This window comes from Sphaerodactylus townsendi, linkage group LG08 (assembly GCF_021028975.2).
Source record: "Sphaerodactylus townsendi isolate TG3544 linkage group LG08, MPM_Stown_v2.3, whole genome shotgun sequence".
Lineage (NCBI taxonomy): Eukaryota > Metazoa > Chordata > Lepidosauria > Squamata > Sphaerodactylidae > Sphaerodactylus > Sphaerodactylus townsendi.
This window is the reverse complement of record NC_059432.1, coordinates 109,026,720-109,098,808: the sequence shown is the minus strand read 5'-3', so window position 1 is coordinate 109,098,808 and position 72,089 is coordinate 109,026,720. Positions and strand designations below refer to the sequence as shown.

Genomic DNA, 72,089 nt, shown 5'->3' with positions numbered 1-72,089 from the left:
CCAAGGTAAGGGGTAAACAAGGAAGCACAACAATATTAAATCAAGCACTGAACTAATTTTTCCAGGTGGGTGAGGGAAAAGGAGGAAAAATAGGCGAAGAAAGTATTTTAAACTGTAAGGCATAATAACCATTAAAATTGGTTACATGAACTTTTTAAATGTAAGGAGACAATAAACTTGTGGAGATGATAAGAAGGAAAAACAAAGGAAAATACATTCATTCCTACAATTTCAAGAGAGCACTTATCAAGTAAAATGCATAAACAAATCAACATTTTTATTAATCAGGAATCAATGTCCTCAAGGGCCAATGTCCTTGTGTCGATGGCAAAACGGTGAAAACGTAATATCCATGGTTCTGGCTTTGGAGCCAGTTGCACCGATCCAGTAAAAGGGTGAGACAGTGTCTGCTGTTGCCAAGGAAACAGTTGCTGCATTAGAGAGCATTGAGCGAGGCGGCAACGATCCGCTTGAACAACTGCTGAGTGGCAAATGCCTTGGTGGAGAGGTGCAAACAGACAGGTTCCAAAAGGCAATATTTGTAATCCAATAACGTCAGGGTTTGAATCGGAGATTGCTGCGGTTCCTTAATGGGAATGATTGGCATCTGGGTTCCTGTATGTTTGGGCTAAAATGGTTAACTTAGGGGCAGAGGCCGTTAGGGGCATGCCTGAAAAGGGAACACTATTTGCTCTGCGTTCCGTAAACTGCGGTGCTGAATGGAGGCTACTCAATTTACTGCGTAGCCTTCTTTATAAGAGAGTACAATCGAATTGAAAAAAAACTTTGCAATTGTGACACAGTTTATTGTCGAAGGCTTTCACGGCCGGAATCACTGGGGTGCTGTGTGGTTTCCGGGCTGTATGGCCGTGTTCTAGCAGCATTCTCTCCTGACGTTTCGCCTGCATCTGTGGCTGGCATCTTCAGAGGATCTGATGTTGGGAAAGCAAGTGGAGTACATATATCTGTTGGAGTGTCCAGGGTGGGTGGAGAAACCTTGTCTGTGAGTAACAAAGAAGGCAACCAGGTCAATAGTTGAGGGCATCTGAATAGAAGTATGAGTAACAATGAAGACTATAGCATGGGCGTAACACTGGAGATAGCAAGGTCACTGGTGGGAGCATCTGAATAGAAGTATCCTGGCCTTTGTTTCTTTTGTCTATGGTCATCCTGTGTTTGTGTGGAGCTGGTTAGACACTGTCTTGACTCTAGTATTTTTCAACACTGGCAGCCAACAAAAAAACCGGGTTTGATTCCCAGCTCTGCCGCCTGAGCTGTGGAGGCTTATCTGGGGAATTCAGATCAGCCTGTACACTCCCACACACGCCAGCTGGGTAACCTTGGGCTAGTCACAGCTTCTCGGAGCTCTCTCAGCCCCACCTACCTCACAGGGTGTTTGCTGTGAGGGGGGAAGGGCGAGGAGATTGTCAGCCCCTTTGAGTCTCCTGCAGGAGAGAAAGGGGGGGGGTATAAACCCAAACTCTTCTTCTTCTTCTTTTCCCAATCTCCCTTTTGGTTTTTCTTTGGCTCTGTCATTTTTTGTAGAATGGAGCCTGCCACAAGACTCCTTCAAACCTAATGCGATTTCAATTTTCAGCCTCTTACAGTCAAGGTGTGCTGTTATAGCTCTACGGCCCCTTGGCCATTACAGTTCTGCCTACTTGTCTTTATTCCTTTGGCCCCACTTGTTGGGTGATATGCCCCTACCCTTCGTTTTCTGTTTCCTCCTATCAAAATGTTTAGATTTCACAGTTTAGTTTAATTAATCGCGTATTTAATGCTGTTTTATGCTTATTCCTGGTTCACAATGCCTTGCTCTTAGCCCTGCCCTAAACTGGCTAAGTGCAAGATGTCTCTTAAGACACTGGCAAAGAGATCCGAGGCTAGTTAGACCTCCCCGCCCGCCTCTCTTGCCCATGATCAAGCTTCCAGCCCAGGCTGAGCTGTTCACCCACTAATGATGTCCATTTTTTTTGGTACAGGCTGCAAGTGCCTATGTAACCTCAGCTTGTGGGTTCTGTGGGGCAGTACTTGGAAGGAGTTGCAAAGAACCAAATTTAAACAAAACAGTTTACTTTACTTAACAAATAACACTTTTAAAACATTTAACATTTACACTTTGCAGTCCTGTTAAGTTTGCATTTTCAAGTCCTTATTTACAGTCTACTGATATTGCCAAGTCCAATTCTTCTTTGCTGGTGGTTGGTTTTGAAGACTTCTGAGGCTTGGTGAATGGGCTTCAAGATGATGAAGGTTCCCAGAAAACTCTCACATTTACATACACAAAAACCCTGAAACAATAAATTCTAACATTTACAATATAGCAAAAAAATAAACTCCCTTCCCACTAGTTCCCCACAACATTGCAGTTACCTTAAACAAGGTGTTAAGGGCTTAATAAAATCAATCAAGGTCCCAGCCTGGTAGTCTCGCTTCCTCCAACCTCATGAGTTCTGCAGCATTCTACTTCATTTCAGACTCCACCCCTTTCTGGGTCATCCCATTCTGACACAGGGGTTACACCTACATTTCCCCTAAAACGTCTGGAGGTCTCTTTGGCTGGTCTCCCACCGCCACCTCCTTTTTCAACCTCCTCCTCCACCCCATTGTTGTTATTTTAGCTTTTCAAGTTATTTTTTGTGTTGTTCCCTTTATTTTAACCTGCTGGGTGAAGCGCCACATTGCCCTGCTCCAGGCCTTTCTAGATCGTGCCCGCCTAGAAGAAGAAGAAGAGGAAGAGTTTGGATTTCTATCCCCCCTTTCTCTCCTGCAGGAGACTCAAAGGGGCTGACAATCTCCTTGCCCTTCCCCCCTCACAACAAACACCCTGTGAGGTAGGTGGGGCTGAGAGAGCTCCGAGAAGCTGTGACTAGCCCAAGGTCACCCAGCTGGCGTGTGCGGGAGTGTACAGGCTAATCTGAATTCCCCAGATAAGCCTCCACAGCTCAGGCAGCAGAGCTGGGCATCAAACCCGGTTCCTCCAGATTAGATATACGAGCTCTTAACCTCCTACGCCACTGCTGCTATGCCACTGCTCAAAACACAAAAAGAGAGAAGGAGAGAGACTTGAAACAAAGTGGAAAAGGCTTAAGCTGCACCATTTGACTGGATTGCACAACTGGACAGCAAAAAGAAAAACACCTGAGGTCAAATAGGGAAACACATGTATCTTAAAAATACTGCAGCCAAAAATAAGACAAAAGCAAAGTGAAAACAAATTGCAGAATATTCTTAAAACATTGGCGCTTTACTTGCTGTCCATTAAGGGTTAAAGAAAAAATAAAAGCTTAAAACTAAATAAGTAAAGGCAAAAACATAGCACAAAGGCAAATGAAAAATCTCTCCAGAAGGGAGAACACATTAGGAGCTTCTTTAGAACACAACAGAACATAGAACAATTGCCATTTGCTGGAGTGGTTTGCGTTTTTGACTCAAATTTTTCCATTCCTATCACCATTCATTCTTTTCATGCAAAATCTTTTAGATTCTTATTTCTATTGGTTTTGGACTATGGGCGGCCTTCTCACAAATCCAAAAGCACCATCAAATTCCATTTTTTCTGTGTTTCATTCTAATATTCCAAATCATTTTTTTAAAAAATCTGTATTTCCAGGGATTAGCCATATGAGCTGCAGTGTCATAGAGCCAACCCCATTTTCATTACAGAGTCCAATTTCATATGTTACCATCTGGGACAAACGTAAGAGAAAAGATTTAAAAACAACAAGTGAATACAAAATATGTGAGCCCGGTTGGTCTGTGCTAGCAACCATTACAGAAGTCAAGGCAAGTCTGGATATACCAAAGCCCATAGTTTTAAAGAACCAGATTTGCCAGAAATACCTTGCGTGGAAGCAGTCTTAAAGATCAGATTGTGCTTGGGATGAGGGTGGAAGGAAAGGGGAGATGAAGCCTTTCCCCTACGGCTTTCTCCATTTCAAATGTCCCCTGGGAGTTCTATTAAAATTATTTTGAACTGTCAGGTATACATACTATTCCCCAATAGCTGTGCAAGAGGTTAAGAACATAAGAACATAAGAAATAGCCTGCTGGATCAGCCCGGAGTCCATCTAGTCCAGCATTCTGCTACTCGCAATGGCCCACCAGGTGCCTTTGGGAGCTCACAGGCAGGATGTGAAAGCAATGGCCTTCTGCTGCTGCTGCTCCTGAGCACCTGGTCTGCTAAGGCATTTGCAATCTGAGATCAAGGAGGATCAAGATTGGGAGCCATAGATTGACTTCTCCTCCATCAATCTGTCCAAGCCCTTTTTAAAGCTATCCAGGTTAGTGGCCATAACCATCACCATCTCCTGTGGCAGCATATTCCAAACACCAATCACACGTTGCGTGAAGAAGTGTTTCCTTTTATGAGTCCTAATTCTTCCCCCCAGCATTTTCAATGAATGCCCCCTGCTTCTAGTATTGTGAGAAAGAGAGAAAAATTTCTCTCTGTCAACATTTTCTACCCTATGCATAATTTTATAGACTTCAATCATATCCCCCCTCAGCCGTCTCCTCTCCAAACTAAAGAGTCCCAAACGCTGCAACCTCTCCTCATAAGGAAGGTGCTCCAATCCTTCAATCATCCTCGTTGCCCTTCTCTGCACTTTTTCTATCTCTTCGATGTCCTTTTTGAGATGTGGCGACCAGAACTGAACACAGTACTCCAAGTGCAGTCGCACCACTGCTTTATATAAGGGCATGACAATCCTTGCAGTTTTATTATCAACTCCTTTCCTAATTATCCCCAGCATAGAGTTTGCCTTTTTCACAGCTGCCATGCATTGAGTTGACATTCCCATGGAACTATCAACTAAGACGCCCAAATCCCTTTCCTGGTCTGTGACTGATAGCACTGACCCCTGTAGCGTGTATGTGAAGTTTGGATTTTTTGCCCCTATGTGCATCACTTTACATTTTGCTACATTGTTTGGGATTCGTACATGGATGACAGATATCACAGGGAAGCATCACGCTGATGAGTGGAAACAGCTGCAAGTTTTCAACCTGAGTTGGATGAAGATGATGAGATTATGCAATTCATATTGTTACTTGTGAGTAAGCATCTGATCGGTGCACCTGGACATAACTGGGAACCCTCCATGTATCCCCCAGAAGACCTATGAATCCCTTTTATTTTATTTCTTAACCTGGCGTCCCTCAAGATATGGCATATTTGGAAGGTTTATTTTTTAAAAATTTGATGACAGAAGGAAATATTTTACGGCTTTTAGGCTGAGTTGGGTTCCACCCTGCCTGGTGAAACACTCTGCCATCAGCTGTCCGGGCCCTGCGGGACCTTAGTGAGTTCCGCAGGGCCTGTAAGATGGAGCTATTCCACCGGGCTTTTGGAGGGAATATTAGAAAGGTATGTATTTCTTTAATTTGGCAAGAGAAGGGAATATCAGTGCAGTGCAGCATCTTCTCCAGAAAGGTCACGGATAATACACTCTGGAAATGGCTTCCAGCCAACCACTCCCGAATTTGAAGGTGACAGCAATATCTCAGTTAATTGTTTTAAGCATTGTATAAAGATCAACAGGATACGTCTGTAATTCTGAAGTAACACATTAACATGCTGCAATGTGAAGGCATCTGGTGGGCAGAGTGCTACTTACTGTAAGTAGCAGAGTGCTACTTACTGTAAGTAGCAGACTAGAAGTAGCAGACTAGATGGACTCTGGTCTGATCCAGCTGGCATTTTCTCATGTTCTTAAGGCCATTCCTTTCACCTCCTGCCTGTGATCTCCCAAAGGCACCTGGTGGGCCACTGCGAGTAGCAGAGTGCTGGACTAGATGGACTCTGGTCTGATCCAGCTGGCTCTTTCTCATGTTCTTAAGGCCATTGCTTTCACCTCCTGCACGTGAGCTTCCAAAGGCACCTGGTGGGCCACTGCGAGTAGCAGAGTGCAGGACTAGATGGATTCTGGTCTGTTCCAGCAGGCTAGTTCTTATGTTCTTAAGGCCATTGCTTTCACCTCCTGCCTGTGAGCTCCCAAAGGCACCTGGTGGGCCACTGCGAGTAGCAGAGTGCAGCAGGGGCGAATCTAGGCAAACTGGAGCCCGGGGACAAAATCTGAGTTTGGTGCCTCCCCCACAACGACCAAACAATGATTTTTTGCACCAGCTCACAAAACACCTCCCACCACCAGCAAAACATACATGGCTTTCTCCCCACCAACTCTCTTTCCTAATTGTGTCCTCACACCAACCCTATGAGGTAGGTTGTTAGCCTCAGAAAGAGCTCCAAGCCAGTGCAAGTGGGAATTAACTTTTAAGCATGTAAATCTCTCACAAGTCACCCCCCATCTGAAGGTTTACCAAGCAAACATCAGCGTTATCTCTCACAAATCACCTCCTACCCCCAGCAAAACAGGCATGGCTCCCTCCCCACCACTTTCCTAATTGTGTCCTCACACCAACCCTGTGAGGTAGGCTGATAGCCTGAGAAACAGCTCCAAGGGGAATTAACTTTTAAGCATGTAAATCTCTCACAAGTCACCCCCCATCTGAAGGTTTACCAAGCAAACATCAGCATCATCTCTCACAAATCACCTCCTACCCCCAGCAAAACAGGCATGGCTCTCTCCCCACCACTTTCCTAATTGTGTCCTCCTACCAACCCTGTGAGGTATGCTGCTAGCCTGAGAAAGAGCTCCAAGCCAGTGCAAGGGGAATTAACTTTTAAGCATGTAAATCTCTCACAAGTCACCCCCCATCTAGCTGCTTCGCTAAAACATCAGCATCATCTCTCACAAATCACCTCCTACCCCCAGCAAAACAGGCATGGCTCTCTCCCCACCACTTTTCTAATTGTGTCCTCACACCAACCCTGTGAGGTAGGCTGCTAGCCTGAGAAAGAGCTCCAAGCCAGTGCATGGGGAATTAACTTTTAAGCATGTAAATCTCTCACAAGTCACCCCCCCATCTGAAGGTTTACCAAGCAAACGTCAGCATCATCTTCAGTTCTGCTGCTGCTTCTGGGCTCCCTGCTCAGTTTGCCTCTTTTCCTGTGCCGGCTGCCGGGGAGAAGGCTTCTGAGAAATGCCACACTAATTTTAAGGTGAATAAGGCATGCGGGGTTAGATGGAGGGGAAGCGGGGCTCCCCAGTCCTACTCCTTGAGCCCAGTGACTTCTCCCCACCCCTGGACACCCAGGCCACCGTAAAGAGTGGGCGGGGCTACAACAGGCACTGGGAGCAGTCGGCTGCTTCAGTGCCTGCTTTCTAGGGCTTGCTCAATCCCCTCCCTGTGTAGGGGGATGTTTTGGCACCCCCCACATGACCTCAATCTATGCGCCCGGGGACAAGGGGTACCCCATGTCCCTAGGCAGGAACGCCAGTGGAGTGCAGGACTAGATGGACTCTGGTCTGATCCAGCAGGCTGTTTCTTATGTTCTTATGTTCTTAACATATCCATCTTTGAGTGTGATGCATTAATTTCATTTTGCTATGTTTCCCCCAGAAATTCAATCTAACCAAATGGTGGAATATCAATTGTTTGTATCCCCAATGTCTATGTTACTATATTTATGACGTGTGGGCTGCATGGAATGGCTGTGAGGTGATGTGCATGTGCCCTGGATCTCAGGCCTGTTGCTCATGTTTACCTGGCTCAGGTGTGTTCCCTGAGCCTTTTCAGGGGCGAAAAACACGCTCAGCCAGCTGAGCAGCATTTCCTGAACATTTCAGGGCATTTGCTCCAGCGGTTCATGAGTTAAAGCGTGAAGAACAAACACATGGTTAGCTTTTTATATATATAAATTATGTTGCTGTGTACCACCCTGAGCCTTTCAGGGGAGGGCGATATATAAATTAAATATACCAGACCAGACTATTGGTGCCCGATCACTGGTAGAGACTTGAAATAAAGTCAGGAATTGGAACCCATGGGCAAGAGAAGCCTGTCACCCTTAATTCAAACCTTCCTTCTCTGGGGCACCCCACTGCAAAGGTGGCAAAGCCAGCAGGACAAGAGGGTGATCCCAATGAAACTGAAACCTGGAAAAACATTCCCTTCAAAAAAGGGAAAAGATTCCAAAGGCAACTCAGACCCAAAGCCCAACACAGTTTTCCCCAGATTCCCCTAAGAGAGAATGGGAAAGTTGGCAAAATAAGATTGAGAAACTGGGAAGTCTCATCAGGAGGCAAAATAAAATTAAAGACTTGGAAACCTCATCGAGAAACAAGATTCAGACATTAAACAGCTCAACAAGAGCAATCAGGAGTTTGGAGAAAAATTAGAAACTTGTCTTAAAGATAGAGCCAAAATCCAGAGTGAACTTGGTCAAATAAAGACAGAGCTAAAAACCCGCAAGGCAGAAACTGCCCAAATGAAAGCCAAACTACAAAGTGCAGAAATTAAAATAACACTGCTAAAACAGAGCAACAGGACAAATGATGAAGCCCGTGAAGCTGGGCCACTCCCTAGTCCCCCTCCTTCTCAAGGAAATAAGAAAATACTTAGTGCCTTAGTTTCCTCAATGCAAAGACAAAAAAATGCCATAGCCTCTGAGTGTGTGCAAAGTTTTGAACACAGGACACAAGATAGTCCTTTAAACAGGGAACAATTGGCAGATGCCCCTGCTATGGCTTGCTTCAGGGAATTAATAAAGCAGGAACAGGGTAGTTGTTCCAAGCAACTAAAATGTGGCTGTGCCGTCAGTTGCCAAAGGGCAAAGAACGTCAGACAAACATCTTGTACCAGGAAAGAGTATTTTTGTTGTTGTAACTGAAGGAAAGAAGGAAAATTGGGACACATGTTTGAACCTTTAAAAATCTGAAATCTCAGACTTGAGCCAAAAAGTAGAGCCTCCAGTTTCAGAGGCAACGCATCTTGGGAAATCTAAGTCAGCCTCTCTGTTTCCAAACTGCTTTAGAAGACTAAACAGAGCCAACATGGGACCACACCTGCAGCTAATAAAAGACTGGAAGATTCAAGCATCTGATTAACCACCTGATCTTGCATAGATAAAGGTGGTAAAAGTTATTAACTTTTTTTCTCAAGAGTAGCAAGAAGAGAAATGCTCCAGTTTACTAACCTCGCCTCTTTGGAAACAAAGGGGGAATCTAATTCAAACATTTTTTTCTTTTTATTTAGATGTCGGAAGGAACTAAAAATACTCCCGTTTGGTAGCCCCACCTCTTCGGGAACAAGGGCAGAGGGGTGAACCTGACTCAATTTTTTTCCTTTTATTTAGGGGTGTGTGTGTCAAATAAAAAATGATATATGTTATGTGTGTATTATATCTTTGCTTCATAATAGACATCTCTCAAAAGGTGGGAAAGTTGTTAAGAAAGGTGAAGAAGTTATTGTGATATTTTGCATTCCATTGCTTTTAAAAATATATATATATTCTCTTACGTATATCCCACGTGGTTTACTTGGGACAATGATGAATAAATTAAATTAGATTCTGTACTGAAGGTGCTTTGGCCCTATGAGACTGCAGCTCATATTGCTAATTCCCAGAAATACAGATTTTTTTTTGGGGGGGGGGGGGAATGGATTTGGAATATTAGAATGAAACACAGCAAAAGAATAATACTGTGGGATTTTTTTTATTTGATGGTGTGCTTGAATTTATGGGATGGATGCCCATAGTCCAGAACACATGGAAATAGGAATTTAAAAGGTGGTATATTAAATGTGGATGGATGGATGGATGGATGGATGGATGGATGGATGGATGGATGGATGGATGGATGGATGGATGGATGGATGGATGGATGGATGGATGGATGGATGGATGGATGGATGGATGGATGGATGGATGGATGGATAATATTGTTCCATCAGTGCTGATCATCCAGAGCCTAGTGCTGGTCATTCAATCAATCAATCAATTTTATTGAAAGCCATAGGCCATTACAATATTACAATATTATTACATTAAAACTTCTGAGCCAACTTGTTATTCCAACAGGTAAGAAAAAAAAGAAAGAATTCACTAAAAATCCATCATGTGAACATTGGAACTTTCACTTTCCCCCCTACACTATGTCTAGATTGTATTCCCACCTAGTGCTGGTCATTAGGTTTCTGTCTCCTGGACATCTACTACAAGAGTGGTAAATATGATCTTTGATGTCCCATCCCCCCCCTATATATATCCAAAACCTGTTCTTCACTTCTAAATTGCATCCTAGAAAACCTTGTATGTGGGTGTTTTTGCCCCCAGTGATTGTGAATGGAATTTATTGTATTCCATTTCATATTTTTCTGAATAAAATCCTTAAAAAAAGAAATTTATTTTTCTCTTCTGGTTTCTTATGCTGAGATGAAACCCATATACACAGGCAGTATATCGATCAAGTTACCCAACACTCCTAAAGCCACTCTAAGCGACCTTGTGCTCTACAGCTAATTTCCCCAACCAAAGTGGGTTGTTGCATCCCATCATTTTGTGTCCCACCATTTTGGTTTTATTGCTTCCTGCCTGTGCAGCTACACATGTGTTGCATGAAACCGAAAAAAAAGAAGAGAACTGACACCATGCAAAGACAGACCCCAGACTGTCTCTATGGGCTCCAACCACTGCCTGCATAACATGCATGTGAATTGAGAAAAGGAAAATTGGTTCCTTTCTAATGACTGCAACTCATTATACATTTGCTGTGTGGAATCACTCACCACTCCACCAAATCACAGGTTTACTCATGAGGAAATTTGCCCACATGTAAGAGAAACTGCAGGAAAAAAAATCTGTTGAATTATTGCTCTGTGTAATCAGGGGTTCACTCACAAGTAAATTTACTCACACATAAGAGTAAAAGTGAGGGGGAGGGGTGTGAGAAAACCAGCCAAAAATATAAAAGGCATGAAATGATGGAAACCAAGCGGTGAGGGGGAAAGGAGTGAGGCAAAGGACATTAAAAATGGTGGGGCCAGGCTCCGACGGGGAAGTTGAGCAAAGACACAGGGATTTAGAAATGGACTGGCCTTTTGGCAGGAAATTCAAAAGGTTACTAGAATACTCCACTGCAAGGGAAGCCAGCATGAAAACATTGTAAAAGGTGCTTCAGACTGGAAATAAAATGTTTTCAAAACCAAAGGGGGGAAAATACTCCTCCACAGAACCCTGTAGACAAAATGTATCATTCCTTGTCTGGAAACACTTTAACAGATGTGTGTGCGGAAACGGCCATTGTTTAGGGCAGGGGTAGGGAACCTGCGGCTCTCCAGATGTTCAGGAACTACAATTCCCATCAGCCTCTGTCAGCATGGTCAATTGGCCATGCTGGTAGGGGCTGATGGGAATTGTAGTTCCTGAACATCTGGAGAGCCGCAGGTTCCCTACCCCTGGTTTAGGGCAAAATACAAGGACTGCCATTTGTATAGAAGCTGGGGAAAGCAAGGCTTTCTGAGATGCTTTCATAGATTTCGGAGCGCAAAAGAAAGGAAACAAATTAAAAAGGGCATACTGTATACAACACCAACGTAGTGCATATTCCATAAGAACATGGTACTTTTAAGCTTTCGGAAAATATGTGGAACCACATTGGTGATTTACAGGTCTAGGTTGGATGAGTCAGAATGTTCATACCAGGGGCCTTTCCTTCAGCCCAGTAAAACATCGTTTTGGCGGGGTCCCTTTGCACAGGCACTACTGCCAAATTGATGCAGCGGCGCTCTGTTCCCGCCCGAAAGGTGTTTTCAAAACTCACTCAGGGAGCGAGTTTTTCTGTAAACGCCAGCTTCCATCAGCTACCATGCAAACGGCAGCGGGTGGAAACCGGCATATTCCCCTCATCACTTCCAAACACCTCCTTACCTCCTGCTGGCTGCTGTTGCTTTGAGGAGCCCAGGGGACACATCCCCTGGCCTCCGTCACTGCAGCCATCACTCTGGCCATGGGGGCATGTCTCCTGGCCTCCTCAGAGTGACAGTAGAGTGACGGCTGCCAGCAGGAGGCCAGGGGGGCTGTGCAGCTGTGTGGAACCTGCTCCAACAGCTGTGCAGCCCGTGGAGCCGTTTGTGTGAACAGCCCCAGAGCCTGCATCGGCATGATTAATGACAATGCAGGCTCTCTCCCTTGACTGTGCGGAAACAGCCTAGGACTGTGGTGGCGAACCTTTGGCACTCCAGATGTTATGGACTACAATTCCCATCAGTCCCTGCCAGCACGGCCAATTGTAGTCTATAACATCTGGAGTGCCAAAGGTTCTCCACCACTGGCCTAGGAGATATTCCACATAGTTAATTGCATAACTGTATCAGAATGAAACATACTCATAATTACTACATGCCTAGAATACCACAGACACCATTGGTGTTGGAAAACTGCCAGGGTATTTACCTGTAAGAGTGGAGTATATAAAATAGTTGTCAGTAGAAAGCTGAAACAAGTGAGGACAATCTGGAAGGAAAGAGAAGTCACCAGAGGAAGAGCATTCAGCCTGTCCAGGCGAAAGATACCAATAAAGAGAATAAGAAGCAATAAAAATGTTGGGAGTGTTGGTTGCCTTCCTGGTGTGTCTGCTGATTCTACGCTTCCCGAAACAACTCTGGTCAAACAGGCCATACCCTCCTGGGCCTCTTTGGCTACCCATTATTGGAAGTATGTGGCGAGTAGGGATCAAGTTTCGTAAAGATACAGTTTTTAAGGTATGTAATTCCCAATAATTAAGCCATGTAGTGAAAAAAAGTGAGAATTATTTTCAATTGTTTTCTTATTAGGTTTACAACATTTCTTCACATTCTTTGGCAGTCATTGATGTAACCTCAAATAGAAGGTCTGCACCTACCCAGAACTCATTTAAAGTAATTTTCTGAACTCTCAAGAGGATTTCTAAAAATATTCTCTATGTAGTTACTTCATGAAGGGCACTTTGCAAGGAAGGATGTTAGCTTGTCTTGACCATCCACATGAACACTAACCCAGCACAGAGCCAGCTGGGCATAACAGCAAGCCCCATTGAAGTCTATGGTGGGAAAAGTTAATTAATTTTTTCCCACCAAATAACTTGCTGAAGAGCCTGGCAGATTCTGGGGGTTTCTGAGTATGTAAGCACTGGCTGCACATTTTTGAAGATAGACTTTCAAGGTGGCTCCAGGAGGCCCCCCTAGTAATAGCATCCAGTATTGTTGAACTTTGCTTCTGGGGGCAGTGGGAGGGGTGCATTGAGAGATTTCTGAGAGAACTCAGCCAGCAGGCTTCACATGCAGGAGTGAGGAAACAAAATAAGCCTTTGGGAGGCCCATAAAATTGAACCCCCAGAAGTAAAGTTCATCAAGCCTGGATGCTATTAGCAGGAGGGCCTCCTGGAGCCACCTTAAAAGTCTGGTGCCTCTATCTTCAAAAATGTGTATCCTGCTTACACACTCAGAAATTCCCCATTGGCTACTATGGAGCCAAGGCACTGCAAAGCAGAGAATCTGGGCAAATTTATTGGGGTGCCTTTCATGGGTGCATTTTTAAAGTTAGTGGCACCAAAATTTCTGGGAATCATCCAGAGCCTGTTCTGACAATGCCATCCAGGTTTGGTGAAGTTTGGTTCAGGGGGACTAATGGTATGGATATCAAGGGGGTAGCCTCCATCTCCTGTTCGCTCCCTTGGAAACAATGGAGGATGGGGCACACCTTTGGAAGTCCATAACTTTGGGCCCCCAAAACCAAACTTTACCAAACATGAGCAGTATCATCATGACAGTCTCTGGAAGATATCCTGAAGTTTTAATGTGGCTAGCTTTAAAAACGTGCCCCCCTGCAGGCAAAAATGCTAAAAAACATCAAAAATACCCAAAATAAAGTCCAAATACCTTGCATTTGGATTCGTTCGTATTCGGGCAGGACATATTCGGCCGATTTTGGCCCGAATATGCACGAATTCACTGAGATTTGGGTCGAATCCATTATTTGTTGCACCTGAATCTCCAAGCCTGTGTCCAGTCCCCAATCAGCCAGGAAGCTCTCCAGGTGTCATTGGCTCAGTCATTCTCTCTCAGCTTGACCTGACTTACAGGTTGTTGTAAATGATGAAGGTTGCAGAAAATGGTGAATGACATCCAAAGCTCCTAGAAAGAAGAAAAATTAACAGTCAAATCCAAAGGGGGGGGGAATGTTCCTATGGTTAAATCATTTTGACGAATTTGCCCTCCCCAGAGGGGCAAAACCACCACCGGTGAGCAGCCTTCACCACCCACCCCACTGGTAGAATGTAGTGCAGGTTGCTGCAGCAGCATCCTGAGCCTCTACTATTGTTACTGGCTCAGCAGGAGTGGTCTGTGGAGGAGCTGATTTTAGGTGGCTCCCTTCCGGCCATTCACCACTTTACGCCAGCAGTGACTCAAACCACTGAAAAGGCAGCTTACTTAAGTCTAAAGAGCCCCATAGAGGCTTTTCAGTGGTGGGGAAGCTTTTTCTCCTTGCAAACCTCCCCCCACCCCCACCAGGAAGCCTCTCTGGGAGCAGCAGGGGGGGCAGCCAGAACTGCTTACGTGGTGCTGCCAACATATTACGTAAATAAATAATGCTTTAGTATGTAGATTTTTCAAGGACTTGCCTTGAACACCTGACAGGGTTGACTGGCAAGAGGAGTCTACAAAGGAATATTTGGAATGCTGCAAGGAAAGGAAGTAGAGACAGTGTGGTGAAGAACAGGAATCTGAGAGAAAGGATCTAGGCAGAGTGACATACGGCCAGGAGCTGAAGAGGGAAAGACAAGGGCACACCTTTCAGTCAAACAAACTAGCTGCATAATTTTTGTTTTGTTTTCTCTTTCAATGCAAACGGCAGCTTGCAAAACAATATGGAAATGTTTTCATGCTATGGCTGGGACTTATGCCAATGGTTGTACTGTCTGGATATGAAGCAGTGAAAGAAGGGCTGATAAACCATTCAGAAGACTTTGCTGATCGAATAGCAACCCCTTTCCTGAAAATCATGGGAAAGGAAATGGGTAAGTTGTTTAGAGGAGTAAAAACGTGGGAAAGCAAAAGATTGTCCTCATCCTTCGTGCAGGAACAAGGCACAGGAGAGAGCAAAGGAAGCTTCTGAGTGTTGCGGTCACTTTAAGATCTCTCTGCATGATGGAAATCAGAAACTGGGATTGTCCAGTATTTATTAGCTTTGTCCTTTGACATCAGCACATAACTGGTTTTTACTTGTTTGCATAAACTTCACAATCGACACAGAAGACATGAGGTGACTGTAATCTGAAGGGGATCTGGGGGAAATGTTGAACGAATCTGTCAGATCGCTTGGTTTCAGTGTCATATTCTGAGAATGCAGCTCCATTCATGTCCCCGCTTTCCCCCTGGTGGGCTTTGAGAAGGCCTCAGTTACCAAAAGGAGGGCTCACACCCTGTTCCTTATCACCAGGCTGCCACAACTGTCTTTCTCTCATTCCAGGGATGTATCTGGGGATGCGCCCGGCTCATCCACCTAAGCCCTTCCTGGCCCTGTGTTCTAAAGGACTCCATAGGAGAGGGCCTTCCCCAGTCTCCTTCTGACTCCAGTCCATAGCTAGGCTCTATAGACCTTCAGGGGCCAGAACCAATGGGGCTTCCTTCTGACTCTGAGCACATCTCGCTACCCCACAACCTCCTCTACAGGAGCTTGCTTCCAGCCTGCTTGAGCCTAGTGAGGCTGGGACTGTCTGTCCCCCTTTCCTACTCCACCAGGTGCTTTCTCCCCTGGATCCATCCTCCCTTGGGTTGCCAACATCCAGTTGGTAGCTGGAGGTCTTCTGCTATTTTAACTGATCTCCAGGTGACAGAGATCAGTTCTCAGAAAAAAAAATGGAAGGTGGATTCTATGACATAATAGCTCATCAAAGCAGGGGCGTAATGCCCATTGGGCAAGGTGGACAGCTGCCCAGGGCGCCACCGTGTGGTGGGCATCAAAATGCAGGGTTCGTTTTTGGGTATTTTAAGTGGTTTTCTGGTTTTGGCCTGCAGGGGGGCGCAGTTTTTAGGCTAGTGGCACCAAAATTTCACAGTATCTTCGTGAGACCGGACTGATGATACCACCCAGGTTTGGTGAGGTTTGGTTCAGCACTGCCAGCATGGCCAATTGGGAATTGTATTCCATAACATCTGGAGTGCCAACGGTTCGCTACCATGGTAATAGGAGATGGGGGCTACAGTTTTGAGGGTCCATAACTTACTTACTTACTTACTTACTTACTTACTTACTTACTTACTTACTTACTTACTATCTATCTATCTATCTATCTATCTATCTATCTATCTATCTATCTATCTATCTATCTATCTATCTATCTATCTATCTATCTATCTATCTATCTATCTATCTATCTATCTATCTATCTATCTATCTATCTATCTATCTATCTATCTATCTATCTATCTATCTATCTATCTATCTATTTAACTCCACTTCTAGAATGCCCTACCCCTGGAGGGCTCAGGGCAATGTACATTCACATAAAACAATAATACAATAAAACCACTTAATATAATTCATATCAATGTTTCCTATGTTATGATATATTAACTCTCGGTCTTGGGAAAACTTTATGCCAAATACCTCCTTGGGAAATTAACTGATTGGATTGTTGATAAAAATGTCATAGGGAAGGAACAAATTGGATTCCAAAGGGGTAAGTCAACCCTCGACGACTGCCTGGTGTTAAGTTGCTTGATAACTAAATATAAGAGGAAAAAAGAGCCCCTTGTATGCAGCCTTTATCGATCTCCGGCGATTTGATTCTGTTAGTAGAGAGATTCTCTGGAAGAAACTCAGCAGCCAAGGTGTAGAGCCAAGGTTGCTTGAATTAATTAAGATCCTGCACACACAAACACCTATTGCCACGTGAGATGTAACATGGAGGGATTGTTAACCCCAAAAATTCAAGTTACTAAAGGTAAAACAAGGTTTAGTGAGTATTGGCTCCTACACTCTTTAAGCTCTTTATTAACGATCTAGCTTCCACACTAAGTGAGACCAAGTACATAGTCCAACTCTGGACTCAACTTCCATACCCCTGCTTCTGTTTGCTGATGACGAGTTGTACTTTCTTCTCCACGAAGTCGGACTAAGGAGAGCTTTTAGAGTGTTGTATAGAATACTGCACACTCAACGATTTGCAACTTAACTTAGATAAATCCAAAATTGTGGTATTTACCCATAAATGGAAAGCCACCACCATTGGCGGATAGGCCACAGTAGTTTCGAGCAGGTGCAGTCATATAAATACCTAGGGCTTACCTACCATCATAGGGCCTCCTGGACACTACATAGGAATCGGGCCATCTCCGGCCGCTAAATTAAGTGCCTCAGCCATTATACGCTTCCTCTATGGGAAAGGCCGAGGATACATCCCTGCAAGCGCTGAGAGCATTTAATGCCAAAGTGAGTCAACATATCCTTTATGGGATCCCCATCTGGATAGGGGCATGGAGCAGAGAGGTTAAAAGGGTCCAATCATACTTTCTGTATAAAATCCTTGGCTTGCCCCATTCTGTTCCCTATGCGGCCCTGTGCTTAGAAACAGGCCAGCATCGGCTGGAACTCTGGCCTGGTGCCGTGCATCTCAAGTTTTGGGCCAGGATTTGTTTTAATCGAGATGAACTGGACTATACATCCCAGGGACGCTCCATCCTCCACACAACCCAGTGGTGGGTTAAAATCGAAGCCAAACTTAATGAGTTGGGCATTTCCTTGGAGGACCTGCTAATGCTAACAGAGCAGGAGGTCTATGGGGCTATCAAGAAGAGACTTTTTGACAGAGAGTTTCAACAGATGCTAGAGGAAGCTAATAAAACCTGTTCCCCGATCTCTCTGGGAATACCTATGGATAGACTAATTGCAGCCCAGTACCTTTATCTCCTGGTTGAGGCCCGGTGGCGTAGAGCAATCACCTTAGCTAGGTGTAATGCCCTGCCTTCTTCCTTTAGCCTTGGACGCCACCTTGGAATCCCACATAAAGAAAGGAAATGCCCGTGTGGCATGGGTTCTGTGGAAACAGTATCTCATATGCTGTTGGATTGTCCCTTTTATGAGATAGGTAGGAAGAAGCACATAATCCCCTTCCTGCATGGAAGTGAAGGCATTACAGATAAACAGAAGGTTATATATCTTTTAAACAGCCACAACTACGAGCTGTTGGAAGTGGTGGCTAAATTTTTAAATGGTGTTATTTTAACTCGTCAGAAATTGTAAAGTTGTAAAGGCTGTTATTATCTTGCTAAGCTAATCTTAAACAATCTATATGCCATTAAAGGTATTCGAAATCGAAATCGAACTGATGGTGACATTCCTACCTATACCCTCTTACGGGAGACCTAGATGGTATGAGGGTCTGGTGGTCACCCCAGCTGGCTAAAAGCCTGGTGGAACAGGTCCGTTTTACAGACCCTGCAGAAGCTCTGCAGATCCCACAGGATCCTGGTCTCTTCAGGGAGCCTGTTCCACCAAGTAGGGACCAGGGCTGTAAAAGCCCTGGCCCTTGTCGAGGGCAGCCCGATCATTTTTTGGGTCAGGGATTTCCAGCAGGTGCTCCTCGGTAGAGCAGAGAGCCTTCTTAGGGCAATATGGAGAGATGCGGTCCTTCAGATATGTAGGCCCAATACCGCTGATGGCCTTGAAGGTCAAAACCAGTATTTGAAGGTCAAAACCAGTACATCAACTGGCCCGGAACTCAATGGGCCACCAGTGTAAATGGTGTGGCTGTTCCGGTAAGTAATCTGGCTGCCGCATGTTGAACAAGTTTCAGTTTCCGGATCACTGTCAGAGACAGGCCAGCATAGAGTGCGTTACCATAATCTAGTCTAGAGGTGACCATTGCATGGATCACTGTGGCTAGGTCAGAACGGGACAGATATGGGGCCAGTTGACGTGCCTGTCACAGATGATAAAAAGCGACCCAGGCCGTTTGAGTGACCTGGACCTCTAACGATAATGTAGGATCCAAGGACACCCCCAGGCTATGAACAGGATAGATGAAAGATAAAGTAGACAGTTTTAGACCACTCCTAAATTAACCTTTTATCACGGCAGTAGATCATGTGGTGGCAGAGCAGCTCCTCAGTTCCTAAAAGGCTCTTCTGCCCTAGACCCTTTTCAGTCTAGCTTCAGGCATCCATTCAGAACTTCGCTGCGCAGTAGACCACCTTTATTTAAAGATGGACAGGAGGCAAACATCCTCTAGAGCTGTGGCTATGCTAAACTCCGCGGCTTCATGTTGATGTGTTTGGGGCTGTGTAGGGATGGGTGGAGGAAGGGGAAAGTGAGGATGATGTATGAGTCTGACAGTGTATGAGTATGATGTATTGTATGAAATTGTATGAGTATGATGTATGAGTCTGTAATTGTGTGCATCGAGGAATGCTGCTGTAAATTTCGTTGTGCGTGCACAATGACAATAAATGCTTATGCTTATGCTTCTCAATATTGTTAAGTACGCCAGTAACCTTTGATACAATTACCCAATCCATTCATCCTTCAGCTGGAATCTGTGCTGATAGTAAGGGAGTCGTTCTTCGGTGGTTTTGATCTCGCTTTGAAACCCCTGCGGGGTTGCCATGAGTCAGCTATGACTTGATGGCACCAAAACAATAGTAATGTCTTTGAGTACCAATTTCTCATTGATTCTTCATGGTTTCAGGTATTATATTCTCAAATGGCCACGCCTGGAAGCAACAGAGGAAGTTTGCACTGGTTACCCTGCGGAAGATGGGACTAGGGAAGAAAGGCATGGAGCACCAAATAGAAGAGGAGGCCCATCAGCTTCTTCAGACTTTTGCGAATGCAAAGGGTATGTGATATGAAGAAACTGGGATGGTCTATGGTTGTTTGCAGGAGTCTTCCAACATTGACACCCCAGCTCCATTTCCCCCCAGTGTTTCCCCACTAGATTTTGAGGTGCCAGCAAGCAACAGATGGGAGTGCCTAGCATCCCTTTCCCCACATTTTCCATAATAACAATAATAATAAGAACATAAGAACATAAGAACAAGCCAGCTGGATCAGACCAGAGTCCATCTAGTCCAGCTCTCTGCTACTCGCAGTGGCCCACCAGGTGCCTTTGGGAGCTCACATGTAGGAGGTGAACGCAATGGCCTTCTGCTGCGGCTGTTGCTCCCGATCACCTGGTCTGTTAAGGCATTTGCAATCTCAGATCAAAGAGGATCAAGATTGGTGGCCATAAATCGACTTTTCCTCCATAAATCTGTCCAAGCCCCTTTTAAAGCTATCCAGGGGAGTGGCCATCACCACCTCCTGTGGCAGCAGATTCCAAACACCAATCACACGTTGCGTGAAGAAGTGTTTCCTTTTATTAGTCCTAATTCTTCCCCCCAGCATTTTCAATGAATGCCCCCTGGTTCTAGTATTGTGAGAAAGAGAGAAAAATTTCTCTCTGTCAACATTTTCTACCCTATGCATAATTTTGTAGACTTCAATCATATCCCCCCTCAGCCGCCTCCTCTCCAAACTAAAGGGTCCCAATCCCATTTGGGGAGTTAGAAACACTGTTTTTATTTATTTATCTATTTATCTATTTATCTATTTATCTATTTATCTATTTATCTATTTATCTATTTATCTATTTATCTGTCTGTCTGTCTGTCTGTCTGTCTGTCTGTCTGTCTGTCTGTCTGTCTGTCTGTCTGTCTGTCTGTCTGTCTGTCTGTCTGTCTGTCTATCTATTTATTTATATACCGCCCTCCCCCGAAGGGCTCAGGGCGGTGTACAACACCAACAAACAATAAAACAAAATACAAAGTTGGATTAAAACTTCAAATGCAGCATTCAGTTATCAAACTCAATGTAAATTTAAAATAGATGGCATCCGACTATTAAAACTCCTCCTAAGAGAGGACAGTGGGTCTTAGAGTGTTTCTCAGAATGTTTCGGGCACCCACATCAGCAGCTGGTCTCCCCAAAGGCCCGGCGGAATAGCTCAGTCTTACAGGCCCTGCGGAACTCATTAAGGTCCCACAGGGCCCGGACAGCTGGAGGGAGAGCATTCCACCAGGCAGGGGCCAGGGCCGTAAAAGCCCTGGCCCTGGTGGAGGCCAGCCACATCATAGAGGGGGTGGGGATCACAAGCAGATTGGCCTCCGCAGAGCGCAGGGACCAACGTGGGACATATGGGGCCAGACGGTCTCGTAGGTACGAGGGTCCCAGGCCGCGCAAGGCCTTAAAGGTTAAAACCAATACCTTGGAGACGATCTGGAACTCAACTCAAAGCCAGCGCAGGCGACGCAGCACGGGCATGATATGGTCTCTAAAGGCACCGCCCGTAAGTAGACGTGCCGCCGCATGCTGGACCAATTTCAATTTCTGGATCAGTCGCAAGGTAAGGCCCGCGTAGAGCGAGTTGCAATAGTCTAATCTGGAGGTGACCGTTGCATGGACCACTGTGGCCGGATCCGCCTGGGAGAGGAAAGGGGCCAGCCGCCGAGCCTGGCAAAGATGGAAAAATGCAACCCGGGTTGTATGGGCCACCTGGGTCTCCATTGAAAGAGACTAATCTAGGTGGACCCCCAGGCTGCAAACTGAGGGGGTCGGTGCCAATGAGACCCCCTCCCACACCGGCAGCTGAAAGACCCCCCGCCTCCCCCCCACGGCCTAGCCAAAGGATCTCCGTCTTTGTTGGATTCAGCTTTACCCTGCTCTGCTTCAACCAACCAGCAACTGCCTCCAAATAATGCTGCAGAGCTGCAGGGGCGGTGACAGCTCCCCCCTCCATCGACAGAATGAGCTGGGTGTCATCAGCATACTGATGGCAGACCAGCCCAAAGCTCTGTACCAGCTGAGCAAGGGGTCGCATATAGATGTTAAATAACAGCGGGGACAACAGCGCTCCCTGGGGTACACCGCAATGAAGTGGGCACCTTCGGGAGGCCTTGTCCCCGCACCACACTTGCTGACTACGGTCCCGGAGAAACGAGGCAATCCATTGAAGGACAGTGCCCCGCACCCCGGAAGCGGCCAGGCGGTGAGTCAAAAGATCGTGATCGACCACATCAAACGCTGCTGTAAGATCCAATAATACCAGCAGCGCCGATCCGCCTCGGTCAAGCTGCATACGGAGTGTGTCTGTGATGGCGACGAGAACAGTCTCCGTCCCATGCCTGGCACGGAAGCTGGACTGGAAGGGATTGAAGACCGACGCGTCCTCCAGAAAACACTGAAGCTGTTAATGACATTTGCATGGCTTCCAAACAACCACGACTCTTGCGGTTCTCATTTATATTTCATTTATTTTTCATTTTCACTTTCATTTATATTTAATCATGAAATAAGCAGAGATGGATTGGCAACCCCCCTCCCCCCAGGCTGTAATCTTTACAAAAGCAGGCAGATAAACGATGGCTGTAGCAAGATGGTTTTCTAATTTTCTTTTTTCTGGTGCTGCTCCCCATCAAAGAGTTACATGCCCCAGTTATCTCCCGTAGGTTCAAGTATAAAGAAAGATGTTCTGTGTTTTCTCCCTTTATTTTCAAGTATGTGAGAGTAAAGAGGGGTGTTTCTCTAAGAAACTCAGAATGGAGAGCATGCACCTCTCCTGTCCCTCTGACATCTTGGGAGATTGTGACTGGCTCAAGGCACCCATTAATTTGAATGGACGTTTGTTCCATTTTACATCAGACACTCTACCATCATATAACACTGCAAATAAGGGAGTGATAGCACAGCAAGGGCTGAAACCAATTAACCACAGCCCTATCTATATACATAAAAAGCTAATCGTGTGTTTGTTCCTCATGCCCTAACGTGGAAACGGCTGGACGGATCACCACCAAATTTGGCCACGACTTCCATTTCCATTCTGGGCAGGTTTTTGGACCATGACCAGGTTGCCAGGTCTCACCGGAGCCCAGTAAAACTCACATTTAGGGAAAGCCACCACAGACCAATGAGGAGCTGCTGTATTGCAAGGCCGGACCAATGAGGGGCCGACATATCGCAGGGGGCGTGCCTTGCCCACCTTCGTCTTGCCGTGCATGCTCCTGCTGGCCGAGGCCCCCTGCTGAGGAGCGCTCCCAGCAAAGTGCCATGGAAACCGCCAGTCAGCCTCTCCCCTTCCTCCTCCCTTCTGCACTGAACTCACCACCCTCAGCGCACCAGGAAACAGCCATGGACAATCACCAGGACAGGAAAGAGGAGTGTGCCAACCCAAGCCACTTAGAACAGCCGGTACGCCACTCCCCTTCCTTCTCCCTTCCCTGCCTTGCTCCAAACCACCGAGGACACACAGGGAGAGGAAGACGGGTCATCCCACGACAAGCCACAGGGGACAGCCGGTACACCTCTCCCTTTCCTCCTCCCTACTGTTCCTAACCCCCCCCCCCACGTAAGCCACATTGAAGCATGGCTGGGTCCGCTAGTCTATATATATAAAAAGCTAACCATTCGTTTGTTGGTCTTGCCCTACAGCTGGACGGAGTGCCCCCAAATTTTCACATGATGTCCTTCCCTGTTGCAGGCAGGTAATCGGACCTTCAAATTGCCAAAAATCCCTACCTGAGCCAGGTAAAACGTCTTTTTCCTGGCGCACCAGACCATGAAGCTGACTCTGTTTAACTGTCACCCTTAGAATGTTCGTGCAGCCTGTCTGTGGCCTGAGGCTTTGGTATGCCCTTAGAATGTTCACAGAGATGGCCAGAGATGAGCAGTGAAAACAGTAAATAGGTAATACTGTTAGGTAATATGAGTGGAAGTGAAACACATACACACTTTGCCATGTGAGACGTCAGGTGGGGTTCCCCCTCACACAGACATGCAGGTAACTTTCATTCTCTGTCCCTCACACACTACTACCACACAACACACATACTCTCATCCACATCCACCTCATCCTCACACACTTCACTCTGCCCTCCCTCACATCCAACCGCCACTTACCCACTTCCTCACCCATATTCTCCACAGCTCTCTTTTACTAAAAACAAGCTGGAGTTTGCCTTTTTCTTTTATGAAAATCCACGGTGTGGGGGCGAACCAACACTACTGGCTCCGCTTCTTTTGCACATGGCCCTTGAAAAACCCAGGGAGCTGGCCTCAATCTGAGTGCCTCACCACCCTGCCTCTGCTGCCTGACTGGGATAGCCTGCTTGCCCCAGTTCTGCCTTACCCAAGGCAGGACTGTGTGTGTCAACCAGCCTCATGGACAGTGGGATTCATACTCTGGACAGTTCCGTTGTGGAATGGAAAGGGTTACCTTATACTAAAAACCAAGCCAGCACCATATAATAATGTGAATTGAAAAGGGAAAGAGGGATTTATTTATTTATTTATTTATTTATTTATTTATTTATTTATTTATTTATTTATTTATTTCAATTTTTATACCGCCCTATCCCGGAGGAGCTCCGGGCAGTGTACAACAAAATTAATACAACTAAACTAGAAAGCAAACCATACAATTAAAACAACTCACCAAAACTCCAACATTAAAACATACTGAATTACATTAAAACAGCGGTAATATCATAGTAAAAAGCACCCGGTAAATCCTTTCATTTAAGACCCTCACCTGGGGAGCGACCGAACTCCTCCATAGGAGGAGAGACTTGATGTAATCGAACAGGGGCGCCATACTCAGCAGCTGGTTGTTCCAAAGGCCCGGTGGAACAACTCAGTCTTACAGGCCCTGCGGAACTCACTGAGATCCCGCAGGGCCAAAACAGCTAGAGGAAGAGTGTTCCACCAGGCCGGGGCCAGGGCCGTAAAGGTCCTGGCCCGCATGGAGGCTAGCTGCATCACAGAGGGCCTGGGGACCACCAGCAAATTTGCCTCTGCTGAATGCAGGGGGGAGTAGGGGCATATGGGGTAATGCTGTCCCAAAGGTACGAGGGTCCCAGGCCTCGTAAGGCCTCAAAAGTCAGACCCAAACCTTGAAAATGATTCGGAATTCCACCGGAAGCCAATGCAGCTGGCGCAACACAGGCTGAATGTGGTCACGAAAGGCGCCCCCTGTGATCAAACGCTCCGCCGCATGCTGGACCAGTTTCAATTTCCAAATCAAATGCAAGGGAAGGCCCGCATAGAGCGAGTTACAATAGTCTAACCTGGAGGTGACCGTTGCATGGATCACTGTGGCCAGGTCTGCTTGGGAGAGAAAGGGGGCCAGCCGCCGAGCCTGGTGTAGATGGAAAAATGCAGTCCGAGTTACATGGGCCACCTGGGCCTCCATAGAGAGAGACGAATCCAGGTGGACCCCCAGACTGCGAACAGAGGAGGCTGGTGCCAAAGTGGCCCCCTCCCACACCGGCAGCTGGAAATCCCCAATCTCCCCCCCCCGCGGCCGAGCCAAAGGATCTCCGTCTTCGATGGATTCAGTTTCAACCTGCTCTGCTTCAACCAACCAACCACCGCCTCCAAACAATGCTGTAGAGCTGCCGGGGCAGTGACAGCTCCCCCCTCCATCAACAGAATGAGCTGAGTGTCATCAGCATACTGATGACAAATCAGCCCAAAACTCTGTACCAGCTAAGCAAGTGGTCACATATAGATGTTAAACAACAGCGGGGATATTAACCCCCCCTGGGGTACACCGCAATAAAGCGGGCACTTCCGGGAGGCTTGACCCCCGCACCACACTTGCTGACTCCGGTCCCAGAGAAACGAGACAATCCACTGAAGGACAGTGCCCCGCACCCCGGAAACGGCCAGGCGGTGGGCCAAATGTCGTGATCGACCACATCAAATGCTGCTGCTAGATCTAATAGAACCAGCAGTGCCGATCCGCCTTGGTCAAGCTGCATACGGAGTGTATCTGTGACAGCGGTGAGAACGGTCTCCGTCCCATGCCCAGCACGGATGCCGGACTGGAAGGGATCAAAAGCCAGTTTGTCATCCAGGAAACCCTGAAGCTGCTCCAACACCACTCTCTCAATTACCTTCCCCAGAAACGAAAGATTCAAGACTGGGCAGTAATTGGCCAGATCACCTGGATCTAAGGGTGGTCTTTTCAAGAGTGGGCGGACCACTGCCTCCTTCAACCCATCTGGAAAGACTCCTTTCTCAAGGGAGCTATTGATGATATTCAACAGATGGGGTCATAGCTCCGCCCAGCATGTTCTAATAAGCCAGGAGGGGCACAGATCCAGAGGACAAGTAGTAGGTCTAACAGCAGCCAGGGCCTTGTCCACAGCGGCTTTGGAGAGCAGGGAGAACTGGGCCAAACAAGGGTCGGAAGACGGCAATGTAGCCTCCAGTTCGCTCATTGTAGTCAACGTGGGGGGTAGGTCCTGCCGGAGTGATGAGACTTTGTCTGCAAAAAATCTCATAAATGCCTCACAGCTAACAGTCAATTGGCAATTTGTAGAACCCTCTGATAGAGAGGTTAAAGACCGAATTATACGGAACAATTGTGCTGGGCGAGAGCTAGCAGATGCGAGAGAGGAGAAGAAAACTCTCTTCGCCTCCGTCGCCATCTCATAGGCTTTCATAAACGTCCTATAAGATGCTCGCGCGGCTCCGTCACGAGATTTCCTCCACACCCGCTCTAGACGTCTAAGCGCCTGTTTCATATGGCGGAGCTCTTCCGTATACCACGGAGCCCGCTGCAAATGGGGGCACAGAGGACGCCGGGGGCAACAACTTCGATGGCATCGGAGAGCCGGGAGTTCCAGTCCTCCACCTGCTCATCGAGTGTGCCGGCAGGTACAGGATCCCGAAGAGCATTCAGGAAACCAAGTGGATCCATAAGTCTCCACGGGCGGGCGTAAATCAGCCCGTCGCCTAGATGGGGGTGCTGTGGCAGGTCCATCCGGACCTTCAGGGCATAATGGTCAGACCATGGCACTCTATCCATGTTGACCATATTGATCCCCAACCAGAAGACCAAGTCCAGCCTGTGACCGGCCTCATGAGTGGGGCCAGAACTTACTAAGGAGAGGCCCAGTGTCGCCATGGATAACACTAGGTCCACGGCTGCTGTACATGAGCCGGCGTCGGCATGGACGTTGCAGTCACCCAAGACAATAAGGCTAGGGAACCGCAACGCCCAGTCCGCCACCACCTCCAGCAGCCGCAGCAGGCCGTCCCTTGGTGCGCTAGGTGACCGGTACACCAAAAGGACCGCCAACCTCTCTGGGGCCAACCACTCTAGGCCGACACATTCTATGCCAATGATCTTCGGGACGGGGCAGCCCTAAAGGGGATGGAATTCCGGATGAACAATGCCACCCCGCCACCCCGGCCCCAAGTTCGTGACTGGTGGAGACACACGAAACCTGGGGGTGCGACCTCGCCTAAGGCCACGGTCTCGCCTTCACGCACCCAGGTTTTGGTGACACAAGCCAGGTCCATTTGCTGATCCCTGAGAAAATCTCGGAGTATAGCGGTCTTATTATTAATGGACCTGGCATTGATCAACACCAGAGACGAAGCGGAGTCCTCCTGAATCCTGCCACCTTCGTTCCTCAGGATAGGTCGGAGGTCAGAAGGCGAGTGAGCAAAACCATATCTCGATCGCCTTCTATCACCTGGCCGCCGCCTACCGTCAGCCGCCGTCTACTCCTTCTATCACCTGACCACCCCAAAAGAAGAAGAAGAAGTAGTAGTAGTAGCAGTAGCAGTAGCAGTAGCAGTAGCAGCAGCAGCAGCAGCAGCAGCAGCAGCAGCAGCAGCAGTAGTAGTAGTAGTAGTAGTAGTAGTAGTAGTAGTTTGGATTTCTATCCCCCCTTTCTCTCCTGTAGGAGACTCAAAGGGGCTTACAACCTCCTTGCCCCTCACCCCTCACAACAAACACCCTGTTAGGTGGGTTGGGCTGAGAGAGCTCCGAAAAGCTGTGACTAGCCCAAGGTCACACAGCTGGTGTGTGTGGGAATGCACAGGCTGATCTGAATTCCCCAGATAAGCCTCCACAGCTCAGGCGGCAGAGCTGGGAATCAAACCTGGTTCCTCCAGATCAGAGTGCACCTGCTCTTAGCCACTACGCCACTGCTGCTCCCAAAAGGATTGCTGGGGATCATTGGACCTGCGTGGACGTCTGTGTGGGTTGTGGACTGTAATGAGAAGGACAATTGCCACAGCAACGCGTGGCCGGGCCCCGCTAGTATAACATAAATCTTTTCCTTCAATCCTTTCCGTCATGGCTCTACAGACCTCTGGTCGAAAAAGGTGCCCCAACTGCTCATTCAGCCTGATGACCTCTTCTGTCCTTTTTACAGCCCTGCACTATGTTTGGGATACAGTGATCAAATCTGTACTCAGTAATACAGAAGAGTGTTGGCAGCCGCTGAGGCACTGAGTCAATTTTCACATTGGGACCAAACCCTGGAGTACCAAAGACGGGTTTGCAGTTGAATAAGGCCAAGCTGACATATGTCGGAAATATAGTGTTTCATTTCATCTTGGCAATTTATTTATCTATTGAATTAATACCCCCCCCCCCCGCCGCCCAATACTGAGGTCTCAGAATGGCTTACAAAATTAAAAGTAACAATAAAAGCATCCTTGTATCACAAAAAAAATCCTAAAAAGCCATAAAATTATCCACCCACACAATTTCTCTCACTGGGTCAAAGGCAGAAAGTCAAAGTGATCAGAAAGGCCTTCACGAGATGCAGAAAGGCCTTGACGAGACCGTACAACAGAGCTCCTCATATTGAGGGGCCTGCCGTCCCCCCCTTCTTGGGGTGGGTTTTTAAATTGAGCCTGGACGCCTCTTGTTTAATTTGCTAATTGTCAGCCGCTATTTTTATGTATTTTAAGATGTTTTATTGACGGAGCCTATGTTTGTATTGTACCGGATTTGCTCCTGCTTATTGTTTATATATTATGTTGTTCACTGCCCGGAGCCCTTTGGGGATTGGGCGGTATAGAAATTGAATAAATAATAATGATAATGATAATGATAATGATAATGATGATGATAATGATAATGATAATGATGATGATGATGATGATGATGATGATGATGATGATGATGATGATGATGATGATGATGATGATGATGATGATGATGATGATAATAATAATAATAATAATAATAATAATAATAATAATAATAATAATAAAAGGTTGACACCTGGCAAATTTCCATCGGGAGGCTGATCCATAGATGGGGGCAGCCACAAAGAAAGCCCTTCCATGTACTCCCTCGACAGGGGAACGGACCACCAGGAGAGCCTCCCTCATGCTCAACCTCAGTGCTCAAACAGGTTCATATGGGCCCAGGCGAACCTTCCGATAGGTGAGACCCAATGCCCTAATTGACCTAACAAGATTCCAGAAATGTCATGGTTGCTGAAAAATTAACTTCCAAAATAATGGGACCAGGCTCCCGAAACTAGACCTACTGCTACTATTTTCATAGGCATGAAAACATGGAGTCTAGACTCTGGACGCCAGTTCTAACACTCATCAAAAACATGGGCGTAGACCTCTTGTCTAGACTCTGGACTCCAGGTCTACTACTGGCCATTCAAAACCATGACAGTAGAACCGGTCTCCATATAGGGGCCAGTGTCTACTAGGACACAATATTCCCAACCCCTGAAAATGGTTGAAAAGGACTCCCAAAATGGTATCAGTTCTCCCCACAATTTGGGATATCGATAATTATGCCTTTTGCTTAACTGCTATAACTACATTAATTTTGGAAAGGTTGTGCGTAATACTGAGTACACCCAGATGCGCAGTCCCAGTTTAAACATAATTTAAAAATTAGTTGTGGAAACAGACACCATCTGGAAACAATCTGTGAGGAAAATATAGTTGAAGGGATGAAGTTGAAGTGGCAGCACACTTGATGATTTTTGTCCCGATATTTCACTGGAAACATAGATTGGAATTCAGTAACACCTTAGAGACCAACCAGATTATCAGTATGAGCCTTCAAGAGCCAAATCTCACTTCATCAACATGTTTGTCTAAGAAGTTACTGGACTCAAATTAGCTCTTCTCTGCAGACCAACATGATTACTTTCCGAAACTCTTTTCACTGGAAGGATGGTCCAAGTGTGCAAAAATCTATTTGTTGTGCAAAAATCATTATTTTCGAAGGCCTTAAAGAAGAAGTAAAGACCTTGGGTCTCTTGATGTCTTTTCAGAATGACTTTTTATTAAAACTGCTCTGCTCGGGTATTTGTATATGCTGTACATTTTGGAAAATAACCTTGGAAATTTAAAATGTTTTTTAATAGATAAAACCACCATTACGCTTTTAAAGATGTCACATTCTGCTATCTAACTCCACTATGAAATCCAATCTCAGTATTGCCAGATCAAAAAGATTTTGCAACAAACTTTATTTGCAGGGCATCCATTTGACCCATCAATCTCCATCAGAAATTCAGTCACCAATGTGATCTGTGCTGTGGCTTTTGGATACCGGTTTTCGGTGGAAGATAAACAATTCCTCGAGTGGGTGGAAGGCGGTGACTACATATTTTCGTTTTTGGGTAGCTTCTGGCAAGGTGTAAGTCATTTTTTTTCTTTCCTATTAGTTCAGACAATTATGTCCTACATTTCCTTTCCTTCCAGTTTTAAGATAATCGCGTGACCAGGAACACAGAGGAATTTCATGTATTCATTGATTGATTCAAACGTTACTATTTGAATTAGTTCTGTCAGGATGAGAAGATATTCAATTTGATGATGAATTGCAGAAAGATTTGGATTTCAGCAATATTGTTTTACACTGTACCTCTGCTGGCTGAAAGTTATTTGTGATGTGAGTCATTCAGAGTGTTTAGCTGATACAGCAAGTGTAAATCTATGTCTCGTTTTGTTCACATAGGCCAGGCTGAGCCTGGAGATTTTGGGGCAGGGCATGGGAAGGGCAGAATTTTGGGAGAGATGTCAATTGGGGTAAAATGCCAAAGAGTCCAGCTTCAAAAGTTGCTTTTTTGGTAAGGTGAAATGATGTCAATAGGTCTGGAAATGAATTGCAAATATAGGATATCTCCAGACTCACCTTGAGTTTGGCAACCCTAGTGTATTTGGCCATTTCTTGTGTATATGACACAAATGTTGATGTGTTATTGATGCTGAAGGGACATGGTATGTATCAAAGCCCAACTGTAGACATTGTTCACTTTAACCCCCTCTGCACAGGCCAAAAACAGAGCCCCATGGAATGGCAAAAACATTATTCCAGGGGTGCTGTTTCCATGGTCACTGTCTCTGCATTGAGGCATCGCTGTGCATTTCCCCTGAAACTGGTGGGGATACGCTGTTTTCCAGCCTCATTTAATGAACGAGACTTTTGGGAAACAGCATTTCCCAGCTGGTGCCGTGCAAACAGCACAAGGTTGGAGGAGCCGCTTTTAGGTGCCTCTGTTTTGTTTGTAAACTTCCCTTCCTCTGCAGAGCTCTGTAGGGCCACGCCTCCTGGCCTCTGACCCCCTGAGGTGTTGCCATGGCCATGGGAATGTATCCCCTGATCCCTGCAAAACACTGAAGGGGAACGGAAGCTAAGTTTACAACAAATCAGAGGCGTCATCATGCAATGGCATCTCCATGGGCCACGGCAGCTCTGGAGCCACCCACACGGAAGCTTGCAAATAGTCCCAGGGCTCCATCAGTATCGTTTATACCGGTGGGCCACCGTTTCACAGGCCCGTGTGGAAGGAGTCATTGTTGAAGCAGTTAATTGTTAAGTACTTCAGTCCTTCGGTGGCTCGCCATTCTTGAGCAAATTGTTGTACTTTTGTATTCTGAGGAAAACCTACTCTGCACAAGTCACATTGGTCAAGAGGCTGCAGTGAGTAGTGAAGGGGGAAGAAATTGCTCCTTTTCCCATTTGCAGAGTGCCACTGATGGTATTTTTATATTTCGAACCTAGGTGTCTTGCCCTAATACACACCTGATCTGGTAATTTAGCTGACTGCACAGGGTTACAGAGTGCAGCAAAGCCTGTCCAATTTCCATGTTTGCCACGAAAAAAACTTATTCAGATCCTATTCTAACTAATATATTTCATTTATTGTAGGAATTCCTTTTCTGGATAGGATAGAGTAAATACAGTTTCCTAATCTATTCTAATAAACTAGGATGGAAGGAGATACATGATCTGTATCCTGACCTCATAGTTGCAAGATGAAAAAGAGTCATGCAATTGAATGGAGGTATGAAAACGAGGTGGGAATGAACTTTTCCCTGAGAGTGTCAGTCTACACATAAATGGAATAGAGTCAGAGCAGTCTGAAGTCTGAAAAAAAATGCTACCCAATCCCCTGGCCCAGATTGCATTCACCCAAGAGCTCTTAAAGAGCTCAAGCATGAAATTGCTGATCTTCTCACTTTAATATGCAACTTATCCCTGAAATCAGCCTCCATCCCTAAAGACTGGAAGATGGCCAATGTCACACCAATCTTTAAAAAAGGGTCTATTTACTGTTCCTGGTAAATTAGTAGAATCTATCATTAAAGATAAAATTATAAAACATGTAGAAAAGCAAGACCTGCTGTGGAAGAATCAGCATGGCTTTTGCAGAGGCAAGTCCTGTCTTACAAACTTATAGAGTTCTTTGAGGGTGTAAACAGACATGTGGATAAGGGGGAACCAGTGGACATTGTCTACTTGCATTTCCAAAAGGCTTTTGACAAAGTTCCTCACCAGAGACTATTGAGAAAACTCAGCAATCAAGGGATAAGAGGGGAAGTCCTCCGATGGATTCAAAACTGGTTGAGAAACAGGAAGCAAAGGGTGGGTGTAAATGGGAAGTTCTCACAATGGAGAGATGTAGGGAGTGGTGTCCCCCAAGGATCCGTTTTGGGACCAGTGCTCTATAACTTATTCATAATTGACCTGGAAGTAGGGGTGGGTAGCATGGTGGCCAAGTTTGCAGATGATACCAAATTAGGTAGGGTGGTGAGAACCACAAAGGATTGCGAAGAGCTCCAAGTGGACCTTGATAAATTAGGTGAGTGGGCTAAGAAATGGCAAATGCAGTTCAATGGAGCAAAATGTAAAGTGATGCACATAGGGGCAAAAAATCCAAACTTCACATGCACCCTACAGGGGTCAGTGCTATCAGTCACAGACCAGGAAAGGGATTTGGGCATCTTAGTTGATAGTTCCATGGGAATGTCAACTCAATGCATGGCAGCTGTGAAAAAGACAAACTCTATGCTGGGGATAATTAGGAAAGGAATTGATAATAAAACTGCAAAGATTGTCATGCCCTTATATAAAGAAGTGGTGCAACCGCACTTGGAGTACTGTGTTCAGTTCTGGTCGCCACATCTCAAAAAGGATATTGAAGAGATAGAAAAAGTGCAGAGAAGGGCAACAAGGATGATTGAGGGACTGGAGCACCTTCCTTATGAGAAGAGGCTGCAGCGTTTGGGACTCTTTAGTTTGGAGAGGAGACGTCTGAGGGGGGATATGATTGAAGTCTATAAAATTATGCACGGGGTAAAAAATGTTGACAGAGATAAATTTTTCTCTATTTCTCACAATACTAGAACCAGGGGGCATACACTAAAAATGCTGGGGGAAGAATTAGAACTAATAAAAGGAAACATTTCTTCACGCAACATGTGATTGGTGTTTGGAATATGCTGCCACAGGAGGTGGTGATGGCTACTAACCTGGATAGCTTTAAAAAGGGCTTGGACAGATTGATGGAGGAGAAGTCGATCTATGGCTACCAATCTTGATCCTCTTTGATCTGAGATTTTAAATGCCTTAGCAAACCAGGTGCTCGGGAGCACCAGCAGCAGCAGAAGGCCATTGCTTTCACAGTCTGCATGTGAGCTCCCATTGGCACCTGTTGGGCCACTGCGAGTAGCAGAGTGCTGGACTAGATGGACTCTGGTCTGATCCAGCAGGCTCTTATGTTCTTAAAAGAAAAAACACCTGCACAAACACCTGCCCATAATATATGGTGACTTCCAGTTACCTCACTTAGAATCCAAGCATAAATCTAACTCCGTGCTTATAATTATTATCTACATTTTTTCACTGTTAGTCCTTCTTATAAAGTTATCATAATCCAATGTGCCGTTTTCATTTAAGTCTCGAATCCTGCCATTCTTTTAGTCTTGTTTAACTTGAACCCTGCCAGATCACCAAGTTCATGTATTCTATTTAACAATCTTTCCACATTTTGCACTGGATCTTCTAATATTATTACTGTGTAATCCACAAAGTCCAGAGCCCCTGCGGATGGGGCGGCCCATCCCCGCGGATGGGGCGGTATAAAAAATTTAAATAATAAATAATAAATAAATAAAAAATAAAGTCTCTCAGTTTGTAGGATTGTTTACGCACATACTTCTTATTTGATCATCACCTCTAATACTTCTGTTTAAGATTTCTAATGTAAGTATAAAAACCAATGGTGAAAGTGGACATTCTTGTCTTGTTCCTTTAAAAATCTCGCATTTCTCATTTTCCATTTACAATTATTTTGGCATTTGGTTCAGTATAAATTGCCTGTATCCCTTTCAGGAAGTTATTTCCAAAATACATGTTTTAAAATACCTTTAACATTAAATTCCAGGAAACATTATCAAATGCCTTCTCGGCATTCCCCCCCCCCCCCCCCCCACAAAAATAATGCAACTTGTTTGTCTGTGTTTTCCTCATAATACTCCACTGCATCTAAAATTGTTCTAACATTTTCTCTGAAGTCTCTATTAGGCAGGAGACCACTTTGATCTTCATGAATAAATGTTCTTAGTATTCCCTGTCATCTTCTTGCTAAAATTGCAGCAAATATTGTATAGTCATTGTTTAAGAGTGAAATTGGTCTGTAGTTTGTAACATCAGTTGTGTCCTTGTCTTCTTCTGAGATTAATGTAATATATGCCTCTCTCCAGGATTCTGGAAGCTTCCCAGATAGTAAAATCTCATTCATTGTTGCTAGGGGTGGTTCCATCTGTAAAAGCTTTACAGTAGATAGCTGGCAATCCATCTGGTTCCGGAGATTTGTTTAATTTCACTTTTTTTTGGCTTCTACTAGCTCTATTGCTGAAATTGGATAATTTGATATTTCTTTTTGTTCTTTTGCTAATATTGGCAATTTTTACTTTACTAAATATTGTTCAATTAAGCCCACTCTGTATGGGCCAAAACCAGCACCCCATGGAACAGTAAAAACACCATTTCAGGGGCTCTGTTCGTATGGCTGTAGCCTCTCCATTGAGGCAATGCTGTGTTTTTTCCCTGAAACTGGCGGGGAAATGCTGTTCTCCTGCCTCTTTTTTAAAATAAATTTTTATTGTATCATTAGAATATTCCATTTTATATTAATACTTTTCTTCATTCGTTTTCAAACAATACATTTTCTCCTTTTTCCCCCTCCCCCCTGTATTTTCTTCATAGATTTATCAAACAAACAGTAAGTTCATTCTTTGTAATCTCTTCTCCCATATCTCCTCATTGACTCCAGCTTCTTTCATCCAGTCTCCATTGAGGCAGCACTGTGTTTCCCCCCAAAACTGGCAAGGAAACAGCATCTGCCTGCCGGTGCCATGCAAATGGCATTGGATTGGAGGCACTGCTTTAAGATGCCTCCATTTTGTTTGTAAACTTACCCTCCCTTCCCCTGTAGTTTTCTGCAGGAATGAGGGGACATGCCTCCTTCCCCGAGGCATTGCCATGGTCAAGGGGGCGTGTTCCCCAGTCCCTGCAGAGCTCCACAGGGGAAGGGAAGTTTACAAACAAAACGGAAGCATCTCCATGTGAAGGCCCCTCCTCGGACCATGGCAGCTCCAGGGCTGCCCGCATGGAAGTGTGCAAATGGTCCCAGGGCTCCACCTATATATTTTATACCAGTGGGTATCACAAGCCCGTGTGGAAGGGGCCTTTGTTTATCCTTTGATATATTGCTTTCAAATTGTTTAAATAATAATTTTAAAATGCCTTTTTAATTATTTGTTTATTGTTGGTTAAACCACCTTTCCATTGTAGTTTAGTAATAAATCTGTTCTCTTTCATCTTCCTGGGATTTGCAGCTGACATTTTCCCTGGTTTGTTGGCCCATTCAAAAGCTTTCTGTTTTGCAAAACTCAAATTTCTTTCAATTTCCTTTGTAGTGAGCATTGATTGTTATTTGGATATTTTGAAAGTCTTTTTCTGTGATCAAGTTCAAAATATTCTGCATTTTCTGTTGTGTCAAGTTGTTTAAATTGTTCTGCTGTATTAAAAAAGCCTTTATAAACACTATAAAGGCTATAAATATTCTATAAATATTCTTTATAAACACTATAAAGGCTATAAATATCTATCTATCTAATATCTAATATCTATCTATCTATCTATCTATCTATCTATCTATCTATCTATCTATCTATCTATCTATCTATCTATCTATCTATCTATCTATCTATCTATCTATCTATCTATCTATCTATCTATCTATCTATCTATCTATCTATCTATCTATCTATCTATCTATCTATCTATCTATCTATTTAACTTATAGGCCGCCTCATCCCTGAAGGGCTCGAGGCGGCTCACGACATGGCTGTATTCTAGGACTGCAAATCAACAGCATAAAACATAACCCATTAAAACATTAGCAGCAGTTTCTCACAACAGAATAAATTAAAATAGCAAAAATAGCTTAACGAAGTTGTTAAAAACAGGTGCCCGACCTAAAGGCCACCGAGAAGGGAGGGAATAGGTAGGGCCCGTGATGAAGTTAAAGATTTAGATCTGTTCCCTTATTCAAATTGATTTCACAAAATTCCTGTAGTTTTTGTGTTGTCTTTTCCATCTATATACCAAACTTTTTTTCCATGTAAATACTATTGCACTGGGATCTTAAAAGGTCTTCGGGCACACACCCATCCTCTAAATCCTTAGTGCAAATGGATTAAATTGCCCTGCTTTCAAATTTTCCAGAATTCTAAATCTGTTGCCTGTAAAACTGAAAGAAACTCCTTCTGGTAATTCCCATTTAAATGGAACACCCACCTTTGCCAGTAGTACAATCAAGTGCTTGTACTCTCTTCTGTTTCTCAGCAATCTATATGGGACCTCTTTTAGAATTATGATCTTTGTACACTCTATGATCACATTGTTTGCAAAGTGGACCTTTATTATCCTATCCCTGATACAATTGGACGAACTGGACAATACAGTCTCTTGGTAACTTCTTTTGTTTTGCATAAGTTGAATTTATATGAAAGGCCTTCTCTATTTCTCCTTCAATTATCTCAGGTTTTATATCCACTAGCTGGATCAATTTTATGGTAAGTAAGTAATATCCTGTCCTTCCACTTCTGGGATTGATCTAAGACATTAAGAATGTTCTTCTTGCCTGTATTCCGGAATGGCAATACGGTCTTGGAGTTTTTCAGTCTCCTCTTCCAAATGTAAAACCTTTTGGTCCAACTCATCTCATTTGTGTTTAATTCCTTTTACATCATCTTTAAGGTTTTTTGTAGTAGCATCACTTATGTTTATTGTCTTGTTTACTTCTTTGAGTGTTGCTGTGTTTGTTTCTAACAAATCATGCAGTTTATTAAATATCTTCATTGCACCTGCATTGCTTATTTCATCAGGATTTTGCCCTCCCTCAGGCCCCACTACACCCTTTCTTGATGAGTCTTGACTCAGTGTATCACATTTATCTTCTCTCTTAGATGTTCTAATCGAATTCTTCAGAACATTTGCAATTGTTTATCAGCTTCATAACTTCGTCTCTGTGCAGCTGTCTTACTAGGTGATACTTTATGCCAATGTCCCTGATGCACATATTTGCATCTTCTCTCTTAGACAGGATCTACTGCTCTGATTGTTCTCCTATTCTTCTATGGGCTGTGATACATCTATCCCTAGGTTTATCAGTAGCTCGTCTAGCCACTGCATTTCTTAACCACTGTGTGCTGCTAATATATATTCAGCTTTGGTACTGGTTAATGCTATCATAGCCTGCTTCTTACTTGACCAGTTTATGCCCCCTCCTCCCTAGAAGAATATGGAACCACTGGTGGATTTTTCCCCCCTTTCATATCTCCTCCTGAGCCTGCATATTTTTTCATATGACATACATGAATGGATTCTACCAAATCTATATTGTAGTTTTTGTACATTGTAATTTTTTCTTTTTTTAGAATTGGTTGAAAACATTTCTCTCAGAAACTCCTCATTTAAAACTCTCCTTTGTGAGTTTGCTCTCTCAGTTTGCAAGGATGTGCTGCCTACTTGTGGCCACATTTGTTACAGAACTCTGGTTTCAAAGTGGCCCAACAATTGCAAAGCCTTTGCAACAGAGCTCCACCTTTTGTTCTGCCCTGTGGCTGTTCAGTTGTTCCACTGTTGTTCCACAGAGGGAGAGGCCACTACTTTCTCATACGAATCAACGTATGATTCCACACAGAATATTTATTATGGGTTGCAGTCATTATAAGTGAACTTGCTTTCCTGTTTATGCATTAACAAAGCTATTTGAGTCCATGAAAACAATTCAGGCTGTTTTTGCACCTATGCAGGAATAAACTTCACTTTTTAAATTTTTTTGATAACAACACATGCATAGCTGCAAAGGCATAAAGAAACGAACCTTCACAACCACACCAATTTCAGCACAATCCAATTGGCTGCACCTGTATAGCTTCCCATCTTCAGTACACAAAATAAAAAAGAAAGGGGGGGACTTTACTGCAATGGCTAGGCAATAATGAACGTATTGCTGCAGCTCCATGAGTGAAATCACAATCATACTCACTGCCACAAGGAGAAAACATGCTTGGGGGACTTGTGAAATGGTGGATGTTCACATAATCTGCATACATTGTGCTGGGCGAACTGCACAAAATGGCAGGTGAGCAGATTCTTTCTGAAGGTTCTTCCTGAAGTGGTAGCAGCTACAGTGAAAGGATGGCAGGGAGGAATGTAAATCTTCTACTGTTTGTTATGTTCACTTGGAAGCATCTTCAATTCAGGGGGAGAGACCTGTGAAAAATGTTCTGAAGATGTAATATTTGTGCCATGTGGAATCTACCATAGATAGCTTTTGAGCAAATTTTGAGCAAATTCCTGATAGAAAGACATTTCGCCAGAGCTCGTCTCCATTCAGCCTGTGATAAGATCTCTTCAGATGCTTGAAATGTTAGTGCAAGCTGTGTGTCCAAGGGAGTAATTATATTTGCATAACTTGGTGACAAACTTAAAAATAAAGTACTGAGCTTTGCATGTTCTTCTAGAGCATCTGGTGCCTCCACGGGCCATGGCAGCTCAGGGGCCGCATGCACAGAAATGTGTGAATGGCCCCTGAAGTGCACCGGTGTCATGTACAGTCAAGCCCCACCAGTCCATGGGCCCATGCAGAATCCACCTTAGTGTGTTTGATCTTCATAGTTTATGTGGGTAAATGTCTCTGTAAGCAGATTTATCGTTTTGCATCCAGTGTGAGATTCAATCTTGTTCTTCATTACGAAAAGTTTTTGCCAATAAGATTTTGAATTTCAGTATCTCATTCATTATTTGTGAGCTAGCCATTTCACTCTGGTAGTTTAAGCACATACACATAGTACTTAATAACCTCAGTACTTTTGTCAGGTTAATTAATTAACTAACTAACTAACTAACTAACTAACTAACTAATTAATTAACTAACTAACTAATTAGTTAATTGCATATCATCAGCCTTTATCTCTGGGAGATCTGTGGCAACAACTTTAACTCTTCAGATAGTCTGTTTGGCATGTTATATTATATTGCCCCTTTATACGGGTCTGCAAGAACCAGTATTTTAGTCCCCTTTTTAATAAGCCAAGCCAAGATAAGCGATTTACAAAAAAATATTTCTTTTAAATAGCGAGAACAATGTGATTTTAGAGGCTGTGCCTAAATTCTTATGTATGGTTATTTTAAAGTGTTCTTAATCATATTTCTATTTTTTATTGAAATTGTTATTCTGATTTTATGCCAATAAAACTTATTAAATGGAAAAAACCTCTTCAGGTTCTGCAGCACAGTCTGAACTTGCCATAAACTGGCACCATGACTTGTTAATATGGGCCCTATAACCCGTTTATCTGGGCCCATAACCCATTGGTATATTTACAGTCTAACAGGCTGAGTACCTCAGATTCTGAATATATTAACAGATGGAGGACAGAGAAAAGGATAATCTATCACCTCATCTCCCTTCCACCGCAGACTCCCAATCACATGGGTATTACTTCATGCAAGTCCTGAACCAGAGATATAAATTGTCCTGGGAAGGAGGGAAAGTGGGAAATATCTGCAGCATCTTCCATTGGCAGCATCTTCCACTGATGAATCTTTGGAGTCAGTTCATCGTCATTCTTTCCTGAATCACTCCATCATAACCTTTTTTTGCCATTAAGTCACAGCTGAGTTCTGGTGACCACATAGGGTTTTCAAGACAAGAGACATTCAGAGGTGGTTTTCCATATTCTGCCTCTGCATTATGACCCTATTACAGAATGAGTACTGATAGAAGTTTGCTTTTATTCTTCCTTAGTTTTTTGAAGTTTTCCCATGGCTCATGAAACGTGTTCCAGGGCCTCCAAAGAAGGCCTTATCATATGCAGAGGCTATGTTTTCATTTGCAAGAAAGGAGATAGAAAAGCATAAGGGACGTGATGCTGTCTATGAGCCACAGGATTTCATTGATTTCTATCTATTACAGATGCAGCAAGTAAGTACCCACCTTCTACCTGAATACAGGTACACTCAATAAAAAGGAAAACAATGACAGTAAATTCAAACTGTGTTCTTGGAAAACTGAATCCCTATTTTGATGCATTAGTGCTGGGTTTAAAAGATTGAATGGAGATCTCCTGTGCAGCTGAGAAATTTTAGCCCATTTGTATCACACAGGTGTTTTGTAGAATTGGTGGAAATCAGACTGATTCATCTGAAGAGGTATCATTTTCCAAGCATTGCCTTAAGATTTCAAAGCAATCTAAAACAAATAAGAAGTAATTGAGTTTGGATTTATATCCCACCTTCCTCTCCTGTAAGGAGTCCCAAACAGTTTACAAACTACTTTTCTTTCTCTTCCCAAAGTAGAGGGGGAAGCCTTTCCAACCAAAGAGACAATGTACAAAGTGTGGAACAGTGCAGTTTACAGAGTTGTAACAATGCATCAACATTGTATCTACAATGCAAATAATATTATTTGGGTTGTGTACAAAATTACAATGTGCTTTATGTTATTGACAATTAATGATACTGTGAACAACATTTTATAAATGATTGTAAATTGTTTGCTATTTGTGGTCATTTGTGGATAAGTGTTTTATATTACATGTCATACTTCCATTTTGCACTCTTTTATAATATGTACTTTGCTTTTTCAGATGAAGAATGTGTGTGTATCATTTGTCTCAAAAACACTCTTAAAAGCCTGCAGGTTGTTAAAAAGAAAACAGGTTTACCTGAGCCAAATAATATATAACATAGTCCCTGAAAAAGCCCAGTGAATAACCTAACCAAAGTCCCTTCTGTATATGCAGAATAATGCCCTTTCAATCCACTTTCAGTGCACTTTGCAGCTGTGCAGAATAGCAAAATACACTTGCAAACAGTTGTGAAAGTGAATTGAAAATGGATTATTCTGCATTTGTGGAAGGGGCCCAAGTCACTATTTAATGGAAATTGCAAACTTGTCTTTTCTAAGAGATTTCCTTGGAACCACTCAATGATTCTGCCGCATTTTTTTAAAAAATGCCTGAAAAGAATGGCTGGATCACTGACAATGAGCCTGGATCACTGACAATTCATATATACATTAACTGTTTTAGTCTTTACGTATGAAATTGCCTTAAAAGGACCTCTGACAAAGACACATTAGGTCTTGCATAGTTAAGAAATGGAATGCGCCATAGATGGTGAATATTTTGTTCATCAATGGATGGATATTTTATTTTGTAAAGATTTAATTTCATAAGAATATATTTGATTTGGATTATTAGCTTTGCTACTCAGTCTGTTTGCTGGAGTGATTTACTTCGGCTAACAAACTTTTCACAGACCCATGGGTCAGACTCATGGCACTTGGAGGTTCCTAGTAGAATGTGATGTTCGGTATGGTTGCAACTGATTAGATGTTTCCTCAGTACATTTTGTAGAGCCTTTTCCCAATGGCTTTTGAGTCAAAAGGCTTAGAATTTGTTGACAATATCTCACTTTTTAACTGTCAACAACAGAGCAAGAATGACCCCAACTCTACTTACAATGAAGACAATCTGACTCAGATTATTTTTGAGTTCTTCATGGCAGGATCGGAAACTGCAACCCTGACTTTGCGGTGGGCATTGCTGCTCATGGCCAATCACCCAGACATCCAAGGTAAAATAGTTTACTAAATAGTTTATCCAATTCCTTTTATGTTTTCCATTCTTAACTGGGAAGAAGAACCAATGAATACTGTAGTATACATTTTTGAGTAAGCCTGCAGAGGATAGTGCTATGAGAATTACATGATACTCAAAAAAATCCCAAGATGCTAAGTAAATTTCATCATAATAGGGTAAAATAGATGGGTTTACTATTGTAATTTTAGAAAGATGGGCAGCCAAATCCAAAGCAGGGTGGTGGTAGAGTGGCAATTGGGGATGGCACCACCATGATGCTTCCAAAGAGGCATTCAGTGGCATGGATGCCAGGGGAACAGGAGAAACTCCTTTCTCTTCTGTAAAAGTCCATAGGTGAACAAGACTCATGCCCCCCTTTTGGTGGCATAAGTATGTGCCACTGAGGAAGGGCAAAAGTTCTCAGGCAAAAAGTTCTTTCGAAACAAACTAAAGTAGATTCTGCCCCTGGGAATGCCAGTTCAGGCTCCTGCAGTGGAGGAGCAACAGCACAGATGAACACTTCTTGGTTCCTGCACCACAGCACCCTGTTGCCATGGTAACCATGGTAACCCTGACACCACTTTGCATGGTGTCAGTGGTATAGGTGCCAGCACAACACTTCTGCCACTTCCGATGCAGCTTCAGTCCCCAATCGAATTGCATAGTACATGACTCAGAAAAACCATTTAAAAGTTTGATTTCCATCTGAGAGAGCAAATCTGATGTAATGGTTAAAGGGCCAAGCTAGAATGAAGAATTGAACCCAAGTTCAAATAATTACTAGTTGGGTTACCTTAAATCTCACTGGGTAATCTTGCGCCAGTCACTTTCTTTCACCAAAGAGAAAATGGATGAAGGGTGAATTATGTTGCTGTTCTGCGTCATCTGAAATTAAGGCAAGATACAATAGTATTAAATGAACTAAGAAATAAATTATACCATGGGAATTAACATCTCTTTCATTTCATTTATCTACATAACACATAGTCTTTTACTTACTTACTTACTTACTTACTTACTTACTTACTTACTTACTTACTTACTTACTTACTTACTTACTTACTTACTTACTTACTTACTTACTTACTTACTTACTTACTTACTTACTTACTTATTCGGTATACCGCCCTATCCCCGAAGGGCTCTGGGTGGTGTACAACATAAAACATCACACATAAAATCATCATCAATACAATTATCACTGGAGGAGTGAATAAATAATTATGATTAATATCCAAGCTCCATAACTGTGAAATTAATCCCATTTAAAACAGCGGTTGTTTCCTAACATTGGTATCCCATGAAAAACCCTTACTTAAGCCCTCCCAATGAAAGGAGGAGGGGGAAACAGTGGGTCCCATTGATGTTAAGGGACCCATATAGGGCAGAGGGGAGGGGGCACACTCAGCGGTTGGTCTCTCCAAAGGCCTGGTGGAACAACTCAGTTTTACAGGCCCTGCGGAAATCACCAATGTCCCGCAGGGCCCGGACAGCTGGAGGGAGAGCGTTCCACCAGGCCGGAGCCAGAGCCATAAATGCCCTGGCCCAAGTGGAGGCCAGCCACATCATTGAGGGGCCAGGGATCTCCAGTAAATTGGCCTCTGCCGAGTGCAGAGGTTGAACCAGGACATGTGGGGTAATACGGTCCTGAAGGTACGAGGTTCCCAGGCCACATAAGGCCTTAAAGGTCAACACCCACACCTTGAATATGATTTGGAATTCGACTGGAAGCCAATGCAGGCAGCTCAACACAGGTTGAATATGATCTCGGAAGGCACCCCTGTGAGCAAACGAGCCGTCACATGCTGGACCAGTTTCAGTTTCCAAATCAAATGCAAGGGAAGGCCCGCGTAGAGTGAGTTACAATAGTCTAGCCTGGAGGTGACCGTTGCATGGATCACAGTGGCTAAATCCATATTGGAGAGGAAGGGGGCCAGCCGCCGGGCCTGATGAAGATGGAAGAATGCAACCTGGGTTATATGGGTCACCTGGGTCTCCATTGAAAGAGATGAATCCAGGTGAACCCCCAGGCTGCGAACGGAAAAGGTTGGCGCCAATGAGACCCCCTCCCACACTGGTGACTGGAAATTCTCAACATCCCCATCACGACCCAGCCAAAGGATCTCCATCTTCAATGGATTAAGTTTTAACCTGCTCTGCTGCAACCAACCAGCAACTGCCTCCAAACAATGCTGTAGAGTTGCAGGGGTGGTGGTAGCTCCCCCCTCCATCAACAGAATGAGCTGAGTGTCATCAGCATACTGATGACAGATTAGCCCAAAGCTCTGTACCAACTGAGCAAGGGGTCGCATATAGATGTTAAATAACAGCGGGGACAACAGCACCCCCTGAGGCACACTGCAATGAAGTGGGCACTTCCGGGAGGCTTGGTCCCCACACCACACTTGCTGACTCCGCCCCCGGAGAAACGAGGCAATCCACTGAAGGACACTGTCCCGGATCCCGGAAGCAGCCAGGCGGTGGGCCAAAAGATCATGGTCAACCACATCAAACATTGCGGTAAGATCTAATAATACCAGCAGCGCCGATCCACCTCTGTCAAGTTGTATCTGTGACAGCGACGAGAACTGTCTCCATCCCATGCCCAGCACAGAAGCCGGAATGGAAGGGATCGAAAGCCGATGTGTCATCCAGGAAGACCTGAAGCTGCTCCAACACCACTCTGTCAATTACCTTCCCCAGAAACAAAAGATTCGAGACAGGGCAGTAATTGGCCAGATCTCCAGGATTTAACAATGGTCTTTTCAAGAGTGGGCAGACCACTGCCTCCTTCAACCCACCTTGCTCAAGAGTGTCATTGATTATCTTCAACAGGTGGGGTTGTAGCTTCTCCTGGCAGGTTTTGATAAGCCAGGAAGGGCATGGATCCAGAGGACAAGTAGTAGGTCTAACAGCAGCCAAGGTCCTAGAGGCTTCAGAGAGCAGGGAAAACTGGGCCAAACAAGGGCCAAAAGACTGCAAGCGAGCCTCTACTTCACTAATTGTAGTCAAAGTGGCAGGAAGTTCCTGGCGGAGTGATGCAACTATATCTGCAAAAAAGCTCATAAATGCCTCACAGCTAATGGCCAATTGACAATTTGTAGAACCCTCTGATAAAGAAGTCAAAGTTCGAATTATACGAAAAAATTGTGCCGGGCAAGAGCTAGCAGATGCGAGAGAGGAGAAGAAGACTCTCTTCATCTCCATCGCTACCTCATAGGCTTTCATAAATGTCCTATAGGATGCTTGTGCAGCTTCATCACAAGATTTCCTCCACACTCGCTCTAGACATCTGAGCACCCATTTCGTATGGTGCAGCTCCTCTATGTACCATAGAGCCCTCCAAGAATGGGGGTGCAGAGGACGCGGGGGAGGGGGGGCGGCGCAACAGCCTTGATGGCATTGGAGAGCCGGGAATTCCAATCCTCCACCTGTTCATGGATTGTGCTGGCAGGTTCAGGATCCTGCAGAGCATTCAGGAAACCAAGTGGATCCATAAGTCTCCGTGGGCGAGCATAAATCAGCCCATCGCCTAGACAGGGGTAGTGTGGCGTGTCCATCCGAACTTTCAGGACATAGTGGTCGGACCATGGCACTCTGTCAACAGAGGATACGACCAGATTAACCCCCGACCCAAAGACCAAATCCAGCTTGTGACTGGCCTCATGAGTGGGGCCAGAACTTACCATGGATGACACCAGGTTCGCAGCTACCGCACATGAGGCGGTGTCAACATGGACATTGAAATCACCCAAGACAATAAGCCTGGGGAACGTCAACACCCAGTAGGCCACCACCTCCAGCAGCCGCTGGAAATAGTACAGCAGTAATTGAAACACATGAGTAAAAAGAACTTTTAGCACTTTTGGAAGAAGTAAATATTGAATACACAATTTAAAATATTGACTTAAAGTTAAAATGGCCGCAGAATCATTGCATATTTAACTCAGCAATGAATTGTTTGGATCTGACTGTGCCAGCAGCCTGAACTCCTCACTTCAGGACTTGGGTGGGGCTTCTCCTGCCCAACCAACCATTCCCCCCCCTCAAGACCACACCACAGGCATTCTACTTCAAATGCCAGGCAGGCTAACGATTTTCACTTTCCCACTGTCTTCCATTTTTTAAATTGTGTTTACAACAGTCTCAAAAGAGCCCTATGCTCCAGAACTCACATTCTAGTGTATATATATAAAAAGCAAACCGTCCGTTTGTGAGTCGTACTCTAACTCCGAAACCACTGGACGGATTGCTTTCAAATTTTCACTCAACGTGAAATTTTCACTCAGATATTCATATTGATGAAATATTCATATTGATGAAATATTCATATTGATGAGATATTCATATTGATGAAATTCAATACCTGAGCCAGGTAAAACATCTTTCTCCTGGCACACCAGGCCATGAAGCTGGTTGTGTTTAACTGTCACCCTTAGAATGTTCGTGCATCATGTCTGTGGCCTGAGGGGTTGGTATGTCCTTACAATGTTCATGCAGATGGCCAGAGATGAGCATTGAAACAGTAAATAGGTAATACTGTTAGGTAATACGTGTGGAAGTGAAACACATACACACTTTGCCATGTGAGATGTCAGATGGAGTTCCCCCTCACACACACACACAGGTAACTTTCACTCTCTGTGCCTCACCCAGTACTACCACACAACACACATACTCTCATACACATCCAGGTCATCATCGCACACCTCACTCTGCCCTCCCTCACATCCAACCATCACTTACCCACTTCCTCACCCATATTTGCTACAGCTCTCTTTTACTAAAATCGTGCTGGAGTTTGCCTTTATCTTCTAAGACAATCCGCAGGGTGGGGGCAAACCAACACTACTGCCTCCACTTCTTTTGCACATGGCCCTTTAAGAACCCAGGGAGCTGGCCTCGATCTGAGTGCCTCACCACCCTGCCTCTGCTACCTGACTGGGATAGCCTCCTTGCTCCAGTTCTGCCTTACCCAAACCAGGACTGTGTGTGTCAACCAGCCTCATGGACAGTGGGATTCGCACTCTGGACAGTTCCGTTGTGGAATGGAAAGGGTTACCTTATACTAAAAAAATAACACACCACCATATAACAATGTGAATTGAGCCCTTCGGGGGAGGGCGGTATAAAAATGAAATAAGAAATAAAGAAACAAAGAAATTGAAAAGGGAAAGAGGGATTCCATTTGACCACTGGAAAAGTCTATGCTGGGGATCATTGGACCTGCATGGACATCTGTGTGGGTTGCGGACTGTGATGAGAAGGACAACTGCCACAGCAAAGCATGGCCGGGCCCTGCTTGTTTAAAATATGTAGAAGATACTCTCCACATTTCTCCCTTACACAAAGACTAATGTTGGTAACAAGGGCTGTGGTTTCTTTATTTGTTGTTTCATTTCATATTTAAAATGTTTCATTTCATATTTAATAAGTAAGTCTCTCTTAGTGTTTTGAGACGGTGACCCAATCTTAGTGTTTTGAGACGGTGACCCTCAATATATATTCCAGTTTCTTGAATATGTAATATTCAGGCTCATTAACTTAGTAGAGGCTAATGCTGTGTCCAGAATACAGATTTTTTTCCTGTTTTCCTCAGAGAAAGTCCACAAAGAGATTGAAGATGTTTTGGGTTCCCCTCAATCATTCACCTACCAAGATCGGAAGAAACTCAACTATACCAATGCTGTAATTCATGAGATCCAGCGTTCACAATATGTCATCTTTTTGGGGGGGCCCAGACAATGTACAAAAGATGTAAACATGCTTGGCTTTCTCATTCCAAAGGTATGGAAAGTCCTTATATTTACACTCTAGGATCCAAAGAGTAGTATGTATCACAAAGTTGACCCTTTCCCCAGAAATTGATATCAAATAATACAGGTATTATTTTAAACTCCTGATTTAGTTAGCTCCATCTGTGCTGGTTTATTTGTGGTGGTGCTTACTTTTTTATTCAAGAAAATTATCCAATGACTACCCAAAGCATTCCTGTATTCCTGTATTTAGCATATATTTCTTTTAAAACTTTTCTTGTATAAATGCTGTAATAATGAAGAAGAAGAAGAAGAAGAAGAAGAGGAGGAGGAGGAGGAGGAGGAGGAAGAAGAAGAAGAAGAGGAGGAGGAGGAGTTTGGATTTATATCCCCCCTTTCTCTCCTATAGGAGACTCAAAGGGGCTTACATTCTCCTTCCCCCCTCACAACAAACACCCTGTGAGGTAGGTGGGGCTGAGAGAGCTCCGAAAAGCTTTGACTTGCCCAAGATCACCCAGCTAGCATGTGTGTGAAGCAGTGATAGCAGTGATACATACAGCCAAGGACAAGAAGGCACATTTGACCAGAGCCAAACACTAATGAAATGTAGGGTTGGAGATTCGGACAGTTTGAATCCAGATTTTGACCGAATCTGCACTGATTCGGACAGATTCGGATGAGCAGGGTCTGAATCTGAGCTGTCCGAATCCCATCAGATCCGAATCTATGGGATTCGGATCACCAGCCGAATTTCATTTTTATTTTTTTTTTGGTGTTTTTTCACATTTTGGCCTGCAGGGGTGAATTTTTAAACATATCAGCACCAAAATTTCAGGGCATCATGATCATCAGGGGGCTGTCCTAATGATACCCCCCAAGTTTGGTGCAGTTTGGTTCAGGGGGGCCAAAGTTATGGACCCCCAAAAGGGGTGCCCCTATCTCCCATTCTTACCAATGGGAGCTAAGGAGATGAGGGCTACCCTTTTGAGGGTCCATAACTTTGGCCCCCCCCGAACCAAACTTCACCAAACTTGGAAGGATCATCACAACAGTCACCTGATGATACCCTGAAATTTTGGTACCAATACATCTACAAATGTGCCCCCTGTAGGCACCCCCAGAAATTTGCACAAGATTCTTTGTTCTGCAGTGACTTAGCTGCATTGCTGTTAATTGGGAATTTCTGATAGAGGGCTGTGGAGTGCACATTTCTCATGGTAAACCCACAAAACTTTCAGGGTATCTTCAGGAAAGTCTCTGGATGACACCATCCAGGTTTGGGGAACTTTGCTTCAGGGGGCAGTGGGAGATGGGCCCTATCTTTTTTGGGTCCCAGAGAATTGAACCCCCTGAAGCAAAGTTCCCCAAACCTGGATGGTGTCATCCAGAGACTATCCTGAAGATACCCTGAAAGTTTTGTGACCATACCTTCAGAAATGTGCACCTCACAGCCCTCTACCAGAAATTCCCTATTGACAGCAATACAGCTAAGTCACTGCAGAACAAAGAATCTTGGGCAAATTTCTGGGGGTGCCTGCAGGGGACGCATTTTTAGCTGTATCAACACCAAATTATCAGAGTATCATCAGGTGACTGTCGTGATGATCCTCCCAAGTTTGGTGAAGTTTGGTTTAGGGGGGCCAAAGTTATGGACCCTCAAAAGGGTAGCCCTCATCTCCTTAGCTCCCATTGGTAAGAATGGGGGATAGGGGCACCCCTTTTGGGGGTCCATAACTTTGGCCCCCCTGATGATACCCACCAAGTTTTGTGCAGTTTGGTTCAGGTATGGACCCTCAAAAGTTGTGCCCCTATACCCCATTGTTTCCAATGGGAGCAGATAGGGGATGGGGGCAACACCTTTGAAAGTCCATAACTTTGGCTCCCCTGAACCAAACTGCACCAAACTTTGGGGGTATCATCAGGACAATCTCCTGATGATACCCTGAAATATAGGTGCCAATATGTCAAAAATGCACCCCCTGCAGGCACCCCCAGAAATTTGTCCAAGATTCTTTGTTCTACATCTACACAATCCATTGCTGTCAATGGGGAATTTCTGGGGGTGCCTGCAGGGGGTGCATTCTTAAGGCTAGCAGCACCAAACTTTCAGGGTACCATCTGGAGAGTGTCCTGATTATGCCCCCCAAGTTTGGTGAAGTTTGGATCATGGGGGCCAAAGTTATGGAGTCTCAAAGGGGGTGCCCCTATCCCCCAAACCAAATCATCTCCTGAAGATGCCCTGAAATTTTGGTGCCGATATGTCAAAAATGTGCCCCCTGCAGGCTGAAACATGAATAAACACACACAAAAAATAAAAACGCACCCAAAATTCCCGGATTTTCCCACAGATTCGGGCCAGTCCGAATCTGCAAGGTTCGGGAATTCGGCCAATCTGAATCCATTGATCTGAATCTGGGCTGAATCCAAATTGGAACAAATCTGACTGGTATTGACCAACCCTAATGAAATCTCAAAATTATTCACATAAAGTATCCCTTTTTTAATTGAAGGCTTTCATGGCCAGATTCAACTGATTGTTGTGAGTTTTCCAGACTGTGTGGCTGTGGTCTGGCAGATCTTGTTCCTAAGGTTTCACCTACATCTGTAGCTGGCATCTTCAGAGGTGTATCAAGACAGACGTTTGTTACACACTGTGTCCACTATCACTCTATTGTTTGTATCATTTCTTTTTTCATGTTTAATCTTCTATGGTTTGAGTCATCAAAAGCTAGGATTATCTGGGGCTCTTTTGGGCCACTGCGGTGTCTGAAAACTTCTCATTGGTGAAGGGTGGTCAGAAAACTTCACATTGGGAGACTCCAACCCCTGCTGCCATTCATTATGACAGAGAAGTTAAAAATAGGGGTTAAAAGTAGGGGTAGATCATTCTGGGGATGAACCTAGATCAGAATTGCCTGCACTAGGGAATCACTTCATCAGTTTTCACCAGCATGGCCAATTGGCCATGCTGATAGAGGCTGATGGGAATTGTAGTTCCTGAACATCTGGAGAGCCGCAGGTTCCCTACCCCTGACCTAGATCAATTGGCCATGCTGGTAGGGGCTGATGGGAATTGTAGTTCCTGAACATCTGGAGAGTCGCAGGTTCCCTACCCCTGACCTAGATGTAATTTCACATCACCCTAGCATTCACAAAATCTGTGTAAAACCCTACAGTTTCCACTGAAACCTTGGCCATTTCTACTCAAAATATTTTAAACGTTTCCATTTCCATTAGTTTTGTCCATATAGCCAGTAAAAAATAAAATGCTTCTGGTTAAATGGTGCCTTTTTGGAAAAAAATCATGCATGTATGGCTTCAATGCTACAGAGACTCAATCTCTGAAGCCTTGACAATTCTCACATCAAATCTGTGCAACAATGAATCCACAACATATATTTTTTTTAAAAAAAAAACCCATCATGTTCATATAATAGGCAGGCAATAATGAATTTATTACTGTACCACAATGGCGGGCTGCTTGAATGCCTGAATTCTGGTGGGAGAAATCAAATGTTTCCTGTTTCTCTACATGATCAAGAAGGGACCATAGATGACACCAAATTAGGAGGGGTAGCTAATACCACATAGGACAGAGTCAAAATTCACAATGACCTGGACAGATTAGAGAGCTGGGCCAAAAGAAACAAAATTAATTTCATCAGAGATAAATGTAAGATACTACACTTAGGCAGAAAAAAATGAAATGCACAGATATAGTATGGGTGACACCTGGCTTGACAACACTACATGTGAAAAGAATCTGGGGATCTTAGTAGACCACAAACTGAACACGAGTCAGCAGTGCGATGTGGCGGCCAAGAAAGCCAATGTGATCGTGGGCTATATCAATAGGAAGATAGTGTCAAAATCGAGGGATGTTATATTGTACCTCTCTATTCTGCATGGATTAGACCTCACCTGGAATATTGTGCGCAGTTCTGGGCACTGCAATTCAGGAAGGATATTGACAAGCTGGAATGGGTCTAGAGAAGGGCAACCAAAATGCTAAAAGGTCTGGAATCCATGCCCTACGGGGAGAATGGAATCCATCCCCTGCGATGAAGATTCAGATAGAGAAGAGGGGACAGTGTTGATTCCAGATTCTCGGGCACTACCTGTAGATGCAGAGACTGAGCAGCCAGAAGTTCCTGCAGGACCAGGTCCCCAGGCTCCGGCAGAGCATTCAGGCTGGGATCCACAGCCAGGTCCAAGCTCTGAGATTCCCGAGCAAGAGCTTAGCTCTGAGGCTCAAAAGCCCCTTGATACAGAGCCAGAGGGGACCCTGACACCTTTCTCACACACGCACACACACTGCCATCTCCAGAGCCCCGGGAGTGATGCAGGAGGAGACTAGTGCTAGCTGACAGCAAAGGAGACCCAGCAGCTGGTTAGCGGCTATGGGGTGAACTAGAGTAGATGCAGAGTCTTTTCAGAAGCCAGACTAGAGTAACCCAGTTGCAAGGGGTTATTGCACAAGGGAATGGGAGGCTGGATATAAAAGAGAGGCTTCAGCTGAGCTAGCTTGTGGCAGCAATGTTGTGTTTTAGTTTGCAGGTTACTGGTTCTTGTCTGGATTCCTTGCTCTGACCGTTGTGTGGATTTTCCTTGGGTCTTGAGGGCCTGTCCATGACTGGGAACTGGGTATATTTAGTTTAGTGAAGAGAAGATTAAGATGTGACATGATGGCCATGTTTAGATATGTGAAGGGATGTCATGTTGGTGAGGGAACAAGCATGTTTTCTGCTGCTCCAGAGAATAGGACCAGGAGTAATGGGTCCAAGGAGAAAGGAAAACAGATTCCATCTAAAAATCAGGGGAAAACTTCCTGATAGTAAAAGCTGTTTGACAGTGGAATTCACTACCTCGGAGTGTGGTGGAATCTCCCTCTTTGGAGGTTTTTAAACAGAGGATGGATAGCCATCTATCAAATGTGCTTTGATTATGTGTTCCTGCATTGCCGGGGGTTGGACTTGATAGCCCTTGGAGTCTCTTCCAACTCTATGATTTCATGAAATGTTTTTAAAATGTTTTAGGGAAAAAATTGCAAACTTCGACGATTCAAGTAAAACATTTTGTGGCTGAAATAAAACGTTTGTAAAATGTTTACAGCTAAAAATTGTGCAAAATTCTGCAGGGCAAATGTATTTCCTTCCTCAAATGTCTTATTTTGGTTTTGCGGAAAGGGCCCTAGAGTGCCATGACTAGTTCCAGGCTCAATTCAGAAACGACTTCATGTCTCAGTCTCCTGCCAGGTATCAGCCAGACAGCCACTGATCGGCCGCCCTAGGAAACAGGAAACATTAGTATTGAGACAGTGACTGAAACAGATCAATATCTTTGACTCTATGCATTGATTCTAAAACAACCATTTCACTCTTACAGGGCACAATCATTGTTTCAGATCTACGCTCAGTTCTTCTGGATCCTAAACAATGGGAGACACCTGAGGCATTCAACCCAAATCATTTTTTGGACGAGGACGGAAGTTTTGTGGCAAAAGAAGCCTTTCTTCCATTTGGTGCAGGTAAATGCAAAATGTGGTTGATATTTGTTGTGAGGATTTTTAGAAAGACAAAACTCAGAAACTGCTGCTCCTTATACAGAATGTGAGTTGGCATCAATCAATTACCAAGCCCTTGGGCCAAATATGCAATCCTTTAGTATGACTGTGAAAAGGAAACGAGTGAAAGGTGACACCTATGAAATCTAGCTTGGATATAATGTGGACATAGTTTTGCACAATATTGTAGAGCTCTCATATTGAGCCAGGACATGGGGCCGTTGGTTCTGTTAAGGTTGCCAATTTCTATGTGGGGCCTGGGGAGCTCCCAGAATTACAACTCCTCTTCAGAGGACAGAGATCAATTTCCCCAGAGAACATGGATGATTTGGAGGGTGGAGCCTATGGCATCACATGACCCCGAGTCCACCCCCACCCCCCGCCCAGTCTGCACCCTAATATTCCAGGCAATTACCCAACCCACAGTTGGCAACCCTACTTGCAGTGCCCATTCTGACTGCTGGGTGTTCTGCATAGCAATACAAGGTCTGAGGCAGAAGTCCAACCCTCTTACCTGAGATCCTTAAGTAAGGAATACAGGTACAGAATGGGGACCTTTCTGCATATAAAGCATGCCATTCCCCATGGAGCCATGGCACCTCCCATTAAGCGTCCTTCCATGGCAGTACACATTGTGGATGTTACAGCTTTGGAAAAAATAGGGACTTGAATTCCTTTGAGGTCACATGAGTAGGCTGTGCTGTTGGGAAGCAGTCCAGCCCCGAACCTCCCTCCCTTGTCTGTTGACTGGATGCGATTTATTTGTTTATATCAAAATATTTCCATTCCACCATTTTGTAATCTGTATAAGAGCCAGCTTACAACAATCACAATGAAAGTACAGTAAACATATTTAACAAAGTAAAAAATTTAAAGCAGCATATTAAGAACAAAACAACACAGCTGAACATCTCTTATCTTGAAAATCCCAGCAGGGTTGAGAGAAGAGATGGTACTTTCCGCCCCCCCCCCCCAGTCCCCCTCCTTGTGGTCCGGATGTTACATGCACAATGATTGACTGCTTAAAGGCCTTGATTAATTATTTGACAGCCAGATGCTGCACATGGTGAGACTTCTCTCAGAGACCGTCCTTTGGTCTCTTAGTTAAGCAAGGCTCTACTCTTGTAGTCAACAACAACAACAACATTTATTAGGCATTTAAAATAGGCTCTAAAGCGTTACCAGACATTTATGAAGTACAAATCAAGAGTACATTCAAAATGCAGACAGAAAGACTGTATATAGCAGTATACATTACTTAGAAAGTTCTGTCACTTGTACAAGAAATTTTGCTACTTTTCCCAAGAGCATGACATCTGCATTGTTCAACAGAAGCTCCACAATAGAACTGTCAGGAGTCTCTCTTTCAGATTTGTCTAGGGCCAGTCTGGGAGAGTAGGGCCTCCTAATGCCCACATATCTCGGACAGTCGAGAATAATGTGAGCAAGAATTCCACTTGGTTTTACAGTTTGACAAACCCGATCCTGAGAGTGGGATGGATAAGGAACGACTTTGTAATGGCTTCATGGGGTGCATTGATCTGGCCCTTGTGATAATCCATCTCTGTTGGGGTTCAGTTAATAATTCAAGATATTTCCATTATGTGCCCCTTGTTCCGGATGGCATTATTCTGACAGAGGGGTGAGCCTGATTTATTTGCTTGCCCCAACAAGATATGATATTCCTGTTCTAAAAGTCGGCTTTTTAAGGTTTTGAAACTCTCTCTGTGTTACAGCATACAGAGATCTTCAAGTAATAAACCTATTGAGTAAATGTTTGATTTGAGAAGTTGATACCATTCGGAGGCAAATAGGTCTGGGCGCACAGAATATGTTAAACTGCGCACATCAGAGTTAAAACATAATTTGATCCAATACTTGAATGTATTCAGCCATGCTCTTGTTTCAAGTAGGTTCTGACCAGTTTCTAAGAATAGTACAGCATATGGTACACAGTGCGGTAATCCAAGTATTTTATAGAGGAAGCTAGACTGTATTCTTTCAACAGAATTGTTCCATGCAGTTATCCATAAAAGAACTCCATAGAGAAGTTGCTGAACTACCTTGGAGTTGAAAACCTTTAGAGCTGCTGGGACATATCCCCTTGCCCTGGTGTGAAAAATCTTTACCACCGCTGAAGCAGTGTGATAGCTTCCTTTTATAGCAATGTCTCTGTGGCCCCTTCCGCACATGCAAAATAATGCGTTTTCAAACCACTTTCACAACTGTTTGCAAGTGGCTTTTGCTATTCCACACAGCTTCAAAGAGCACTGAAAGCAGTTTGAAAGTGCATTATTCTGCATGTGCGGAATGAGCCTGTGTCTGGCCCATGTGGCTTTATGATGAAAGGTTAGGCCTAGATATTTAAAGGACTTGGAGTGTTCGACCCAACTTCAAGCAAGCCATCTGGAAGGCTTAAATACATTGGAAAAATGACATTTTTTTTATTTTTTCTGGGTTTAAGGACAGGAAGTTAGATGTACATAGTTTTTCTAAGGAGCCTTTTAAGACCCACTTGAAACCTAGTATCAGTATCAGTATCACGTCATCAGCATAAAGTAGGAGTGGTATGGGTTTGTTTGAAAGAACTGGGCTGTGTGCATTAACATCTGACAATACATGTACCAAATCATTAATGAATAAGTTAAACAAGACTGGGGCCAATATTATTGAGCCTTGCTTAACCCTTCAATGACGTGGGAATCTTTGGGGTTAGGTCTCCAGAGTTTGTACATTTTATCTGGCAGGTTGTCTTTGAATAGAGAGATTTGATAAGTAATAATAATCTAACATCGATCCCCATCTCTGTTAATTTAAGTCACAGCAACTCTCTTACAACTGAATCAAAGGCACTTTTAGCTGGTGATATATGGTCACCCTTTTTGAATATTGGTGTTATTATTGCATTTACTCAAGACCCCGGGACTGACCTATCAACCAAAGTAAACAGAGTGGCCAGATGGGGGGCCCACCAGTCCAAGAATGCTTTGTAAAAATCTGGGGGCATTAGATCCGGGCCAGGTGATTTATACAGTTTCAACTGGGAAATTAATAGTCTGATTTCTGAGACTGAGATTGTGGGCCAGGGAGCTACCTGACTGAGTGTTGTCAGGTAGTTACCTTCTCCTGGGAGGCAAGAGGACTCTTGTAGTCCTTTGCTTTTCTTTGGCTGGGGGCCCCCCAAAAAAGTAGGAAGGATGCATTTTGGGAATCAAATGTGGTGTGGAGAGACACAAGTAGCTGGCCCCCTACCTCTCCCAGACCGATCTGGCCATGGTGATCCATGCAACAGTCACCTCCAGGCTGGATTATTGTAATTCACTCTACCCGGGCCTTCCCTTGTGGCTGATCTGGAAATTGAAGCTGGTCCAAAATGCGGCGGCTCGTCTTCTCACAGGGTCAAAGTGACAGATCATATTTACCCCCGTGTTCTGCTGCCTGCACTGGCTCCCAGTAGAATTCCGGATTGTCTTCAAGGTGTTGGTTTTGACCTTTAAGGCCCTTCATGGCCTGGGGCCCTCATACCTACAGGACCGTTTCACTCCATATGTTCTGGGTCGTACCCACCGCTCAGTGGAGGCAAATTTGCTGCTGGTCCCCTGCCCCTCTATGATGCGGCTGGCCTCCACATGGACCACCACATTTGATGGCCCCTGCCTGGTGGAATGCTCTTCCTCCAGCAGTTAGGGCCCTGCGGGACCTTGGCCAGTTCCGCAGGGCCTGTAAAACTGAGCTGTTCCACCGGGCTATTGGGGGGACTGGCTGCTGATTCCGCCCCTCTCATTGCCCTATCCACTGGCTGTGCACCTGACCATCTGCAAGCCCCCTCCCAGAATTTGACCACCCCCAGGATTTGACCACTGGGGTGTGATGCCAGACACCTCTTATTATTAATTATGAACTATTTATTGTAGGATGCTGCTGCTATAGTTTTAAGGTTTTGTATTTTAACTGGAGTTATTCGATTTGTTTTATTATGTTTGTTGTTGTTTTGTTGTACACCGTCCTGAGCCCTTCGGGGGTAGGACGGTTTAGCAAATCGAATTAATAATAATAATAATAATAAGAAGAAGAAGCAGCAGCAGCAGCAGCAGCAGCAGCAGCAGCTGTTGGAGGTGGTGGGAAGTATTGGTCCCTCCACTGATGCTATCATACTGAAGTCCAAGCTAGATGTTTGCCTAGGTGATACATTTTAGACAATTCATGGAAATACACTACTCCCTTATTACTCACTTCCCTTATTTCTGTTTCAGGAGCCCGTGTTTGTTTGGGAGAGCAGCTGGCGAGGATCGAGCTCTTCATCTTCTTCACCAGCTTGATGAGGGCTTTCACGTTCCAGCTTCCAGAAGGAGTGAAAGAGCTCGACACAGATCCTTTGATTGGGCTATCAGTAGTTCCCCGCCCTTATAAGATCTGTGCTGTTCCCCGCAGCAGTTCATGAACTGTACAGATTGGGGTGGATCATTTGCTAGTGTTAATTTCTCCTTCATTCATTTTGTCTAAGGCTGCTCAACTCATTCTGTCCAGTAATTCTCTCCTGTTTTGAGGGAAGCTCCCATCTTCCTCAGTCAGTAAAGTGAATTGCTGTCTCAAGCCAATACTAAAGAGACCATTAATTCCTAAAAAAAGCTGATCAAGCACCAGTCTCCAGATGTTCAGGAACTACAATTCCCATCAGCCCCTGTCAGCAAGGCCAATTGGCCATGCTGGCAGGGGCTGATGGGAATTGTAGTTCCTGAACATCTGGAGAGCCGCAGGTTCCCTACCCCTGCTCTAGCTGCATGTCCCGATACATGTGGGCAGCAACGCAGCAAACGGTGTGCTTCACTGGGCGTAACACCTGGGAAACCTGTTTTCTTGCTTCCATTTTGGGACAGGGACTTGATTGGAATTCAAACATTTATTTGTTCTAGTATTTACAGTATTCAAGTGGATTCCTACATGTGATTGTCAAGACCAGATTGCCTGGTCTTGTCCTGTGGTTCCAGGTGGGAACAGGAGATCAGGCATCTGAGGGGGAAAGTCTGTCTGTGTCCTGTATGCATACCTTCACTTCTTTATCTGCACTGCTTTGCCTAGGCACACTTACTATGTAAAAGCATTCACTTGAGAACATCAGAACAACATCTGTGCTTGTCAGAAGCGCACCATGGGTAAATGGCGCCTGGAGACAAATTGTCTCCAGGATGCCCCCAGGTTCTTCCCCACTGCCCCCCGGCTCCACCCCCTGATGCCCCCAGGCTCCACCCCCCACTGACCTTGACCCCGCCCATGTCACCGTGGACATGGGCAAGGTCTAGGGCAGTGGTGGCGAACCTTTGGCACTCCAGATGTTATGGTCTACAATTCCCATCAGCCCCTGCCTGCATGGCCACTGGTGCTTGTGAAGAGTGCACTGCTTTACCAACCTCAGCAACCATTAAGTGGAATTCTGGGGAGGGGCTGAAGTAGTTTTGCTGTGTGGGGGGGTTGCACTCTTCACACTGGATGAAGTTCCTGTCGAGAGTTTACCTCTTCTGATTTTCTGTCAATAAAATGGATTTCATTGCCAACTGAATCTACTTTATTAGGAGATCGAGAGAACATGACATTGATACTGTTTCTTGCTTTACTGTTTCGCTTTGTTTTTCTTATTTACACCGGTGCACTTTAAAGTATATTACTGTACACATTTACTACACATTGTATTAATACATGTGTCTAAGTAGCTGGTTAGTTTTTTCCTTGCCTTTTTTGATGCTCTGAGGAATTCAAACATTTTTACATTCAATAAGAATGTAGATTCCAGATTTGATGAGAATCATGCAAGAAGCATGGAGCTACTTTGTACCTTGAGATGAAATCCTTGGACCAGTGCAAGACAAACCAGGGTGAAAGCATTTGCCAAGAATGTTTTCATTATTCAATAACAAAAGTCAGATGTTTGAAGACGATCATAAACAATGCCGACTAGCGATCCAGCACTGTTATTTCCATGACCCACCAGGCAACTTCTGGGAAATCGAAGTATTTGGGTTCCGAGGGAAGTATGGTTGCAAAGCTGAAACTTAAAGGGATTGAAGGAAGGGACCACCAGCAGCTTAATTTGACTCAACACGGGAAACCTCACCTGGCCTGGACAAGAAAGTGTTGACAGATTGATAGCTCTTTCTCAATTCTGTGTGTGGAAGTGCATGGCTGTTCTTAGTTGGTGGAGCAATTTGTCTGGTTAATTTCGATGAATGAAACTCTGGCATGCTAATTAGACTTGGTCAATACCCTAGAAATTTGGTAAAATTCAGACTGGGATTTATTTGGGCACAACATGATCTGTATGCCCGAATAGGATAAATAACGTATTTGGATATACCCGAACATTCATGTAATACCTAAAAAATTCGGGTCCGTCTGATTTTTTTAGTATTTGGGGGGGTATTTTTCACATTTGGGGCTGCAAAGAGGGCATTTTTAAAGCTAGTGGCATCAGAATTTCAGGGTATTATCCAGCGACTGTTTTGATGACACCATCTGATTTTGGTGAAGTCTGATTGGGGGGGGCAAAGTTATGGACCCCCAAAGGGAGTGCCCCTTCCCCACTGTTTCCAATGGAAGATAACAGAAGATGGTGGCTATCCCTTTGAGGGTCCATAACTTTGGCTCCCCTGAATCACAATAAACCAAACTTGGGAGGTATCATCAGGACAGTGTCCGGATGATACCCTGAAATTTTTGTGGAAAAGCACAGAATGTACTAGGCTCTTCAGCAAGTTCTATGGTGGCAAAAATTAATTAACTTTTCTCACCATAGACTTCAATGGGGCTTGCTGTTATGATCAGCTGGCTCTGTGCTGGAGATTTGTGGGCAGCCTCGGGGGGGCTGTTTTGGGTAGGGGCACCTAATTTCCAGCAGGGCTGCTGGTATGAGTTTCCTGAAAGGAACCAGCCAACTTTGCTAAAGTTTTCTTTGGCGGGGCAAATGCTGTGGGCACCCAGTTGAAGGTCAAAACATTAAAAACCCCTCATGCCTGGAGTCGCTGTGCAGGATGCCTCCTGGTATGCCCACTTTGAGGGTCCATAACATTGGTCCCCCTGAACCAAATTTCACCAAACCTGGATGGTATCATCAGAACAGGCTCTGGATGATTCCCAGAAATTTTGGTGCCACTAGCTTTAATAATGCACCCCTGAAAAACACCCAAAGAAATTTGCCCAGATTCTCTGCTTTGCAGTGCCTTGGCTCCATAGTAGCCAATGGGGAATTTCTGAGTGTGTAAGCACGCTACACATTTTTGAAGATAGAGGCAAGAGACTTTCAAGGTGGCTCCAGGAAGCCCTCCTGCTAATAGCATCCCGGCTTGGTGAACTTTGCTTCTGGGGGTTCAATTTTATGGGCCTCCCAAAGGCTTATTTGTTTCCTCGCTCCTGCATGTGAATCCTGCTGGCTGAGTTCTCTCAGAACTCTCTCAATGCACCCCCTCCCACTGCCTCCAGAAGCAAAGTTAATCAAGGCTGGATGCTATTACCAGATGAGCCTCCTGGAGCCACCTTGAAAATCTATCTTCAAAAATGCGCAGCCAGTGCTTACACACTCAGAAGTTTCCCAGAATCTGCCAGGCTCTTCAGCAAGTTCTGTGGTGGGAAAAATTAATTAACTTGCTGTTATGCCCAATTGGCTCTGTGCTGGGTTAGTGCTCATGTGGATGGTCAAGACAAGCTAACATCTTTCCTTGCAAAGTGCCCTTCATGAAGCAACTATATAGATGATATTTGTAGAAATCCTCTCACTTTTTTCACTACATGGCTTAATTATTGGGAATTACATACCTTAATAAATGCATCTTTATGAAGCGTGATACATTGCCACACACTTCCAATAATGGGTTTGACCACAGTTGTTTCAGAAAGTGTAGAATCAGCAGACACACCAGGAAGGCAACCAACATTCCCAATATTTTTCTTGCTTCTTGTTCTCTTTGTCTCTTTTACCTCGATGGTCTGAATGTTCTTCCTCTGATAACTTCTTTTTCCTTCCAGATTGTCCTCACTGGTTTCAGCTTTCTACTGACACCCATTTTATATACTCCACTTTTACAGGTAAACACCCAGTCAAGACATCGTAATGGTTTCTTTCCTTTAGATTTTGGTTTTTTCAAATTTCTCTCAGAAACTCCTTGCCATTTAAAACGCTCCTGCTGTCCTTTGCGAGTTTGCTGTCTCAGTTTGCAAGGACGCGCTGCCGACTTGTGGCCGCATTTGTTACAGAACTCTGGTTTCAAAGTGGCCGAACAATTGCAAAGCCTTTGCAACAGAGCTCCATTTTTTGTTCTGCCCTGTGGCTGTTAAATTATTCCATGGAGGGAGAGGCAACCACTTTCTCATAGGCTGATTCCGCATGGGCCAAAAACAGCGGTGTGAAAATGGTGTGAAAACAGTATAAACCCTTTTGCACCATTTTAAACCCTTTTACACCATTTTCACACCGTTTTCACACTGCTGTTTTTGGCCCATGCGGAATCAGCCATAGATTGATTCCACACAGCAGATTTATAATGAGTTGCAGTCATTATAAGTGAACCTTCTTTCCTTTTTTCCATTCGCATGTGTGCTATTTATGCATTAACAAAGCTATCTGAGTCCACTAAAACAATTTGGGTTGTTTTTGCATCTTCACATGAATACACTTCACTTTTAATTTTTCTTTTTGCTTACAACACATGCATAGCTCCAAAGGCATACAGAAGCGAATCCTCACAGCCATGCCAGTCTCCCCACGATCTGATTGGCTCCATCTGTGTAGCTTCACATGCTCAATACATAAGATAAAAAAGAGACAGGGGGACTTTCTTGCAATAGCCAGGCGATAATAAATGTGTTGCTGTAGCTCTATGAGTGAAATGTCAATCATACTCACTGCCACAGGGAGGAAACATGCTTGGGGGATTTGTGAAATGGTGGACGCTCACAAGATCTGCATCCATTGTGCTGGGTGTACGGCATAAAATGGCAGGTGGGCAGGTTCTTCCTGAAGTGGTGGACAGAGGCAGCAGCTATAGTGAAAGGGTGGCAGGGAGGAAAATAAAGCTTCTTCTGCTTGCTATGTTCACTTGGAAGCATCTTCAACTCAGGATTTTGCAAAAAAGATTGCTAGTTTAGTGATTTTTGTAAAACCTGGATTGAGAGAAATGCGGTGAGTCTGAGCAATTTTGGGGAAAAGACCTGTGCAAAATGTCCTGGAGATGTAATATTTTTGTCATGTGGAATGTACCATAGATTGCTTTTGAGCAAATTCCTGATATAAATAGTTTCTATCAGAGGTCATCTCCTTTTAGCCTCTGATAAGATCTCTTCAGAAGCTTGAAATGTCAGTGCAAGCTGTGTGTCCCAGGGAGTAATCATATTTGCATAACTTGGTGACAAACTTAAAAATAAAGTAATTTTGAAGTAAATGAATCTATCGGCTAGCTCATGTGGTTTCTAAAATATTTTCCCTCATAGTACTTTAAAGTGGCTAAGGGATATCTTATTGAAAATGTGAAAGCTCAGCCTTTGGTGAGATGAGATTATTCTAGTTTGAGTAATACCGAAAATATTCGGTAAAATTCGGATTTGGGGTTATTCAGGCATAAAATTATCTGTATGCCCGAATAAGCTGAATATCATATTCAGTATGCCCAAATATATTCAGGTATCCTTCGGGGATGGGGTGGTATAAAAGCCTCAGAAATAAATAAATAAATAAAATAATTCTGATCCATCTGATTTTTTTTTTGCATTCATGGTGCTTTTTCATGTTTGGCCTGCAGGGGTGCATTTGTAAAACTAGCAGCACCAAAAATTCAGGATGTCATCCAGAGATCTCCTGATACCACCCATGTTTTGTGATGTTTGGTTCAGAGGGTTCAAGGTTATGGATCCCCAAAGAGGATGCCCCATCCCCCATTGTTTCTGGTGGGAGCTAACAGGAGATGGGGCTACCCCTTTGTAGGTCCATAACTTTTGACCCCCTAAACCAAATATCACCAAACTTGGGTGGTGTCATCAGGCACATCTCCAGAGGATACTCTGAAATTTTGGTGCCACTAGCTTTAAAAATGTGCACCCCACAGAACCCCCAGAGAAATTCCCATTTGACTGCAATGAAGCCACTTCAGAGCACTGAATCTCCCAGCTCTTCAGAAAGTTCTATGGTGGGAAAAATAATTTTTTTTCACACCATTGACATCAATGGGGATTTCTGTTCTGCCCAGCTGGCTCTATGCTGGATATTTTATTGGGGACTCTGGGGAGGGGTCTTGCTCTGGGGAGGGGCACCTGTTTCCTGCAGGGCTGCTGATGTGTTTCCTGAAGGGAATCAGATAACTTTGCTGAAGTTTGGATGGATGGGCATTCGTTCTGTGGGCAGCAGGTTCACCTTCAATTGGATGCCCACAGCATTTGCTCTTCCCATGCAAACTTTGGCCCTTTCCACACGGGCCTCCGGGCGCCCTCACACCAGCAGAAATTCTGGGGGCCGGCGCAGGGAGGGTCTTAGGAGGCCAGCAGGGCGACAATGGTGATGAGGTAAGTGGGAGAAGGACGGGGTAAACAGCATGTTCCCGGCGGTGCCGTTCGCACCACACTGCCGGGAACAAGCTGTTTACTCAAAAACCTGCAGTTCGAAGGGGTGTTTTTGAGGGTGGCCTGACGCCGCCCTGGGGGAAGGGAAGGGGAGCCAAGTCAGCGCTGCTGTGTTTCAGCAGCGCCGCCTGTGCAAACGGCTCCCTGGGGACGGCATTTTTGCTGTCCCCAGGCTGCCGTTTTTGGCCCGTGCGGAAAGGGCCTTTGGCAAAGTTGATTGGTTCCTTTCAGGAGACTCACCAGCAGCCCTGCAGGAAATAAGTGTCCCTACCCAGAGCAAGACCCCCACCAGAGCACCCTTCTTTGAAATCTGTACCACAGAGCCAGCTGGGGATAACAGCAAACATAACCCCATCCCTCACCTCCTACTGCTTCAAGTGGTGGGGGCAAAAGAAGCATTTTTTCTCCCCAGAAGAACAGAAGTGGCAGTGACATAGGTATAGATTTTTTATGGGGGGTCGGGGGCATGGCCACACCTCCCCAAGCTCCACCCATGGATCATTTGCTAGTGTTAATTTCTCCTTCGTTCCTTTTTCCTAAGCCTGCTCAATTCATTCTGTCCAGTAATTCTCTGTTTTGAGGGAGTAAAGTGAATTGCTGTCTCGCCTGAATGAATTACAGAGATCACACTTTACAAGTTTAAAAGCCGATTGGCAAAGTTCTAGCATGCCCTGATACACCTTGGCTGCAATGCAGCTAAAAGTGATGCTTCACTGAGCATAGTACCTGGGAAACCTGTCTTCTTGCTTCCATTTTTGGACAGGGACTTGATTGGAATCCACATATTGATTTGTTGTAATATCTTGAGTATTCAAGTGGATTCTTATATGTGATTGTCAAGACCTGATTGTCTGGTCTTGTCATGAGGTTCCAGGTGGGAACGGGGGATCTGGCATCTGTGGGGAAAACCTGTCTGTGTCCTGTATGCATACTTTCACTTCTTTGTCTGAGCTGCTTTGTCTAGGCATACTTGCTACGGACAATCTTCACTTGAGAAGATCATAACATTTAGCTGAGCTTGTGGGGAGTGCATTGCTTTACCAACACAAGAAACTGTTAATAGTTAATTGGGATTCTGGGGAGAGGCTAAAGTAGTTTTGCTGGGGGCGGGGAGGGGGGTTGCACTCTTTTCAGATTGGACAAAGGTCTTATCCAGAGTATATCTCTTTTGATTTTCTGTCAATAAAATGGATTTCTTGGGTGCTGTGTGGTTTCCGGGCTGTATGGCTGTGTTCTAGCAGCATTCTCTCCTGACGTTTCGCCTGCATCTGTGGCTGGCATCTTCAGAGGATCTGCATCCTCTGAAGATGCCAGCCACAGATGCAGGCGAAACCACAGATGCAGCCCGGAAACCACACAACACCCAAGTGATTCCTGCCGTGAAAGCCTTCGACAATATAAAATGGATTTCATTGCCAACTGAGTCTACTTTTTTAGAAAATCTAGAGAACATGGCAGTGGTATTGTTTCTTGCTTAGCTGTTTCACTGGGTTTTTGTATTTACACCTGTGCACTTTAGAGTATATTATTGTACATTTTTACTACACATTGTGTTAATACACATATCTACGTAGCTTATAAGTATAGTGTTTTCCTTGTCTTCTTTGATGCTATGAGGAATTCAAACTCCCTGACGTTCAATGAGAATGTAGATTCCAGATATGATGAGAGTCATGCAAGAAACATGGAACTACTTTATACCCTACCTAATAAATAAAAACGGGAGTTTAAAAAGTCAAACCTACTAGTTGAGGAGCCAAATCGAACACCTCATGCAGCGGGAAAAAGGATCCAGCTCTGGTCAAAAACATAGGGTCAGTTCACAGCTGGGCAACTCTCTTGAAGGAACTTGAAGGAACTTGAAGGAACTTGCCTGACTTGTTAAGCCAAGAGTCGGCTGTCACTAATTCTCCAACTGTAAAATGGACAGACTTTCACCATTTTGGGTAACAATAATAGTACCTCTTTGTTCTGCATTGGTCAGACCTCACCTGGAATACTGTGTCCAGTTCTGGGCGCTGCAAATATCCAAAACAGATATTTCACTTTTATAAGTGTTGGGGAGACTACTTAGAATTAAAGCAAATATTTCAGAGTCATCAATGGTGCTCCCAGAAGACTTAATCAAGGACACCTGATTCATCACTTTGTTTAAATATTCACACAGATCTCCATTGCTGCAGATGGTGAGACTTACTTCGCTCAATAAACACACAACAACGACAGGCTGGAAAGGAATGGGCCACAGCCCGTTTATTAATAATCAATAACATAACAACATGAACTATATACATGAGAGCTGGGCGGCAAACGGGTCGCACATCACATCCCAATCTCCATTGGGAAACTGGCGGGAAGGGAAGCCCCAGAGATAACACTCCTGCTTGCTTCCACCCTTCCCGCCCATGCTGAGGAGATGGGCACCGGCGAAACCCCAAGGCCGCCTAACGGCCCGTCCTCCTCCTGTGCTTGCTGGGGTGTCGGGCACCGGCTAAGCCCTCGGCCGCCTATCGGCCCAACCCAACCCCACTCCCTGGGGTGTCGGGCAGCAGCCCGGCCTGCCGGCCTGCCAGCCTGCCCGCCCCACCCCCCGGCCCTTCCGCAGGGCACAAGCCTGGGAGCCCCAGCCGGAAGGCTCGTTCTCTCCCCAGATGTGCGACACCGTTGCAAACCCGCCAGGACTGCGACAGTAAGGACCCAAACCCCGCCAACCCCTTAACAATAGGGAGGGTGGGTGGGCCACGCTATGCTGGGTCTCGCCGCCGGGAAGGGCGCGGACTGGGAGATGCGTCTTAATATACCCTGGCTCTTCCCGCCTTTTCGGCTGGGAGCCAATCATTGCACCCGGTTCTGCAGCATGCCACCAGGCCATGCAAGCCCCTTATTTTGCTGCGTTGCTCACCCCAGCAGCAATGGCTGCCCCCGGTTATTCGGGTGCATCTAATTTATCGTGCAAGCGAAATGAAAATAACTGCTTTTTCAATATGATTCTCTGTTTGGAAGATTTCTAGCAGTACTTTGCATTCAGACCTTTCCATTTATAAGAGAGAATTCTTCTCTGGCAAGAGATCTTAAAAGCATAGCCAAGACCCGTTTATCCCTTCTAAGGAAGGTCTGCTTCTCTGCTTCATTTTCAGGAGGGTCACCCTCCAAAATATCATTTAACTGCAGAGATTCTTGAGTGCATTCCACAGTCTTTTTCCATATTAAGAAATCTTGTGGGATTAACTTAGGTAAGGTTACTTCCCTGTCAGTTGACGAGGCCATCTCTCTTCGTTTCTCCAGCAGCCGGAGTTCCTAACAGGCAGCAGACGTCACATCAGGGGTTCCCCAATTCAGGTTGGAGGAAAAATCTCAAAAGTAATCCATAAGGAGCGTCGGAACAAAAAACTTCCCTCTTCTTAACTCAGCAACTTTTATTTAAAGCCTCTCCTCAACACAGAGAAAACGCTCTGGGCCCATAGCCTTTGTCGGGTGGACAAATACTCAATTAGCAGAGTTAATGCAATAATGAGGCAGAGACCAGTTGCTTTACTGGAATAAAGTTTACTTACTACAGGGAAGGGAAACTTGGAAGAAAAACAATAAACATCTTTCTTACTAGCTAGCACCAACAGCCAGCTTGCTACTTAGACTGTTGCATGGCTACTAAGCTATGGACAGACTGAAACTGACCACGTGCAGAGTGCAACAAAAAGAACATATCTCTAAAGCCTACGTGCAGACCTGCATGTAGCCCACCCAACCAATAAGTATCAATTACCTGGTCACTGACTTCTGACCTCACTAACTAATTAGCATGCAACAATTAACTCCTTCATTACTGGATTGTGTGACTGGCACTTGCCAAATCCCATCACTTACAGATTCCTTACAGACCGTCCATTCCTTACAGATGACCAGCCTTTGTGTAAAGACCTCCAAGGAAGGAGACTCCATCAACTCCAAGGCAGTAAGGAATCTGTGAGGAATGCTTTGATTATGTATTCCTGCATTTCAAGGGGTGGGACTTGATGGCCCTTGTGGTCTCTTCCAACTCTTCTATGTTTCTATTCAAACTACCATTAATTATTATGAACAGGCAGCAAGCCAGGGATGACGCAAGTGCCGTGAGTGAACACACCTTTAGTAATTAAGCAACAGTTTTTGTGAGTCACTGTCTTCTAAAAGGTGCTGTCAGATTTTCATAATGCTGTATTGCCTTGGGGCACTTGTTCCCTAATTAAGCACAATTTGGCTCTGCTAAGTTAAACATACCATCCATTATAAGCATGAGGTTTACAAGAAAAGCCTATCTAGTCTGACAGATACAAAAAACAGGAGATACCATTTCGACAGTAATGTATTCACCTATAACAGTGGTGGCGAACCTTTGGCCCTCCAGATGGTATGGACTACAATTCCCATCAGCCTCTTCCAGCATGGTCAATTGGCCATGCTGGCAGGGGCTGATGGGAATCGTAGTCCATACCATCTGGAGTGCCAAAGGTTCACCACCACGGACCTATAGTCTTGGCAGGCTGAAGCCTAGGGCTTCATCTGAATCCAGTACTCCATTTAGGGTTAAAAGTGGGCTTCCTGGTGATTTTGGATCCCAAAGGGGATCCAAAGTGACTAACATTCTTCTCCTCTCTTCCATTTCATCCTCATAATAACCTTGTGAGGTAGGCTAGGCTGAGAGGGTGTCACTGACCCAAGATCGCAGAAGTTTTCATGGCACTAACAGGGATTTGAACCTTCATCTCCCAGATATTAGTTCAACACTGTAACCAGTACATCACTCTGTATGGGAAGATGGTCAAGGAGGAGGGGATGAGCTCAGCTTTAGAGTTCGGGAGATGTTGCTTCTGGAAGAGAGGAACTAGGTCAGTGGTGGTGAACCTTTGGCACTCTGGATGTTATGGACTACAATTCTCATCAGCCCCTGCCAGCATGGCCAAGGGGCTGATGGGAATTGTAGTCCATAACATCTGGAATGCCAAAGGTTTGACACCACGAAACTAGGTAAAGCAACCTTGTCTGCTCCCCAGAGTAAGATTTCTGCATGGCTAATAAACACGGTTTAAGGGCAAGATTACGCGGGCCTTCCCTTGCGGCTGATCCGGAAATTGAAACTGGTCCAGCATGCGGCGGTACGTCTGCTCACGGGAGGTGCCTTCAGAGATCACATCACGCCCGTGTTGCATCGCTTGCACTGGCTCCCAGTTGAGTTCCGGATTGTCTTCAAGGTGTTGGTGTTAACCTTTAAGGCCTTACGCGGTCTGGGACCTTTGTACCTTATAGACCTGTCTGGCCCCATATGTCCCACGTCGGTCTCTCATGCTCGCAGAGAGGCCAATCTCGCCTCGGTGATCCCCGCCCCCTCTATGATGTGTCACGATGCTGGCCTCCACCTAGGGCCAGGTGCATTTCTACCGGCCCTGGCCTCCTGCCTTCCGGTGGGAATGCTCTCCCTCCAACTGTCCGGGCCCTGCGGGACCTCCGCCAACGTAATTCACGCAGGGCCTGTAAAGACTGGCAGGTTATTCTGCTCGGGCCTTTGAGAGAGATCCAGGTCAGCTGATAGGGTGCCTGGAAACAGCTATAACCCGCTGTTCCCTTTGTAGGAGTTTTAATAGCTGGATGCCATCTTTATTTTAACTGATATAGAAATTGAATGCTGCTTTTAAACTGTTTTAATGTTTAACATATTTATTGTCCTATTACTGTTGTGAACCGCCCTGAGCCCTCCAGGGGAGGGCGGTATAAAAGTAGAATAATAATAAATAATAAATAAATAAATAAAGATAAAACCCAAACTAGGGGGAACTTTGCATCATGCTCCTGAAGCGAGTCCATTCTGGGTCCCCCCCCAGTTTACAAAATTTGTGATTTCTGTGATTCTGTGATTCTTTTGCGCCTCGCCTCGTAGCCACGGCCAAGCAATGACCATGGCTGCGAGGCGTATTATGCGGATGCACCTTATTCTTTCTCCTCCCTGCCTCTCTCCTGTTTAGCCCCGCAGGAGATCACAGACATCCAGAGACATCAGTATGGCTGTGGGGGTTGTCCGTGGCCATCTGCATTGCCAGGAAGGAAGGAAAGCAAATAACAGACATGCCTCCATGAGAAGGAGCGTCAGCCAACCACATTGGCTCCGGGGCCGCCCACATGGAGCTGTACGAATGGCATGGGGGTGCACCGGGTTCATGTACCCTAGCTGCACCCCATGTTTATTGGTCCATACAGAAAGGGCCTTATGGAGGCCTGCTAGTAGCATATAACACTACAGTAGAGCAGAGACTGGTCAAGGCAGGGCGGGAGGACCCCCAGAGTGAAGAACCTCCATTTCTTTCCTAAAGCAACAAGTTGTGTGTGGACTTTATTCTTAAATCAAGCCAAGCAGCATCCACACACACTGAGAAGGCTGGTATAGCCCTCAGGTCCAAAAGAGACCATAAAACAGCTCAGAGATCCCTAGCTCAAAGCCTGGGTTAAAGGAATACTTTTGCGAGGAATGGAATGTAAGGTAGATGCCAGACAAGTTTCACAAAGGACAGGTATTTCAATGGTGAATCACAAGTCCACTCTTTGAATGCCACCTGTATGGGTCAGACCATTATATAATTCCTGCAAAATACTTTTGCTACACTCATTTTGTGCTGATGCTTGTGCTGAATTTGCTCTAAATTGTCAGTCTTCTGTTTCTAATTTTCTGTAATCACCTGCACTATTTTAGATTTCTTGATGAAGAAGTGCACAAAATGCACAGGGATCATTAAGTGGAATATTGTTGTGGGTGCGTGTGGGTGCGCGCACCCACCCACACACCTTTTATGCCTAGAAACACATGCACAGCCAGTGCAGGTCTTTCAGCGCATGGGTGCAGGTTTTTAGTGCATGGATCTGATCCCCAACAATAACCTGGCTTGCCACATTTTCCACCAACCGAGGTTTCTGTATAATTTTCAAAGTAAAGCCATGTAACAAGCCTCTTATTTATTTAATTATTACCACTGTTTTATATGAAGTTTTAGAAAGTTTTATTGATTATTAATGGGATGGACATAAGAACTTAAGAACTAGCCTGCTGGATCAGACCAGAGTCCATCTAGTCCAGCACTCTGCTACTCGCAGTGGCCCACCAGGTGCATTTGGGAGCTCACCTGCAGGAGGTGAAAGCAATGGCCTTCTGCTGTTGCTGCTCCTGAGCACCTGGTCTGCTAAGGCATTTGCAATCTGAGATCAAGGATGATCAAGATTGGTAGCCATAGATTGACTTCTCCTCCATAAATCTGTCCAAGCTCTTTTTAAAGCTATCCAGGTTAGTGGCCATCACCACCTCCTGTGGCAGCATATTCCAAACACCAATCACACGTTGCGTGAAGAAGTGTTTCCTTTTATTAGTCCTAATTCTTCCCACCCAGCATTTTCAATGTATGCCCCCTGGTTCTAGTATTGTGAGAGAGAGAGAAAAATTTCTCTCTGTCAACATTTTCTACCCCATGCATAATTTTATAGACTTCAATCATATCCCCCCTCAAACGTCTCCTCTCCAAACTAAAGAGTAACATGGAGCTTATGTTGTTTGTTTATTGTGTTGTATGATTTGCTCCTTTATTCAATATTGTATGAATTTTATGCTGTACACAGCCCGGAGCCCTTCGGGGATCGGGCGGTATAGAAATCAATCAATCAATCAATCAATCAATCAATCAATCAATCAATCAATCAATCAATCAATCAATCAATCAATCAATCAATCAATCAATCAATCAATCAATCAATCAATCAATCAATCAATCAAATAAATAAATAAATAAATAAATAAATAAATAAATAAATAAATAAATAATGGAGTCACAATCTGAAAGAGGCTTGCTTCAAGTCCTTTCATGCGGGGTTTCTAATATGGCAGTTGAGCTTGGGATTGGTGAAAGAGGTGAAGAGGGATCAGTGTTTGTCTGATTCTGCCTTTGCAGTTTCTGAGCTGTTTGGAGTATGTGTGAAAATCTCCTTCTAGCTTTGGGGAGCGCTCAAG

The 72,089-nt window shown here is 44.7% G+C and overlaps 1 protein-coding gene across 1 annotated transcript; it reads left to right on the top strand.

The window, feature by feature from the left end:
* The first annotated feature begins 12,366 nt into the window (after positions 1-12,366).
* LOC125437762 (cytochrome P450 2J5-like) lies at positions 12,367-57,986 on the top strand. The gene is made up of 9 exons (XM_048505710.1): positions 12,367-12,606; positions 14,738-14,900; positions 19,572-19,721; positions 30,184-30,344; positions 40,318-40,494; positions 42,008-42,149; positions 47,754-47,941; positions 53,296-53,437; positions 57,727-57,986. The coding sequence occupies exons 1-9, from the start codon at positions 12,445-12,447 to the stop codon at positions 57,912-57,914; spliced, it is 1,473 nt and encodes a 490-aa protein (XP_048361667.1). The 5' UTR covers positions 12,367-12,444; the 3' UTR covers positions 57,915-57,986.
* The last annotated feature ends 14,103 nt before the right edge of the window (positions 57,987-72,089 follow it).

What these genes read in the sequence shown, in the direction of transcription:
- LOC125437762 (XM_048505710.1), top strand. Translation starts at nt 12,445, where the DNA reads ATGTTGGGAGTGTTGGTTGCCTTCCTGGTGTGTCTGCTGATTCTACGC. An exon ending in GTAAAGATACAGTTTTTAAG is followed by an intron (nt 12,607 to 14,737) that starts GTATGTAATTCC and finishes TGCAAACGGCAG; the next exon opens with CTTGCAAAACAATATGGAAA. An exon ending in AATCATGGGAAAGGAAATGG is followed by an intron (nt 14,901 to 19,571) that starts GTAAGTTGTTTA and finishes TCATGGTTTCAG; the next exon opens with GTATTATATTCTCAAATGGC.